The following is a 69,587-nucleotide window of genomic DNA, read 5'->3' on the forward strand; positions in this document are numbered from 1 at the left end:
CATTGAAGGAGGGTGAGATGCATGCGGCGTTGGAGGTACCCAGCCCTTCTCCAGTGTGTGAGATCTACCTGTGGGATGACAAACTGGAGGCAGTTTGGATGTGTCTGCTTGGAAGGTATTTCTAGGGAAAGAGTGTTGCAAGTCTGGCTGGAAGCCATAGGTTTATCTTCTCTCTTGGGGTGAGAAAGAAGCAAGGCTTTCTGCGGGGGAAAAAAGAAAAAAGAAAGACAAAACAAATCAAAAGCATGAGTTAGAATTTGCTACTGGCTCTTTCAGCAACCCCCCTGAATCTGCAGGGCATCGGCATGTCCTGTCTGCAGGAGGCTGTGGAAGTCAGCCCTGCGAGGGTAGCTGTGCCAAAAATGTGCTGTGCTGCCCATGGGCAGATGGCTGTGCCTGCTGGGGCTCCTGCCCACCCCTGCCCCAGGAGGTGCAGCAGATCTGTGGCCGTCTGCAGGCTCAGGTGGGGATCTGCCACATTGCTCCCTCTGCTGCGTCTCTGGAAAAGAAGAGTGGGAGAAGGTGCTCTGTCCCCCACCATGAGTGGGGCTCAGAGAGGTTTGAGAAGCTGGAAGTGAAGCAGCTTGCTCTATGTCACCAGCCTGAGATTTTTCTTTCTGTGTTTCAGAAACTTCGATTCCCTCAGTAAAGAAAATGTGTACGAGAACAACAAGTTGGTAAGTGGCTTTTCATGCTTTACTTTTGGTAGAATGGTTGACATTCTCATACCCTAACTTGACCAGACCTCAGCAGTGAAAATAGCAAAGGAAGGGGGAGGTAGTTTGATAACTGAGGATTTGGGGAAATGGTGTTGAAAGAATTACATCTGGCCCGGGCAGTGAGCTTGGTTTCTGCCATCCCTCTGCCTGGCTGGAGTTGGCTGCAGATGGTGGAGATCAGAACGTAGATGTGGACTTGTGTACACAATGAGGGATAGAGCAGGAGATGGTGCAAGAAAGGAGGAAGGTAAGGGGTTCCCCCACTTGCTTCTAGCACAGGAAATTGCTTCTGCAAAGTGTAGAAGTCCTTCCTTCTAGTCTTCCCACATCACTCCAGGATGGGTTTTCAGTTTCTCATGTTCTCTTCGCAAAGAAAGCTGGACAGGCCAACCCACTCCTGCACTGAATTTGAGCACAGGCTTTGTGCTCCACAAAAGGATTCTCTCTCTCTCTCTTTCTCTCTCTCTCTCTCAAGGATAGAAACAGCAGATTAAAACAGTTCTCTTCCCTTGGCATTGCTCCACACGCAGCTTGGTGGCTGCTTGGCCAGAGCTCGGGCAGTGAAGGAACTGCCTGCAGCTTCCTCCTGTCTGGACTGGAGCAATGATATCTTCTGACACAGTGAGCTGTCTTTGATTCCAGGAGAGCTAAAAGCAGTGATGCTGTGTGCATTGTGCTCCTCCATGCACTCCTTTGCTTCAGCTTCCTTTCAGCCCTGGTCAGGTTCAGGAGTTGTGTTCAGACTCCGGGGTTCAGTCCTGCACATTTTTCTCCTCCAGATGAGGTTCAGACTGCTTTTGCCGTTGTTGTTTTGGTATTTGGGAGGCATGAGGGTCTCTTTGTCCTGGACTGAGTGCTGTGAGCCCTGAGTGCTGCTCCTTCCCCACGCCTGTCTGATGGTGTCTGTTCTGCTGCTGACTTTGTTTTTCTCTGGGAAATGAGCTGTACAACCGACCTCCACTGCTTTTCCTAATGAAAAGCTCCTTTGTGCCTCTCATAAAAAACAGTTGCTAAACTCTTAAGTCAGGCTATGTTTCTTTCCCTTTTTTTCCTCTATTCCTTGCTTTATGCCCTTTATTTTGCTTTCTCTCCCTTATTCTGCTGGAGGATGACTTGTTTGTGTTATCCTTTCACTGCTGGACTCCTGCTGGCCTGGCACCTGAGTGAGATTTCCCCTCCATTTCCCCACAGCACTGGGTTCTTGGGCTGGTCTCCTTGGGATGTGAGCAGTCTGATTTCTCCCAGCACTTTTCCTCTGCTGTTGTTCAGATCTTCCTTCACGCCACACACTGCTCACTGTTCAGTATGTTTTTTTCAAGGACCCTATTACTCAACAAAAAAATATCTTGTCCAGGCTGCAACTTGTCCTATGAGGTCATTTTGCCAAGAAAGAATGTGTCACTTCTCAAGTGCCAAAAAAAAAAAAAGAGAAATTACTGTTGGTGGCTTTTTTCTCATGCATAAATGTGAGAAAGGTTTCTTGAGACTTGGCATCCAGTTTCTTCAGTGCTAACGGATGATGGCATGGTACATAGTGCATACAGCAGTGGAAAGCTGCTCAGATGGCCTCAAGTATTACTTTGCCTCCTCTGTGGCCTCTGTGAAATGGGAGCAGTGGTGCTTGCCTCCTCTGTGTGACCTTGAAGCTCCTCAAGTGCTTCTTTAGAGGCCAGCCTGGTACAAGAGGTAGAGCAAAGCAACTGGGCTGTGCTGAGTGGCAGGGATGTTAGATCTCCAGGCAAGAGCAGTTCCAAGGAACAGGAAAACCCCACTGGTTAGAGCTGTTGGGCAGGCAAGGTGATAGGAAGAGTTCCATGGAATATATTGAGTACCAGGTTACAAGACAAGCAAGTGCCAGGCTGGGCTGGCAGCTGGGGTGACACAGCTGGAGGTGACTGGCTGAAAGCGTGCTTAGTGTCAGCCTGGTTACATTTTTACTGGGATACCCAATGGAAACAAATGGTAATTATCTTGCTAAATAGTAGTGGCTGTTTGTTTCTTCTGAGCGGGAGTTGTTGGCGTGTGCACCAACTCTGCTGTGTGTCTGTGCCAGAGGTCAGATGTGGAGGGGTTTATTATGTTCAAGTCTTGCTTTAACTGTTTCACTGTGCGTTTCAGCAGTCGCCTTCTTTGTGCCTCTGCTCCTGAAGGTGCTGTTTCCCTTTGCTCTGTTGGCATTTCGAAAGGAGTGCTCTGAAGGGGGAGGGAAAGGATTTTCTCTCCTAAGTCAGGAAGGAAGAGGGCTGGAGAAGGTCTCTAACAAAAGCCCTATGGTGAATTAGGCAAAGGCACCATTGCTTTAGGGATGCTGCTTTGTTTGTGTGTGTGTCCTCTAGAAAAGGCTCTCCTTCAGTGGAAAAACAAAGTAGCCTTTCTGTCCTTTGTCTGACTTTGAACCTGCAGTTTCAGACCACAAAGAAGAGTGTTTGCCCCCAGTACCTTCTGTGTCAGCGTGGAAATGGGTAAGCTGGGAGAGAGCTAGGTATCAGGAATTCTTCTTTATGCTTCTCTTCTCACTCTCTAGTCTGGGAGAGATGGTTTCCTTCCCAAAACCAGATTTCCCTACTTTCAAATGGGGGAAAAACGTGTGCTAGCAGGAAGCCTTAACATTTGCGCAGCACTCTGAGGTAGAAAGCTGCCTGCAAACACCTACCAGCTCACCGTTAATTGGAGAGCACCCCAGGTTGGGCTGGAAGCCTGGCTGCATGCCTGCCAGCCTGGACTGACAAAGCCCCTTCTGCCAGGCCTCACTCACTGCAGCTGTGCACATCCAGACAGAAGCAGGCTGGAGGAAGAGCAGGGGAAGCCCAGGTGAGTTCCTGTGCAATGAGCTACGGCCAGCTTGCCAGGCCAGATTTTTGGCTCCCTGCCTGAATTTCTCAACGCGGTGGCTGGAAGCCACGACTCTGTTGGTTCCTGTAACGGCCGTACAATGTAGGAGTTAAACTGGTGCAGCTGTTCCCCAGTAGAGTTATTATTTGAAGGAGGCTGTCTGCCGTGCAGTTTCTCTCGATGCAGAGCAGCTCTGCTGCCCAGGCTGGACAAGAACCCCCACTTCTTTGTTTTCTTCCTTCCCTAGGCATTTCGAGTGGCGTCAGAGCAGCTGGGGATCCCAGCCCTGCTGGATGCAGAGGATATGGTTGCTCTGAAGGTACCAGACAGGCTGAGCATCATTACCTACGTTTCCCAGTATTATAACTACTTCCATGGACGTTCTCCTAGTAAGTACCACATACATGTAGAGGTGGGCAGGACTGGGGATTAATTTTGTGCTTTTCCTTGCCTCCTAATAAACTTAGAAAGGCAAAACAGACTGCTCAGAAGTATTTTGGTACCAGAACTGTTTCAGTGGGAGGGATCTGACCTCTTTACTCGTTGGAGTAGCACAGTGCTTTTGGAAGGGCACAGAGTTGTGCTTCGTCTTCAAAACTTGTGCTTTAAAATTTAAAATATGATCTAAAATTTCTTGTGGTACAGCCAGATAGGACCACAGAAAGTTCAACTCCATGATCTACACCACAACTTTCCTTTCTTGAGCAGCTCCATCACTGCCCTAGTCCTTGCCACACTGGAAAGAGCATGGAGCCTAACAATGCTGAGCCTGCCTGTGAGTCTCTGCCAACGAAACAGCATCCACAGTGGAGACTGTACTGGTATAAGAGGCAGAAAAAAACGATTCCCTCAACTGGCATAATTGCAGTAGCAGTACTTTCAAGCATAAAACAGGCCACAGAGCTGCCAATTGTATCCATGTACTGGAGAGTTTATCTGGGCTCACAGGAGTGCTATTGTAGGCTTGGTTTATATTTGGCTTTAAGCGTGAGCTTAATATAAGAACATGAATGACTTAACTGGTTAAGGTGAATCTAGATGGAGGAGCAAAATACTGAAAACATCCTACATCTTAGAAAAAAAGCATCATTCACTCTTGAGAGCTGTCTTCTGTATGTAAGCTCTTCTCCCTTCTCATGTTTTCATACAATTAAGCAGGCTTTCTCTTTCCCACCACAACCTCTTCCCTTCCCCCCTTCATTTTTTTATTTCATGTTTTGAAATCATACTGAAACAAATTCCATCATGTTTGTGCCAAGTTGTGGGAATCTGGGTCAGTTTGGGGTCTTTACTCCCTCCCTCCCAGCATCTTGCCTACCACGTCGTCAAGCACAGCACATTTTTATACTCTCCAGTGTCTAACAAAATGCTCTGGTTGCATTCCTGTTGCTGGGATGAATGTGTGTGTCGGAAAATGAGCCCAGCCAGGAATGTGCCCTCTGACACTAAGTGGGCTCCTAATACTATAGCTTTGCCCTCTGGATGAGTTCAGGCAGGACCATGAAATAAGCAAGATGCAGGCCAGAAAGGGTGAGCAGCCAATATTTTATTGAGGTCAGACATTTATTACAGAAGAGTTGAGCTGAAGCCACCCAGCTTTGTGCCAGGCTTTGGGAGCTCAATATGTGTGGAACAAGCAGGCAGTGAGGGGCTAACATGTTTACTGGTTCTGGTGTCACCAGTCCGATTTGGCTCTATGTTAGAAGAGCCCTGGGTTTTGATTTGGATAGCTGAGAGAAGTCTGCTGGGAACTGGGCTTCCTGTCTGCTCCCTACAGCCTGCACAGACTCCTCTTGTATTCACTGGGAAGGGTATAAGCTCTTTTCAGATAGGTGGTCATTGTTGGTTTCTGCACCACCATGGCCATGACACATTCAAGTGCCTGTTGTTGCAGAATTAGCCATATTTAGAGGTCACTTCTTGGTTTGACAAGTCTGTTCAGTGAGTGCCCCAGCTGGGAGGTGGGCTGGACACCCACAGCAGTGAGGGGTGAGGATGTGTGGGAAGTCTGGAGTGCAGCAACTTGAATGAAATAAACCCTTTGTACTTTGCTGCTTTAGGTGTGATGTGTAAAAGCAGGGCCTGCTTTGGTGAAGATTAAATGCAACCAAACTGTGAGCCTGTTGGGAACAAACAGGTCTTGTTCACACTGTCAAAGGACAGCGTTTTGTATTTTCTATGGAATTTCTCTCAGAAGGAAAAAAAATGTAGCAGTTTAATCTGTCAAGTTATTCCTGCATATGTTGATATTTTTGCCTCTTGTCTCTTGTTCCACTGCAGAACTGCTTATGAAGAAAGCCTGTGTCTCCTCGTATGGCATTTGCAGGTTATCCATCAGGCACTTCTGGCTCTTCAATTGTAGATAACTCCTAAGTTCATAGGTTTTCTTTATGTTCCTTTTAAATCTTCCCTCTTTCTTTTCTTCCAGTTGGAGGCATGGCTGGAATCAAGCGTTCTTCCTCTGAACTTCAGGAGCAGCCTGCTGGGAAGAAAGCTGTTCCAGGGCCTCCTAAGCCAGTGTCTCCAAAACTGCCTCCTGCACACCCACCAGCCAAAGCTAAGCCAAAAGAAGCCTCCCCAGTCACCACAGTAAGATTTTGAGTTATTCTTTCTGTCTTTAATCTGTTCGATGAACTTGGGAGCATTATGCTATTTCAAGGCAGCCAGTTGTCAGTACTCAGTCTCTAAACTTTCTGCTCATCATGGAGGATTTAATCCAGAGGTCTGGATATTGCACATATTCAAGTGGGAGTCATTGGGAAAACGTCAGCGAGCTGTGAATCATCTAGTGGTGAATAAGAAATGGGTGTCTTAGGACATGGCTATGTTGTTTCTAGCCAGTAGACCATGGGGATGGGGATTTCTAACAGAAGTTGTGGAGGTTTTTTTTTTTTCATTTTTGGTTTTTTTTTCCTGATTAATTTCTTAGAAATAGTTTCTAAAAGCAAAATAGGGATGAAATCAGAGTAGAAGAAAGGAAGCTTCTCACTTACTAAAGGCATTTTCCAGCCATTTAAATTCAGAGACCTTTGAACTTCACTTTCCTGCGTGCAAACTAACACCATGGTTCCACACTGCATAAAACAGGGGTTAGCCAGAGCAAGGATTTTGCTTGTATCCCTTCTCTGTCCCAGCAACTGGCTGTGGTCGAACACCTGATTATCTGGGAGATTCATGGTTGTGTGTGAGTGCTGCCTGCTCACGACTGCTTCTTCCTTCAGAAGGGTGTCCTGACAGAGAGTGGGAACATCCGTAGCAGCTGCTGTGGTATCTGTGGGAGCCACGTCCACCTGGTACAGCGCCACTTGGTTGATGGGAAGCTCTATCACAGGAATTGCTTCAGGTATGGCTCCTCAAAGTGGGGGTGCAGTCCTGTGGGTTTCTGTGGAGCAGTCCTGTTCCTTTGGGGCTTCAGGGAGAGATGTAAGGCATTCAGAGTGCTGGAAAACATTTCCATCAGAGTGGAGGTTGCCCGGGCCTTCTCTTGACCTGTGCATAAGGGAACTCTTTGCACAGTTTGTTTTTCAGCCACACCTTTCCTGCTTCAGGCCATTTGTAATTGGCAGCTCCTGTTTTGGTGCCTTACAAACATGCATACAGGAGCCTGCTCACTGCCAGTGTGGTGACTTTGCCCTCTCTGTGCTAGCAATGAAATTGTGCCTGCACTCTCAGCTGTATCAATGACCTTCTCATCCTCTGAAGGATGTGTTCTGAGACTTTTTTACCCACAGGTGCAGGGAGTGTTGGAATGTTCTTCTTCCTGGAAGCTACAAAGCTGGGCCTGAGCCCGGTACATTCATCTGTACCAGCCACCAGCAGCCAGACAATGTCCAGATCTCTGGGCTCAGCAGCACGCGGAACAAACCTGAGAGCACCCCAGCCCCTACTAGTGCCAGAGCATTCCAGAAAGCAGCAGAACCCAAGAAACAGGAGCAGGTGTTGAAGAAGCCGAGCCAGGAAGGCCTTGCTAATTCAACCAAGCCATCTGTTTCATCCTCTGGAAGCTCTGGCTTCAGAAGTCTAAATACTCCATGGTCGTCTTCAGCTGTAAATAAATCAGAAGACTGCAAAGGTACTCCATTGGGAAATAAAACAGATCATCATGAAGGTACCACATCAGGACCTCTTTGGACAACCTCCAAAACAAAAACACAGCAGGCCCGTGAAAATTTTTTTCAGTCATTAGAGTCCTCCAGCAACAAAACCTCTGATGCTAAAAGCCACGACCCTTCTCATAGCTCTGGTAAAATTTCCTCTGGCAGAACTGCTGCTGGGGTCACTCCAGCAAAGATTGAGAAGGCTCAGGCACGTAACCATATTATACAAGCTTTGGCTGGATCAAACATCTCTCCAAGCAGGCCAGGAGGACGCAGTTCTACTGGCTCTTCAGCATCTAGTAGGTAGGTACTATTTCCCTTTCCTTCTTTATTCCCAAGATGACCTTGGGATAACTTGGGAAAGTCTCTGCATGTTTCTTCCCTTTCTCTGACTGCTTTTTTGGATAGGATTTAAAGACAAATAAAATGACTCATCCGAGTCTTTGGAAACAGCATTCTGTAACAAATGCCTACCCTCTCAAATAGAACAGACTTTCAGAACTCATTAGATCATTCTTTTTTTTTTTTTTTTTGCAGTAGCAACTTTTCTCCTTCCAGTTCCCAATCACAGAGTCCAGCTCTGAAAGCACAGACCAGCAAAACAGGCTACACAGCACCAAAGCAGGAAAAGATCGCAGAACCTCTGCCCAAGAGTCAGACTACCAGCAAACCTGTTGAATCTGTGCACAAGCCAGAGTCAAAAGGCCTCAAAGGTGAGAACGACTGATTTGCATACAGCTCTGCCTGGACACAATAAGCCAAATTTGTGCCCTTCTCTTGGGCCGTTGCAATGAATCCGTCCGTGGCTCCTCGACTGCCTTGCTGTGTTACCACAGAAGGGTTTACTGTCTTCTGGGGACTGACGCACTTCCATTTGTCCCTGTGCAATTGCTCCCTCTAGCATGGCGATTCTTTCTCCTCTGATGTCCTCCAGGCATTTGAATTTGTATTAGCTGTCATCACGTGTTGAGATCGTGGTCATTTCTGAGGCTTACGCAGACTTTCCAGATGGAAGACTATGCCTCAACTTCAGGATGATTTTGTGGCTACAGCATGGGCTTTCCAAGCCTCCTTGTCTGTTTTAAGCTGATCTTCCACCGTGGTGGCTGAGCAGTAGGCCAAGGGATGTTGTTTTGGGAGCATTTAGAGTCTCAGCCACTTCCTTATGGCCTGTTTTTTGAGGGGGGGCAGTGCTGAGTGCAATATCTGTATGGAGTTTGATATGACACTCTGTGGTCGTTTGTTGTTTTTTATCTTCCCTCTCCTCCTCCATCTTTTGCTCTCTAAGATCTGAGCTGATTTTGTTGTATTGCTTTCAAAAATGTCTTCATTTCCTCTGCTACTGTGTTTCTGTAGCTGCATAGATTTTAGAGAATTTGAGTTGAAAGATGCAAAATGGCACCAAGGTTATTTACAAACAATTGTATTTGAATCTGTCTATGTTAAACTTACTGAATTGGTGCTAGTTTGCTGCAGAGACATTGTAGCATCTACCTGTGTGCATAGCTTATCTCTTCCTTCTGAGATGTGGATCTGGCTTGTATCTTTCTATTGAATCTGATACATGTATCTTCACTTAGGAACTGTGAATGCTGGTGAAGACAAGTCTGAGAGCCCAGCAGACTGGAGATCTCGGTTGAAGCCTGTGGCCAACAAGTGAGCGTCTTCAAGTTTGTGGGTCTCTGTGAGAATTGTAGGGGAATGTCCATGTCTGCAGGCTGTGTTTGATGCTGAAGGTCTGTGTGCATGTAGGAGGGATAAATTCTTGTTTTTAAATGCTTCTATTTTCAACTATTTGAATGAAAAGTCAAAGACACTCATTTCTGGGAAGGGAGAGCACGTTTCAAGTTGCTGGACTCTGGTTAGAAGGGTGTGACCATCCCAGGGTGTCCAGAGATCTCATTATGGACCAGTCTGCTAGAGGCATGGTTTCCTACTTTTGTCTTTCTTCTTTGCAGAGACCAGGCTGGCTCTAAGAAGCCTACTGATCACTCACTGGTGGGAACAGGGAGCCCAACACAGAAGGAGAAAAAGCCAACTCCATTAGTTGTTCCATCAGCAAAGCAGGAGTCCGGTACGAAGGATACAAGCTTTGCTTTCATTTTGCTGGTCAGGCAGGGGACAAGCATTAGTACTGCAATGCACAGAGGGGGTGAGGAATATGGTGGTCAAGACAGTGCCTTGGTTTCTGGGATTTTTGCTCTCTACACCTGCTTTGGCTCTGCTTTTATTTGGAGAGCTGTCCTTCCGCAAGGAGAAGGGCTTTGTCTTCACAGTATGCTCCTCTTCTGCAAGACAGATAGCAAGATTTCACTTATTCTGCCTTGCATAAATATATAATGGTGAGAAGTCTTGTGATACTTCCTCACCTTTCATTCTTCTCTTCCATCTTTCTTTCATACTGTGGTCTTCTGATTGCTGATTTCTCTCTGTTTTCTTCAGGTTGTGCCCCTCAGGGTTATCAAAAGAGGAGGGTTAGGACTAGAAATGATGTCAGCTAGTGGTGAATGCCAGAGACTGTGGGTAATGCAGGGATTTTTGTGAGGTGAGGCTTGAAGTTTCTTGCCCAAGACCTGTCTGTGCTTCTTAATTTAGCTTCCTCTGGTGGAATCCTTAAGAAGAAGTTGATCCCCAGCTCAGATCTTATGAGCTTTCAAGGCTGGAAAGATTATGGGGTTTCTGCCAGGAAGGAGGAAGAGAGCAACCACCAGTTGAACCAAAGCACTGTCACATGTAAGATCTCTTCTACCTACTTAAAGCCATTCTCTGCTCTGCACTTCCAGGGGGCAACTTCAGTGTGGGAAGCATATCCCAGAATTTTCTGTGTCCAAGCTTGTAACTGTTGTCATGGGAGGAAATTTGTGTCAGTAGCTTTTTGTTAACCAGGAACCAGCCAGGCCAAGGAATTCAGTGGGAAGGGAAGAAATTAAAATAAGGACTTTTCAGGGTCACTGACTCAAAGCTATGAAGAGTGCCGTGTCCTGATTTGAGGAACTGGGATCTTGTTGATGTCTCTGTTCCTTTCCAAACGACTGGCTTTGGAAAAGGAAAGGAATGCAGAGAACTGTCAGCAAGAGACTCCAGCTGGTGGAACCCACTGTGGAAGCAGCCAGGGCTGCTGCTTCTGGGACATTCAAAGATGCCCCAACCAGTTCTGACCCATTTGTTCTTACTCTTAATCCAGTTCCTTTCTCTGTTTGTTTTGCCTTAATGCTACTGCGCATCTTTACCCTGTAGTCCTTGCTGCTTTCCCTCTTACACAGTGGGATCCCATGGAGCTAACGTTCCATATATTTGCTGCTGGTCTGTGTGCTCAGCTTGTTCATCTCCTTTCCTTACCCTGTCCATCTCTGTCTTACCTATTTGGATTAGAGGGCCCTCAGCTCTGACTGATCTTGGAGCAGGCAGGATGGTTCCATGGGGCTTAGTGGTCTCGTGTTAGTATTTGTTAGCTGATTAGCACTGTCTTTGGCCTTCACATCTGACATCTGGGATGCACTGAAGCTCCAATTGTGTTGTCTGTTTTAGAAGTTCAGCATGCCTCCTCTGCCGCAAGGCTCAGCAGTAAATCTTTTCCCAGGAAGTGAGCCACCACACAGCAGTTCAGTACCCAGCATCTTTTCCTTCTTTTTGCAGTCTTCTAGAAAGCCTGTTAGAGCAAGGACTGGTCAGTCTGTGAGATGTCCTTGAGCTCTTCCACGAGTTTCTCATCAGCAGCAGTCAACTTGGTAGAGAGAGACTCTCAGGAGGCTCCCTGGCCTGTCTGTCCTGTGTTTCTCTTTGTGTGTGTTGCATCTCCACTGCTTTTTTACAGGTTTGCTCTTTTAATACTGCAGTTTTCCTTCCTATCACATCATCTACATATGCCTTTATTCTCTCTCTGTGGTAATTATCCAGCCCAGCCCCTTGGGTATCCAAATACCTCACACTCTCCTGTAGTTATCCTCGCAGCACAGGTGGGCAGAGGAAGCTGAGGCACAGTGGAACAAACACACATTGCTTAAGGATTGATTTTAATAGGTGTCCAGGGCCTAAATAATGCTGTGTAGCTGGGCCATAGGGACTTCTCACCTAGGAAGTGTTTTGTGCAAGGAATTAAACCTTAGTTTCCTGATGCCTTGGGTAAGTTCCCCTAGACCATCTTTGTTTCATTAGTGTTTATTTGATACTTATTTGTACAAGAGCACTGGAGGGCATTTTAAAATATAACTTGTTGTTTCTAGTGGCAGTAACCCAATACATCTTTTCTGTCCTTTCAAAGCATAAGGGATGTGTTTTGTTTTGCCATTGCCCCAAGGAGGAAAGCAGTGCTGTGGGATCATGGAGTGTGTCCAGCAGCAAGGAGTAAATCAGGCTGTGATGTTTCCTGAGGATACATCTCTCACCTTAGTCAGGGTTTGCCAAAGCAAACAAACAAAGCAAACAAAGCAAGTATATTGTCTGTGCCCTCTGTTGGGTGGAAGGGACCTGTTGTGCTGTCACATGGTATAGGTACTGTCCCTCAGCACAAAATTATTTAAAGCTTGATGTGGGCTTTCTTACTTTTTCTGTCTTTTTTTTCCTTCTAGTTGAACCCTCTGTTCCAAAAAGCATCCAGAGCATTGAAGCAGTGTCACCAACCAAGGTATGGCTGGAAACCAGGTGTAATGGGCACAGACTGGTGTTGCCAGTTATCCTGCTGATGTGATTGCCAGGATTCAGGTTGTCTTCTTTTGAAGGCTTATTTATATTCCCAGGCAAGACTGTATGATTCTGTGATAGAGATGAGCAGAAGAGATTGCCAGTGATCTCCTGTGCAAGGAGACAGTAGAGGCTGGAACAAGACAGAGCCATAAGTAATAAAATTCTGGTGGACACAGTCTGCTCCTACAAAGAAGGGGGGAGAATGCCTGTGCATTGACAAGTGTGGGTAGTATCATCCAGTGAATGTAGCATACCACTGTAATGTTTCAGTGGCCACCACAGTGTTGTGAACAGCCAGCTCTGCATCTCTGCTTACTTGGCCCTTCAGGGCATGGCGCTTCAGCTTTGCTCCTTATGTTGTTTCCTATTTCTGTTGGGGCTGTGCCTTCAAGAGGCAGTTGGAGGGCACTAAGATGTATTCGTTTCTACTTCCTAGCTGCACCCAGACTACATCCCTGAGGAGGAAATCCAGAAGAAGGTGCAGGACATTGAGAAGCAGCTGGATGTGCTGGAATTGAAAGGAGTGGATCTGGAGAAGCAGCTGCGTGGCTGTGAAGGAGGTAAAAGAAATGGGAGGGCCAGCCCTGTTACAGTGGGGAGGTGTGAGGCTCATGTCGTATCGCTGGGCATTCTTGGCTCTGCTTCTGGAAGCTCATACTACACATGAGACACCAAGTTACCAAAAGTAGTTGGTAGAGCAAGATAAAGCCTTGGGAATTTTGAACCCATTCAGGGCTGTTTCCTAGTCTATTGTTTGAGCTTGTGTGTATTTGGCTGAAGAACATGGAGTCTGGGGAGTGGAAGACTGCTGTTGATCTGGTTTTTGAATACCAAGCCAGACTGACTGTCACGATTGGCTTCAGTTCTGTGTGGTTTCAGAATGGCAAAGCTGAGCAAGCCACATGGAAAATGAACTGGGTGTCCTATGACAGAGTATCTGTGAGCAGCTTCCTTGAATCTACAGGGGGTGATGTGCTTCCTTTCCTTTGTATCTCAAAGTACCAAAGATAAGTTGTTTTCAGTGGAGGTTGCCTATGGCTCATACAAGTTATTCTGGGCTCTTCTTCAAGTGACTGTGTGTTTGTGCCAGAAGGAACTGAACTGATCCAGCTTTTGGATTTATTTCACTCTGTCACAGATGAGTCCGAGGATGCCCTCATGGTGGATTGGTTCAAGCTGATCCACAAGAAACAGCTGCTGCTAAGGCAGGAGTCAGAGCTGATGTACAAGTAAGCAGAACCAAAAATTCACCTGTCTCTCCACACTCTTCACCTGTGAGCAGTAAGCAGTGAAGGAAAGAAAACGTGACAGGCCACAAAATTATGTGCTATCTGGTGGGATGAAGAGAGCTGCCAGCATCCTGAGGTATTAGCTGATGGGCCTTTGAGCACTGAATGGGTAGACAAGCCCTCAGTGTCCGTGATGAGCTTGTGGGAAGGGAAACCTTACAGATGTGATGGAGGCAGATTTCTCCCAGTCCATCAATTCCTACCCAGGTGGTGAGCCATGCAGAGATGAAGCTTTAGCATGACATGAGAAGAATCCAGCTCTGGGTTGTGGAGGGGCATAACTCATCACTTCTGTGGACTCTTCCAGGATGAAACAGCAGAATCTGGAGGAGCAGCAGTGGAACATTGAGTTGGAGCTGAGACGTCTCGTGGACAAGCCAGGTGAGGATGAGCTGTACTGAGAGTTCTGCTGGTTCCTGGCTGTGCAGAATGCTGCACTCCATGCACCTAGCCCTAGGATCTCCTTCAGATCTAAATGACTCTGCTTGCCAGGTATCAATGCTTCACTCAAACCTTCCTGGCTAAGCTGTTGGTGCACGCTCCCCATAGCATCCAACCCACTCACATTTTCTGAGGGATGTAGGATTTACCCCTGAGTGTAAGGATAATTGAATTCAGACCTTTGAGAGGGACCTGATGGAGCAGGGAGGAGGCATGGGGGGGAGGTACCGACCTGTAGCTGTGAGACAGACTTCTCTTGTCTTGTGCAGAGTATCTGAAGACACGCAGAGAGAAGGAACGTGAAAAGGAGCTGCTGGATTCATATCTGAACACAGTCAATGATCGGAATAATATTGTGGAGTGCCTGGATGAGGACAGAATCAGGTGAGGGTACGTGGGTGGCAGAGGATCAGCCAGCACAAGGAGGCTCTGCATTGTACTTGCTGCACTGTGCAGACTGCAGGGTTGGATCAGTGGCTATTATCTGTACTTCTGCTCCATGAGAGCTGGGTAGCGACCTGTCACCAAGCATCTTGTCTTATATGCTGCTGCTGTTGCTTCCTTGTCAGTGTTTCTTCAGGTCTGCAGTCATATTCGATGCTCTCAGAAGCAAATAGTGCTCTGAGGACAAAGGCCATGAAAATGTATAAGGCAAGGGAAAGAGAAGGAAAAGCTAGAGATGGGGAGGAAGCCCAGGAGGACTGTGGGAGCATGAAGCTATGTGTGTGTTCATCTGCTAAAGCAAGAGAACAGCTGTAAGCATTGTGCTTAGTGTTGGATCTTCTCCAAGTTCAAAGGAAGGCTGCCATGTCTAGTTGGATGTGTGTCTCCTGTTGCTGAGAGCAGTTTCCATTTCTTGCCTTCTGGCAGCAGCTCTACCTTGAGGGTTCCAGTAATGCCCTGGCTTTTGGCTCTGGCCTTGCCCAGGCTTTAGGAAGTACCAGAGTGTTTTTGACTGTGATGTGAGCATCTCTGCAGCATCGTGGGCTGCTGGTGTCCCAACCTTTATTCATCTCCTAGGGTGTGGTGTTGCCTCACAACACAGTGAACTCAGATGACTCTCATACCAGCTGAGGGAGGGCCTGGCTGCTGTAGCAATGGACCTCTGTGATCTGGAAATCCCCACACTCTTTATTGCTTTAAAGTGGACCAGAAGTAATTTGCTTATGCCTAGGAATTTAACTGTTTTTTTTCCTGCCCTGAGGGAGTTGGTTGCTTCTGACTGTGGGAATGACAGTAGCTATGATTCTACATGTTTTGCAGTGCCTACCACCTAGTCATGAGACAGAGTAGTTTTTTAATGCCATGCTCTTCCTTTACAGAGAGAAAGAGGAGGACCAGATGCTGGCAGACATGATCCGGAAGTTGGGTAAGGACCCTTTCTGCTGTTAAGAAGCAGTGCTGGATAACACTAGGGCTGTGGGTCTCAACAATCTTTGCATCTGCTCCCTGTCCTGTAGATGGATCTCTCGAGGGCCAGGAGTCAGAGAAGAAGAAGAGCAAATTCAGCTTGTCCAAACTATGGAAGCAGAAAAACAAGAGTTAAACTCAGGAGTGATGTTACTCTGCACGCTGGTGCAGAGAGGACTGTCAAAGGGATGTTCTTTTCTTGCTGCTGCTTTCCTGGATTTGTGCAGGATGGTGACGAGGCTTCTTTCCTCTCTGACATGGAGACTGTAGGCTTGCAGATCAAAGGGACGGTGTGAGTCCTCTCACTGGTGTGAGGCACACCTTTCCCAGATTTTCCTTCTTTGAATCTAGCCCAGAGCTGGCTTCAGCCTTGGTGGCAGCTCAGCAGGATAGAACTCAGTTTGCCCATCCACTGCTTAGGTCATTACAGTCCTGAATCAGGGAGCATGGCACTGTGTGTCACCCCACAGTGCCCCACTCACATCAGCCAGGGCTATGCCAAGGGTACTGTGCTGGTTTCCAAAATGGCAGTTCTTTCTCCCTCCCTGCATCTCCTTTGGCAGAAAGAGAGATACTATGGGTCACGAGAGATCAATGGTCTCCCCCTTATTTACACCCATGCAAACTGGAGTTTCAGCCCCCGCAGCCAGGGGAAGCAGACACCAGAATTACCTGTGGGTTGGGGTGTCCTAGACCCAGAGATGTTTCAGCAGTAGTGCTGTTTCCAGACCTCCTTGTGGGAGTTGCTGTAGGCTGGTTTCTCAGAGCCATGAAGGGCTGCTCGCTGCTTCATTCCCTCTATGGGGGAGATTTTTAACTCGTTTCTCTCACTGCACAGTGAAGCATGGTTTTCATTGCTTTTGGCCCACCATGCTGAAGGCGAACAGAAGTCTTTTAACAGCCTTATGCTAACAGGGAGCAGAAGTGCTTAACTGGGTTTGTCTTGCCCACCAGTTTTCCGTGTAGGACAAGCACTCATCTCCTGAGTCTCTGTCCCTGGTTATCTGGTGCCCTCAGGGGTTGCCATGGTTCACCTTGGTGGAACCAGGGCAGTAATGAGCAGTGCAAAGTAGGCGCTGGGCTGCTGGCAGTGTGTCTTTCTCCTCCTCACTCAGCCTAGAGTGACTGCAGCCAAACAGCTGCCCTGCGTGGCATCAGCCTTTGCACAGTCAACCCTGGGAGCAGGGATAGAGATCGGCAGGGGAAGATGAGAATCATTCGTGATGCCTCTAGCTCTAATGTGCACTCCCCCGTGCTCCCTTCTTCCCTCCGTGCCAGGGTACTCCACGATTTCCCTGCGTCCTGTTCTCCAGCAGGGCCTGGGATTTTTCAGCGAGGGGCTTTGCTGCCTGCTGTGCCCGGTGGCAGAGCAGAGGCGATGCGTCCCTCACCCACGAGGTGGCAGTGGGACTCTCCGTCCGAGGCAGCTTGCCCTGGGCACCGCAGGGGGGATCTCGGTGGGGTGCCCACAGCGAGTGTATGTGCGGTGGGACGCCCTGTACCTGCCTATGTTTTCGTCCAATAAAGAGCTGCTGGTGCACATCTCGGAGTCCCCGTGTGAGTTTAGGGGTGGCTTACTGGCTGTGCGTTGTCCTGCTTGCCCCAAACACTGACTGGGGATGAGGGTGTCTGGAGCCACTGGTGGTAGCAGGGGACCCGCGAGAGAGCTGGTCCTGCTTTGCACACCTGTGATGGAATAGCATCCCTCCCTGAGCTCACAGACCAGTTGCAGGTCCTGGGAGAGCAGCAGAGCCAAGGACTTCCTCCATGACATCTTTTACATGCCCAACTCCGCCAGGCTCCCAGATGGATAAGTATATTTATTTTCTCCCTTGCTGCTTTAGGATCACACACATCCCCAAGCCTTGCGGTACCCCAGCACACCCAGACTGGTGGCCTGACTGGCTGAGCTGCAGATCCATCGCTGTCCTTGAGTGCTCCATGCTAGCCTGTGCTCACCCTGAGGAGGATGAGCTGGGCTTGGAGGATGTTCTGACCACAGAGACCGTTGTGCTTTTTGTGAAGCTCTTCCTTTCTTGTGACTGTCTCAGCCTGGGCTGTCGTTCTTGCTCTGCTTTTGACTTTTCAGGCTCAGATTCTTCAGTCTCAAGAAATTTAGTCTATGCAAGTTTGAAAGTGGCAAAATCACCATCTCCATCTTCAGTTGAACCTTCACCTATCTTGAAGGCAGGCAGGAACTGGAGCTACACAGGACTGTGATCACTGGGTGTTCAAGTTACAACCTTATGACTTCCTATAGGGTTTGGTTTTGTGAGATGGCCAACTGCTGCCGGAAAACAGGCACTCACTATTCAGGACCGAGTGGGGAGTTGGGTAACTAGCTCTTGCTGTCTCTCCCCCGCAATGGTCATCCCTGAGTAATTGGGCAATTTGAGCACCTTCCTGCAATCAAACAGGAATCCAATTCCTCTCCTGTCTCCATGGGAGAGGGCTGTCAGTGCTCCACTCAAACCCCACCAGACGCTGAGCCCTGAGGTCAGGCTGGCTGATGGTTGCTGTACTCATGTGGGTGTCTGCATTTTGGTAATGGCTGAGAGCTCAATTGCTCCTCTAGGTCAGCTGCTCCACTTTCAGGAGGACTGAGCTTCCTATTCATTCCCTGTTTGGGTTCATGGTGTCGCTGGCTCCTGATACCCAGGAGCACTGCAGCTATTTTGTTCATAGCAGAAATGAAGGTGAGTGGGGGCTGCGCTGGGTCTGGGGGCTGCTCTTCTGAGTCTCTGCCATTTCAGGGTGTCTGGGGGGGTCCTTTTGTGGGTTTGGGATGCAGGGGAGGTGGCTGCCTGCTCCAGCACTTCTTGACTTGCAGATGAAGCTGTGATGAGGCTCTCTGTGTGTATGTGTGTGTGTGTCTCTCTCTCTTCTGCCGTTTTCTTTAATTACAATCTCAGAGGTAATTTCTGACGCATCATTAACAGTTCTGAGTAAACAAGGGGAATTCTCCAAATTATTCGTGATGAGTACAAAGGGAAATTGGCTTTCATCAGCTCCCTCTCCACCAAGGAAGGAGATGATCTGTAATAGGCTGCCCTTGGATGCCTTGAATCAACTTGAGACAGAGCAGCAAGCACTCATGTTCATCCAGCTGCCAGAGGGCAGACCTGCTGCTGAGCTAAGTGGCCAGGGCTGGCCACAGCTGGGGCTGTAAATGTAAAGTGCCTTTTGAATACGGGAGCTTCAGGCAATACTTTTCAATGTTCAAAGTGACCAAAACCACCTGCAAATCTGGGTCTCAGCTTGTGCCTGATTTAGTGGCTGGCAACCCTACCCACTGCAGGAGGGTTGGAACAACTGAGGGTTTGAGGTCCCTTCCAGCCCAACCATATGTGATTCCTGAGAGGTGTCACCCTCGTCTTTGCCCTCAGGATGAAGGGTGATGCCTGAGGCCAGCACTGTTGGGAAGGGAGGGATGGAGCATTGATGTGAAAGGCCTTGGGTCCTTGAGAACTAGGTTTGGTGCAAAGCACGGACTCAGGGCTGCTGGTGTGTCCTCAGATGAAGCTACAGCACCCATGTAAGCATCCATGGCTCTCAGATCCCCACACTGCACCAACAGCCCGGTCACTCGTGCTCCAACACTGTGGCAGAGCATCTCCGATAGCAACCAGAGGAGCACAGGTTATTTATATTCATGTGGCAGCTCTGCCAGCCGTGACTCTGTTATCTGCCATGCATGAATATTATTTGAATGCGCAGTAATACGGAGTTTGTCGTGACTATTCTTCTGCGTGAAGCGAGGGATTTGCGGTGGGATGGCAGCCCTCCCTCCAGCTGTCAGTCAGGAGGGGTTTCCTTTTCCTGTCTCGTTGAAGCCGCGTCCCCAGCAAGGTGAGACAGTGGACACTTTTTCTCTTGTTAATATCCATGTCTAATCTCCTCTCAGAGGGGCCCTTTGTCCTATACTGTAGCCAAGATGAGTAATTCAGGGATAGATGAGACGCTATAATTGGTTTGTGACAAATTAAAACATTTTTCCTTCGGAGCCGTGCGCAGGACTGTGGTCTGGAGCTGTCACACATCACAGGGGAGGGCGATTTTTGGAGTAAGCACATTGCAAATTGGCTCCAGTTACGCCTTGGAGTCAGAAATTGAACTCCAGCTGGTGGCCCTGCTCTGGTGGGGTTTTGTTCTGAGGGGACAGAGGGGACTTGTGCGTCTCATGGTGAGCTGGTGGCGGGATGCTGGGGAGCCCAGGGATGTGAGATGGAGGTGGGCAGACAGAACTGGAGCCCACCAGGGCCTGTCTTACCTGCACGCTGCTCACGGGGGTTCCTCTGTCCTATCCATGGAAGGATCGAGCTGCAGCTCACCCCATCTCTTCCCCACAGTTGCAAGTGGTAGAGTGCTGCAGCGGTGTTACCTCACCGTGGTGGAGATGGATGGGGAATGGAGTGTGAGCAGCAGGCCTGGGAGGAACATTTCTCTATAGAGGGGGTTGAGGAGGAGCAAGAGGAAGTCCCCATGTGGGCTGGTTTGTGTGTGAAGGGCAGTGGGGAAGGAAGCTGAGCTGGGAAGGGCAGGCAGAGCCCGAGGACGGGGTGTCAGGGGCTGTTGGAGTCCTGGTGGGATGGAGACCACAGGCAGACTCAATATGGGAGTGGATCAGAAGAGTGGAAACACAACCTTAAGTTGTTTGCCTCAGTGTTTTGTATCTGATAGTGAAGGAAAATGAAACATAAGGAAAGAAGCTGTGTTTTCCAGTGAGGCTGCATCTTGAAGAAGAGCGCTTGGAGGAGAAGCCCGTAGGTATCAAAGCCAGGAAAGCACAAAGACTTTCAGGTGGCAAAAGAGACCCCAGAGGAGCCAGGTGAGAAAATGAGGATATTTGGACATCTATGAGATGAGAGGAGCACAGTGGGGTGGGAGGCTGCTGGTGGTGAGAAGCTGGAGGCATTGCAAGGAGGGATCACAGGATCTCCTTCAGCAGAAGAAAGTGCAGAGATGCAGCAAATCCTGAAAGGCAGGATCAGATGGTGAGCTGTGACTGGTGTCACTGGCATTAAGACGTTCGCTAATCCGGTTTAAGGGGATAAGCCCAAGAAAAACTGTGGAGACCTAAATTGGAGCTTGTCACTCTTCCATGGAGAGCAGGAATGCGGAGGAAGAGGATTTGCTGAACGAGGCCTGGATGGTTGGGTGGGATGGAGGAGCTCAGAGAAGAGGAAGGATCGGGAGGAATCAGGTGTGAAGGAACAGCAGGAGTTTTGAACTCCAAGTACTAATTGGAAATTGCAAGCTCTGGGAGAAATCGCCGCTCTGGTCTCAGCCTATGGATGACATCCCTTGGCACAGTGTCCAGGAGCCTTCTGGGCTGTAGAATCACTCTTTTAATAACTCCCAGGCTGACCCTGTGTGCTAGGTGGAACTGGTAAGGTAGCAGTGACTCTGTAGAAGCCCAGCAGTGATGGTCTGGGAAGCTTACACGATGCATATCAAAGCTAGTATGGGAATTGCGTAAGTGTGATGTAGGTCTGGCACTAAAATGATAAGAGCCATATCAAGGGAATAACTTAATTAACTGGTCTTGATCAAAGAACTATATGAATTCAATAGCCCAGTTTTCAGTGCTAAATGATGAAGTTTAGAAAAACTGCACTTGACGCAATTATCAATTTTCCTGACCGAGGAGCTTTGAAGTGGCATTAAGAAGGGACAGGCTATTGTTCCACTTAGGACAACTTTCCCCCTCCCTCGAGTGACAGGGAGGCAGAGGGGCTCTCTCTCAAGTGCTCATTTGAAATGGTCTGAGGCAAAACAAACAGGGGATACCAAGGGGGAACGGTATCTCAGCTTTACAAGTTAATTGTTTCAGATGGTGTAAATCAGGAACAAAGAGCTGTCCTTTCCCTACCAGCCAGCAGAAATGTCTTAATTTCCCTGTAGCTTTCATTTTGCAGTGGAATTTGGAGGAGAAGTGGTTCTGTTTAACTTTCAATGAGCCTGGACCTTTTGGTTTTGGTCCCTCTGGCACGCCTGCCCAGCTGCAGCAGAGAGCTGCGTGCTGCTCATACGAGATGCGAGAGCAAGGAAGGAGTTAGGCTGTGAAAGCAGGTTTCTGCAAACCTTTAAAATACCATCGTGTGTGTTTGTGTGCGTGTGTGCCCAGTTTGGACGTGTTTGTATCAGCTCAGTGTGTGGCATCCAACCCGTTGCTGTCTGAACACAGCCGTGTTGGCCAGCTGAGTGTTTTCTTCTTGCTGAGTTCCTCAGCTGCTGACTTGCACAGCTATGGACTCCCGTCTCCGACATGGTCAACCAACAGCTGTAAAACACTGCAATGGGCTCTGAAGGGCATATGTCAAAGCATCTGACTGCAGCTCACTCTAGCTGCAGGAGGTGGATTCCCCTTCTGCAGGACTAACACCCGAATCTGGCTGCAAGGCAGAGGATGTGCAAGCGCTCTGCATGAGAGCATCACCAGTTCCTTACTGTGAGTTCACCCATAGCCAGCAAGGTAAGCAGTGCTGAAACACGGGATTAGAGAGCAAACTGTGCTACAGGAACGCCAACCCATGCTCCACGTGGAGGGACAACGATCCCAGAACAGTTGTATAAATCCCACGTTTATTTATTTTGTCATGTTTGTAAACGCACAATGTTTTTGAACTATGAGTTGTTACATAGTGAAAGGATGCTGTCCTGCATTCTGTAGGCTGTCCGAACTCTTGATACAGTTTTCTTGATGGCCAAATTAAGGACATAAAAACACAGTTCTCCAAATCACCTCGTTCTGAGCACTGAATGCTTCTGAGCTTGAAACCAAAACATTAAACCCAGCCTTCCTCTTCCTTCTGGGAGACGGGGTGGGGATGCTCACCTTGCCTTTAAACCATCCATAGCTCAGTGCTTTGGGCTGGCAGCTCTTTGTATGTTTGAGCTCCAAGACAGCACTATGAGAACAGCCTATTGCAGAAGGTGCCCCATGCAAAATGCTTTCCTCCCGTTCAGTAATAAACCACAGGACAAACATCATCAGCAATAACAGTGAAAGGCCCGCCGTGAGAAGGGGTAGGATTTCACTGGATTTCCTGAGCAGTCTGCTCTGTATGTTTGGTGCAGGATTAAAAATGATGTTACAGGTAGTCAGTGGGGCATCTATCTGATGAAATCCACCTGGTTATGGAAGCTGAGATTTAAACTTCTGCAGAACTCCATTGCTATTGTAAGGGAGAAGGGAAAGCCTGCCCTGCACCCTGCAGCACTCCACATAGAGTCGTAGGACGGTTTGGGTTGGAAGGGATTTGATGGTCACACCTTCCCCCATTGACTGCTGGCTTCTTCTCCTTCCCTGGTAGCAGGCTGGTGTCCTGCAGGCTCACAGGTCACTGCAAGGAGGTGGTTCCCTTCCTCACTGTTGCCTCGACATCTCAGCCAGGTCTTCCAGAGAAGTGAGACCAGCTGTTGGATTTGCCACCAAATAAAGGTAAAGGATGTCTCGTCCACACCCATCCATCAGAGACACTGACAAGTCCTGCTGCTTCCTATGGGCAGCCCCTGCTCTTCTCCAGCCCCTGGGTGGTCAGGCACTGGAATGGCTGCCCAGGGAGGTGGTGGAGTCATCGTCTCTGGCAATGTTCAAGAGGCATCTGGATGGGGAGCTACAAGATGTAGTTTAGTAGCTTCTGATAGCAATGGTGGTGGGAGGATGATTGGACTAGATGATCTTGTTTCCGGCCTTGTGATTCTATCATTCTGTGATGACAATATGTCCTCTCAATGTGAGTGCTTCATTCCCAAGGCAGGGAGAACTGGGGATGTGTTGCATCCGTCTGTTGTGATTTGAGGCTGCTGAGAAGCCTCAGAGAGGCCCTCGTGAAATCTAGAATTAATTCCAGGTCTGTCTGCTGGAAGATGTGGACACACTTTGGTTTTGCTCTCTGAAATGCTCCTCCCGGGCAGAAAGAAGGAATGATTTCCAGAGGCAGCAGCAAGCCGGAGGTCTGAGACCTTCCCCAGGTTTGAGCCCTGGAGGTGGGACTGTCAGCACAGCCTTTGTCTGCTGGCATGGAGCGGATGTGGGGCCCACGGGCAGGGAGTGGAGCTGCAGCTGGCCACGCCAGCTCCGAGCAGTGAGGGCAATTAGAGATCAGAAGAGCCGGGGTGGCTTCGTCACATTTCCCTGCTGCCGTTCTGGAGGTGATAATATAATTCATATCAGAAGAGTTAGTGGGCTGAAAATGAATTGGAGAAATCAATCCAGAGGGTATAAATGAATTAGCATGTAAATGAGGACACTTGCTCTACATAGTTTAATATTGCCTGCAGCTGTAAATAATTCCAGGGATGGAATCAAAAGCCACAAACAACTTCATTTTTGTGCTCCTCCCCGGTCCGGGAGCACCTGCAGCTACGACCGACCCACCCTCACTGAATCACCGTGTTGCAAGTGAATTAAAGGAGATGAGATGTATAGACACTTCTTTCCTGATGGACCATTATTTACCAGGCTGCTGCTCCGCGCGTCGGGTGATGGCTGTGTGTGTGCATGGCAGTGCAGGCAGCAGGAAAAGGGGCTACCAGCCAGGTAGCTGCTGATAGCCAGGCTCCAGTTGTGCTGCAGCCCAAATAGAGGTCATTGGGTGCTGTCTGAGTTTGTGGCTGTGCTGGGGGCTGTTTGTGCTGAGATCTTATGCCCTTTGCCTAGAGGAGGATGCCTGGGGGGCTGCCCTGGCTCTGCCTTTCCTCAGTGCCATGCTGGAGTGAGAGGTTGCTCAATAGAAGCTGCTGGGAGCTGTGTGCAGAGATGGCACCTCTGGAAAAGAGGAAGAGATGCAGAGAGTGGCGAAGGTGTCAGGATGTCCCTCTGAGGTGGCTGAACAAGCACGGCTGATGCAGCCTAACCACATGAAGGCTGAGAGATGTGATTGCACAGGCAGATAAACAGGAGGGAGAGAGAAGAGCTAGTTAAGCTAAAGGCCAATACTGATACCAGTACGTGCAGATATAAACCTGCCATGAATAAATCACAGAACGAAATGAGCTGGAAGCCTCCAACCAAGGCAGGGCTGTGGGTGAAAGCTGGAGAGCCCACACGGCCAGGGTGCTCTCACACCACTGCTTGAGTGTAAAATGGGATTATGGAGTGAATCGCTCCAGACCAGGCCACTGGGTTTGGTGACGCAGCAAGTCCTGTGAGCTGCCAAAAGGCCATTTAATATTCTGGCAGGAGAAGGACGTGGGGCTGAGGAGGGCATTTGTCTCATTGAGTGACTCCAGGAGCGGTGGTTGAGCGCTTTTGGAGTGGAGCCGATGACAGGAGGTTAAAGATGATCCTCAGCAGTCTTTTATCAGTGCTTCCTTCTCGTTTTTGACACTGACGGATCACTGAGTTCCCTCTTTCATCAGGTTGGAGTTTCAGGTTCTGCACTAACTAGATCTCCCAGGTGGACTGGAAACACTGATTAAGATGGATAGAGTGAAAGCAAGTCCATTAAATTGTTAATAAAGAATATTACACACATACCTTAATCTGCAGCTAGCCTGACACTTTATAAAAGTACATTAGGATATAATCCAATTGAAGCCACAATATCGAGAACATCTTATCTCATCACAAATTGAAATTATATCATATTCCTCATTTCTTAAATTAAAAAGCTAAAACCTTTTAGTTTCCTCTCATATGCTTGTGTAAAACTTAATCAGTGGTTTTAACAACATTATTTTTCAATATGGGCCATTTCTGCTCTCATTTATTTACAAGAGAGAACTTCCTGGTAGGAGAAGTGATTCAATTTGCAGGAGGATACATCAAGCACTTAAGGATTTTGTAGGGATTGATTGATTATTTATCGTGTTATCTTGCCTGGAGACGTCTGATACGGCCGTGCTCTTGCTATCTCTCACTCCACCTAATGCTCTTCCTTTGCGTCTCGCTCCCTCCGGTGCTAAGGGCACTGCTCCTGTGTGTGCTGAGGATGGGCTCGGAGGAGGCAGCTTGGCTCTGCAGAACGGTGATGCTGAGCTTGTCGGAGCTGAGGGATTCATCTTGCTGGGAGATAGCAGGAGGAGAGGTGAAAGGGCAGCGTGAAATTCTGCTGCATTTCAGCCGCAGGCTCTGCTCAGCTGTAGATCTCCGTGTGCATTGCATGCATCCCCACCACGAGCGCCTTCAAGCTGCCATGTGGGCAGCTCTGGGGGACAAATCCCAGCTTGGGCATGTGGGTGCTGCATTTCAGCAGTGACAACAGTTCTGCTTGGTGCAGATATCTACAAGAGCAACGTGCAGGCTCTTGTTCACTGCTGGTGAAAACTCGTGGCTAAGGATGGTGACTGCGTTGAAAAATAGTGCTTTGTAGTTGAGAATTCGCTCCATCAGTTAGTGCTGTTGTGCTCCCTGTAGCTGTCGTAATTTCCGTGGAGATAAATAGGAGGCATTACTTTTGGAGCAGCCTACACGTATGGTCCTGTTTGGGTTGAGGTGCTCCGTGGTGCTGTCTGTGCAGCCCATCGTGCAGAGGATCTTTAGGTTCCACCAGAAGTCAACCAGTGCAGGAGGATGGGGCTGGAGTTGCTGTTGGAGATGCAGAGAGGCAGAAATCAAAGTGTCTCCTCTTAACATGGAGAGATGTGCCCCTGTGAAATTTGTTACACATCTCGTGCCTCTGACTGCAGAGATATTGAGGGAACATTTTGCCAGCTCCCGTGTTGGTCCATGCTTGGCTGAACCCTTCCACAGCTCCATGTTTTTTTGTCACAGCATTGCAAGAGAGGCTTTGATTTGGAGGATGCCAGCAGTACTGAATGAGGCTTAGGTGATTAATCAAATTATTTGAGGGGCATCTGCTAATCACCATTCTCCTTCCCTATCTCTGGATTGTGAAGTCAGGATCATAGTGCAAAGCACAGAGGGAGCCAGGCAGTGGGGGGAGTTGTGCAGCAATGTGTGGGTCAGCAGAGAGGTGCAGGGGTTGTATGGGTGTATGGGGTACTGATGGGGGCTGGCACAGGGCTCTGCAAGACCAAGGGCACAGAGAGTAGGGACACGGCGCCGACGATGTGCTTTTCTCTTTGGGGACCAGGTGGGGCTGTCACCTGTCTACTTCTGCTTTGACTAGGGATTTATCTGCAGATGAAGAGCTCCCAAAAATGAGAAATCTCGTGCTGCCAAGCCACATGGTGCTGCTAGTGCAGGAGGGTAAGGGTAAGGATTGGTTTTCCTTACGTCCAGGATGAGGAGATGGCACTGATACACAGGGAATTGCAGGCCTCTGCTCTGCTCACTGGCAGGCCAGGCAGCGAGTGCTTCAGCTCCATGTGAGCCCCAACGTGTGCCCTGTGCACCACGAGCTGATGGCACACAGGGTGTTCCATGGTCCGGTGACACAGAGGAGGAAGACATTGGGCATGCTCTTGTAGAATCATAGAATTGTAGAATCACAGAGTCCTTAAGGTTGGGAAAGAGCTGTAAGATCCCCGAGCTCAAGGCAGCTCGTCCCACCATGCCTTCCAGCCGTTCCTCAGTGCCACATCTCCTCAGTTCCGGAACACTTCCAGGGACGATGAGCCCACCGCCTCCCTGGGCATCCCAATCCAATGTTTGACTGCTATCCACCTCTTGACAACTTTCCTTTGCTTTCCAGCACAGAACCACACCGCCTGCCCTCAGCCGTGGGGCTGCACACCGCAGAGCCCCTCGCCATCTGCACGCACCGCTTTGCCCCCAGCCCTGCGCCCGCAGCACCGCTCACGTGCGGCCGTCAGCTGATGGGGAGGATGACTCAGCCGGCAGCTGTCGGGCCCCTAAAATAATGACAAAAACAATTAGCAGTCCAAGCAGTAGCCTCTCCTTAATTATCTCCTCCGAGTTTAATTAACTAGCTAAATTATCAGCAGTAATGTAGGCATTAATTATGTCAAATTACAGTGTAAAAATCACAAAGTGTGGAAAATGTCAATTCAGCTGAGCTCACCTGCCGGGCTGAGACAGCGCCGGTGACAGAGGCTCAGCCCAGCACAGGGCAGGGGCTGCTCTGCTCTCCGGGCTGTGGGACCCACAAGGCTCCACAGCCACACTGGGGGATGGCAGTGGCAGAGATGGTGCTGCATTTTAGGTGGGGAACGTTGGGGAGCGGTGAGGCTGCAGCAGTTTGGCTTCGGCAGAGGGAGGGGAAGGAGCGTGGCTCCCCAAACCAGATGGCTTGGATGCTGAATTATTAAATTATGAATATTAATACAAATCAGACACGGAAGAGGTAATAATTTTGCTGCCCTACAGAAATAATTAACATAATTTTGATAAATTACATGATAAGAGAATCTCAAAATTGAGGTAGATTTATCTTAATTAATATCTTGGACTTGCTCCGAAAGGTAAGGCTTTCCTACAGGGATGGGGAAGGGTCAGGAAGAGCCCCCAGCACTGCAAGCTGGACCCTTCCTGGGGCAAATGTGTGTGTGGGGTGAGTGGGGCTGTGGTTGCCCCATCCCTGTGGTGGCACTGAAGGACTGAGTGGCCACTGCAGGTGATGGAATAAATGGTTTCATCCAGGACTGGCGCCTGGAGGTGGCGTTGCTTTGGGTGCCTGTGCTCAGGCAATGCATCATAGCATGTGTGCCATGTCCATCAGTGCACTGCATGCACACCGTGCTGCTGGAGGCTTCTGGTTTTCAGATCCTGCAATGATGTGGGTGTTTGCCCTTATCCTTGTCCAGATGTGTGATGCCTGTATGCTTTCTGTGCTTACACATGTGGGTTTTATCCTTTCCCCTGTCCAGGGATATGCACAAGGCTGCATCCCAAGCACGCAGTGATGTGGTGTCCCACTGCAGCTGGGCACTGATCAGCAGGGCCAAGCCAGGAAGGGATAAGGAAGGATGTTCAGGTGTCACACATTTTGCTTTGCCATCCATCACGGCTGCTCCAGAGCTGATGAGGAGATTTAATCACTGAAGCCATAGACATCACCCAAATGTAGGCAATAGGTATATTGGTGTGAATATATCTGGAGATCCCTGGTAGCTCGTGGCGTCGGAGCTGCAACCCAAATTAGAGGGCTAATTGAAAAATTAAAGGAAATTACGCTTTACGATGACATTTTTGCAATGTCAGTTGAAGCAATCTAGGAGGCAACGTTATCTGCACGTTCCTGCTGTACGTGGCGACGTGAGGAGCAGCAGCTCTGTGCAGGCAGATCTCTGCTGCAGGCGTGTGGCTGCTGGGCAGTGCGTGGCTGGGCTCCCTGCTCCATCTCTGACATGGTGAGCACGAGGAGCAGCAGGAGAGCTGCTCTCAGGAGGCTCCCATCTTGGTCTCGAGCTCAAGAGGTTTTTAGATTCACGTCCATGCATTTGCCAGCTTAATTGGCAAAAGCTTTAATTTTTCAGAAGGGTTAGAAATCTTGTTGATCTGTTCCCACTGGCGGTGTTTAAAGCCTCAAGCGTTTTCTTTTTCAAAGAGCTGCACAAATGTTAACTAATGCCTCACTTAAATGTCATCTCTAGTTTGGGAAACTGAGTCAGCCTGGAGATGCTGGCTTTCTGCCCACGCTTCACCCCAAAAAAGCCACAATTTTTCTGCTCCTCCCCAGCAAGCTGAGCTGTGAGCACTTCAGGGCTTTGCATGGGTTGAAAACCGGAGTGAGACCAGAGTGAGACTGAGACGATGCCCAGGATACTGCTAGAAGGATGAGAAGTGATAGTAACCAGCACTGGGAATATAATTCATGGGAAATATGCTGTGGGAGAATCTATTCCTTCCTGAGTGTGTAAATATGGATGGGGAGTGCTGCAGCCATGGGTGACCCCATGCAGCTGGCTGGCAGTCCGTCCTGGAGCACATTGATGGGCCCATCTCCCTCTCCGCCTCCTCTCCTCTCCTTACATTTTCTCTTTTCTTCCATTTTCCTTGCTGTCAGTCAGTGCCTGGGCTCTGGCTGGTGGTAGCACCCTGCAGCCCCAGGCAGGATTTTTGGCACAGAGCTGCACACTGCATGCAGATGTATGCGTGCGCACGCACACAGACAGATAGATGGACAGCAATGCCTGCTGCATCCAGCAATTCCATTTAGGTTCAGCTGTAACCCCTTAACCCCGGCAGATGATGCTGGGGGTGCATCCGGGGGATCGTCTCCATCAGGATGGGAGGACGTGGCCGGTCCTGAGGGCTCTGAATTGTCCGGTATGTTTGAAGCAGAACATGCAGTGCAATGCAATGGAACATGAGGTATAAGGGAGGGATCTGGGAGGCGGTGACCTGTCCTGAGCAAGCATGGGAGCACCCTCACACATGGCACACACGTGGGAGTCAGCAAGGTGCTCCCATCCTCTGCTGGTGCTTCTCCACTTCTGCCTTCTGTGGTTGCTGTCTGCACTTTGTTTCAAGTTTCTCCTCTTTTGGGACTTTGAGCCTTTCCGTTCCCCAGTAATGACATAATTACTTCACAACATGCTGCAGGAATAGTCAGGGAGATGGCTACAGCTAGCACAACAATGGTGACAAGTAAAACATTAATTTCTGGAGTTCTTTTAATTAATTCATCAGGAATCGTGCTGTGCGGGATGATTACGTTAAAGTGTTTAATTACAAATTTATATGTAATGATGCACTTTAATTACTCTGGACTGGTACAATATTATTGGGCCCTTTTCCCAAGATTCCTGGCACTGGGTTTGGGCTGCACATAAGCAGTGCCATGGATGCTTGTGCTTCTAAATTATTTACGTGGCATGGGAGAAACACAATCCTGATTGATGAGAGAGAATTCTCTCCTTTGCTGCACGGGAGTGGGGCTATGGGAGATCAGGAGGAGGAAGGCCAGAGCGGTGTGAGGGACACTGGGGCACATTTTCTGCAAGAATTGAGGTGAACCTGGTGGAAACTGAAGCCATAGAGCCAGGCACAACGAATATTTATCACAGGGCTGCGTCAGGATGCTGTTTGGATGCATCCTGCACAGAGCTCCCAGAGCAGCCCTCGCTGAGCTGAGTCCTTTCTGCAGCTCCTGTCCCTGCACTCCCTTTGTCTGCCTGCCTTTGTGTGTATGCATGCTCCTTTCCGTCCCTGTTGGCTCTCTTCTCCCGTTGCCCCTCTCTGTTTGCCTGGGAAGCATCTGTCTCTCCTCCTCCTCCTCTGTCCATGCCCTCTCAGGCTGGCATTGCCCAGGAGACAGCGCCATGCAGGGAGGCAGGAGGTCAGCCTGTCCTGACACCGCTCCATGTGTGAAATAACTGCAGAATGGAGATATGTATCTGTTGAAACACTACATCAGCGCTGCACGCCTCTGTATAAATCAGCAACGCTCCAGTGGCTGGGTGGGAAACGCAGTGTTTTGTGCTCTGTGGGGTGGGTTCACAGGTTTGGATATTTCAACAAATCCATTTGGTTTGGTTTGAAGTTTGGAGGGTGGGATGTGGCAGGGAGGAAGGCAGATGGCGTCCTGTTCAAAAGAGAGAAGGTTGTAACAAGGGGCTCTGGCTCTGTTGGCTGATGTGTTGGTGAGGCTCAGTGCAGTGTCACCAACGCTTGTCTTCAAGACATTTTGTGTGAATTTGACTGCAACCGGGGTTTGCTGGGCAGCAGCAGGAATTGGATCTGGTGAGATGCTCTGCTCTGCTGCAATGGGGGCTTCACGTGCTTTGTATTTAGTGACAGGATGAGAGGTGATGGCTTCAAGTTGCACCAGAGGATGGTCAGGTTGGATAGTAGGAGCAATATATGTTCAGAAGGAGTGGTGATGTACTGGCTCTGCTACCCAGGGAGAGGCGGGGTAACCTTGTCTGGAGGTGTTCCAGAACTGCAGAGATGTGGCACCGAGGGCCATAGTTGGGTGTCTTGGACTGGGGCTGGACTCGGTGATCCCAGAGTTCTTTTCCAACCTCAGTGGTTCTATGATTCTGTTCTTTATGCAGTTCCAGATGAAAATCGTTTCCCATAAGATTGCAGGATTCCAGGGTTCAAGCCATTCAATCACAAGTGTCTTGAATGGCTGATGTCTCTGTGTGGGAGCAAGCTGCTTGTACTGATGAGACAGTTTGTGGTGGACCTGACTAGAAGAAATGAAGTCTTCAAGGGAGATGGAAGAATACTGGAATGGAGGCAGGCAATGGTAGACTGCTCAGATGTGGACCCATAACACCTCTTCACCTGCAGCATCAGAGTAAAAATGAGTCTTTTGCTACCCTCAGGGATGCTGTTGCCTGGAGGCACAGAGCTTGGATACTGCCCACTGATGTTCCCAGGCATATCTGTTGAAGTATCTGTTGCTATTTGACTGGAGAGTTTCAGGGGAGTGAGCAAACCTTTTTTTCCAAGCTGTTTGCAAGCCAAGAGCATTCTGGAAAGATTTGCCCATTCCTGTCTCACTGTGCTGGCTTTGCAGAGGCCATCTTGGTGTGTGGGAATGATCCCTCGGTACACACAGTGGAAAAGAAGCAGTTCTTCCTGTGAGTCTCCCTCTGCTTTCCTCTGCTGCTCGTTATTTTTTGGGTGCTTGCATATCTTTCCATCCATCCGTCCTTTTGTCCATCCATCGGTCCATCCATCAATTCATTAGTCCGTCCATTCATCCGTCTGCCTGTCTACTTGTCCATCCATCTGTTTGTCTGTCCATCCATCCATCTGCCTATCCATCCATCCACCTCTCCATCCATCTGTCTGTCCGTCCATCTGCCCAACGCCTGTCCATTTGTCCGTCCAGCTGTCCCTCTGTCCATCCATCCATCCCCACCCATCCGTCCATTCATTCGTCTCTCCATCCACATATCCATCCTTTCATCCCTTTGTCCATCTGTCCGTCCATCCGTCCGTCTGTCCATCCATCCGCACGGGCTGCCAGCGCTGGGAAGGGCTCCACGGGCCTGCCAAGGCCAGATGGTGTTTGTGAGGAGCTCCAGGTCCCAGCTGAGCGCTGCCCGGCGAGATGCACGCAGGAGCTGCCGGGCAGCCGGCTCTGCCAAACCCTCGGCATATGCTGCGCCCAGCCCTACACCTGCTGGTGGGCAGCCGCTGTGCGCTGCCGGCGTAAAGCAAGGAGGAAAAGCACAGCCCCATCTGGAAGGAATTTAACGGATAAACAGCAGCGGTGAAACCCCCAAAAATTAAAAAAAAAAAAAAGTGTAAAATTGAAGAATGTGCAGAGGGAGTCGGAAACGGCGGGGGGAGACGCCACGGTGCTGGGCTGAGATGGCCAAGGAATGCCCACGTTTGCACCAGCACCCCAGTTTTCACCAGGACCCCCATTTGCCCGTGCACAGCCCCACCACCCCAGCTAAATGTGCTGAGAATTGCTGGGGGATATTTGGAGAAAACCCCAAATGGCTGCGAGCAAAATTGATGGGGGAATAGACTTCCTGCCTACTTTGTATTTACTTTAAAACCGTGCACACTCCAGGCTCGAGCCTGTAATTTATTGAAAGGAACCAGACTGGAAACCAGATTCACACTGTGAGTAATTTCCAACATCATTGCCATCTATCACCGGGAGACAGGGCACTTTGTTTCTCTGAAAAATTATTTTTGTAGTTGGCTTAGTAACAACAACAATTATTATTATTAATATTAATAACTACTTGTGTAAGGCCTTTCATGTGCTGTTTAGAAAGGGTTCTGCACATGGGACAGTTGTGTTGGCTGCGCCTCTTGGGAAGGGAAAACAAGACACAGACTTGGCCCCTGCCTTGCTCAGGGGGGCAGAATCCTTTTCTGCTAGTTCGCTGTGCTGGATGGGTAAGACTTCTGTTCTGCCTGTCCTGGAGCTTTGTTCTTGCTGAGAGCAGAGGCACATCAGCAGCTCCAGTGATGGGTTGTGCCTCCTGGCAGGCCCAGAAGTGTGGTACAGCATGAGTTTTCCCCTCTGCTGTTCTCCAGGCTGCATCTCTACAGCACGTCCAACCCAGCGTTGGGAAGCCTCTTAGAGCCCAGCGTTGCCACCCCTTCCCAGTGGGTATCTCCCAGCATCACCATCGATGTGCTGCTCTCCTTAACAAAGGGCCAACTCTAACCCAGAATCTACATCTGACCAGGCTTTGCTGTTGAGGTGGAGGAAGCTCAGAAACACTGAGCTTCTGCCATTGCTCTTCTTCCTCCCTTCCCTCTTCTGAGCCCCTCTCCAGGCCCCATCCACCTGCCAGCATCCCTAGAGGCCAAGCTGAGCATCACTCCATGGACCTGACCCCACTGCCAGCCCGTGCTGCCATTCAGACGGCTGAAGTCAAATTAGGGTAAGTGGTTGTATTACACTGACCTATACTTTGTCAATCTTTACATCATTCAAAGGCAATTTAGCCTGCTCATTCATAGCAAGAGCCTATTGATTGAATAATCTCTGTTATTAGCGTTTGGGTGGAACTCGCTCTGCTTTATGTTATTATTGTTTTCTCTGGCTGCAACCTGCTGCTGTTCTGCCCTGCTGAATCTGCCGCTTTGCAATTGCAGCAAAGAGTGGGGGAAATTCCTTGATTAAGCCTTGCAGAGATTATTACAGAAAAGGCCTTTTTACACATGCACATATTTCAGAAGAAATGGCATACAGAAGCAGGCACGTGTCAGTTCTCTGAATCCGCAAGCACCATTTATCCTTGCAGGTCAATAGCTCATATTGTCTGCTCCGCCAAATTGTTCAAACATATATAATGCTCTCAAAACATTGCTTAATTAGATTCTAGAGAACATTGACACACAAACAAAAGATATTAATATCGAGGATTTCAGCATCAAATGTGGTTTGCAGAGATCAAAGAACACTTTTGGTGCAAAGAGGTTACGAGTGTGACAGGTTGTTTCCCCGTGAGGAATATGACAAGAGGGGAAGCAGTGATCAGGGAGCAGAGCACAAGGAGGGAGGAGTATGAACCCGTGGTGGGGATGGGGAAGAGAAAGAGAAAAAGGAAGATAGCTGGAGAGAAGGGCGAGCACCATCCTTCTCTTGATGAGCTGAAGTTTGAGAAGGGATGGGTGGAAGGTAGAGGTGGGCTGCACAGCGCCAGCCAGGCATGGCACTGTGGGAGCAATGAGATAGAAAAGGGGACAAAGAGACTTAGCCCTTACCTGCCTTGAGTTACACAGCATGCCGTACCCCAGTGAGGTCTTAAATCAGCTCATCCAGGGCACCGGGAGCAGAAGATGACTGTGCTGTGATTACCTGGAGCAGGAGTAAGGAGTTGGGAAGGAAACGTGGGTTATGTGTGCAGGAGCAAGCCAAGGAGAGGTTGATAAAGCCAACTTAAAATACAAATGAATGAAAAAAAATAAGCCAAAGCTGTATTTAATGTCGATATTGCTGCAGTAGTTTAAGAAATCGTGAATAAATACAAGGAGACGGCAGATTGATCAGGCAGCAGCAAGGAGGCACCTGTGAAAAGTATTTTCTTCTCAAGGCACACCAACCAATGCCCGTGTTTCTTGTTTGCTTTGATGGGAAACGTGTTTGCAAACTCATGTGCACTGAGAAACAGGTAACACTCAGTGATTAAGGCTTGTTTTGACACAATTATTTCCTTGTTCTCCCGGCAAGCATTAACTTCTGTTTCAGAAGTGTTTCTCCTACCTAGTACTCACCACATCACAGCCACCTGCCAAGTCCACCGCGGGTTCTTCAGACATATGCTGACATGTCAAGGACCAGCATTTTAAAGTGAGGTCAATTTGTGGCGTTACAGACGAGTCTCCCCCCCTTGGACCTGTCCTGCACTGCTGCAGGCTGCCCGTGGGGCTCCTGGCCAAGGAAATCTCCATTGATTTTTCTAGTTGGAGAGTGCATCGTATTGCCCCGTTTATAAAGTTGGGAAGAGAGGAAACGGCATGAAGATGAGCTGCATATTCCTGGCACAGAGGGCTTGCTATTAGGCCCAATTCCAGAAGATCGTTTCAGCATGTGCTTTCTGAAACATCTTATTTTTATTGGGCTCTTCCATTAGGTAGGTCCTTAGTTATATGTCAGGAGCAGAGAGCAAGAAATTTGTCTGTCACTGCCACGGTACGAAGCCTCCAGAGTCTGCAATGGCATCCTTAGCATCCCCATGAAAGTGATATTTGTCTTAAAAAATGTCTCCAATTATTAAAATCACAGTGAGAGCTGTGAGGAATTGGCCAGGTATAGAGCTTTTAGTGTGTTCCATTATGTGCCATTCTTAGCCCGACTTCAGCTCTCCTTTTATCATTAACAGCAAAACCAACATCTTTTTGAGCTTTTTCTTCTCCAAGACCTGACCACTGTTGGCTGTTGTGCCAAAGCATGGTGTGTATGATGGGTCCCCCAACACACTGTGAGGACAATGCAGAGAAAGCCAAGAGCCTCTCCGTTTCTTGCTGCCACGATCTGCACCTCCTTTCAAACCCAGTTATGCAGATCACAGCCCATGGGGTTCTGTTTGCACAGCGCCTGTTCTGGCGTGATACAATTTTTGGTTTTGCTCTTTGAGTGGTGGACAGTTCTGGTTTATCCGCCCCAGGGAAAAGTTAGATTGTTGTGAAATGGCATGAGAGCTGTCAGAAGGAATAGGCAAGAGGAATGTTTATGGTCTGTAGAAAGCACAAGAGGCCCATATCAACAGGTATTTCAGAAAGGCATAGGGAAGCTATCCTCTTTATCAGCAATATTCCTCCTTTGCTTGAGGGCTGATGACTCCACAATCTCTGCACCAACAGTATCACCCACCAGCATTTCCCATTAAGCCCAGTGCCACCAGCATGGTGGGGCTGGGACAGAGCTGACTGCATGTCCCCATCACCCTTCTGTCCACTGATCCATGGCTTCTGGCAGCACAATGCCCTTTTATCTCACCTTCCTTCTCTGTGTTTCTGGCTCTGGTTCTTTGTTTGCATGATTTTTCTTTCCTTTTTTTTTTTTTTTCTTCTGTTTACATCCATCATTCCCCTCCTCAGCTCCCCTTTCTCCCCATCCTGAGGATTCCCATCGGTCCCCTTCAGCGATTCCCTCTTTCCACCATCCTCATCCCCCTTCCCTCCATCACAGCCCCATCCGCTCCTTCCCTTTCTCTTCCCGCCTGCAATTAGCACTAATCAGATACCTGAGCAGCTCCGCAATGTTATTAGTGGCTCCCACCTCATCCCAGGGGACACGAGCAGAGCTGGACAATTAGGCTTTGCCATGCAGCCCCTGCTCTGATCAACACAATAACCAACACTGAGCGGTTGGCCAACAAGCATCCTTGGCCACACGCACAATCCCCTGCTGCTGCCCAGAGCATGGGATGCTCCCAGCCCCACGCCTGCCCCATTCCCTGCCCTGGCTCCAAATAACCCCGTTTTGGGGCTCCTTGGGGTTCTCCTGTCTGGGACCACAGCCTTTCCTGCAGGACTGATGCATGGTGTTGGTTGCAGAGAATTTCTCCGCTCACTCGGAAGCGCGGCGCACCCCTCCTGCTGCTGGATCTATGAGCTGTGTGTGTGTTTTGTAATTAAGCAGTTAATTGCACTGGAGTTCTTGATTAGCTTTGGGGGATGGTAATGTTCTAGCAGGATGAGATGTTGTGTACAGTTCAGAATCATTTACAGAAATTGGAGCTAATTTTGCTGTCTGTGCTTATTACTGCATTAATTTAATTTGGGTTGCTTTTAGCTCATTAACACATCTAATTAATTCGTTGACATCACTATTAAGATGTCTCTTTGAAATTGGCGTCTCCAGATAATCAGGATGGAAGAGGCTGACAGATCAGGCGCGAAGCTGACTGGGAAAATGGGAAAGGGAAAAAAAAAGAGGACGACTAATGAATTTTCCATCAGAATGGCACGGTTTGTCAGAGTTGGTATCAGGGAGGCAGAGACGGAGCTAGCGAGACAGAGGAAGGGCGCGAGAGACAGCGGTGCTAAAGGGAGATGCGCTCTCTCAGAAATATTCTATTTGTCAGAAGGACAAGCAAGACGTGTGAGAGGACAATAATTATTCTTTAGTGAATCGGCATTGAGGCTGGCTGCGTGTTTCTTTGCTAATTTTCCTCTCTCCTCGTTTTTCCATCCTGGCTGTCGGCACTGCAGGACTGGTGTCAGGGGCTGCGGTGCTCCCACATCGTCCCCATAGGGCTGAGGAGTGGCTCCAGGGGGGACAGCAGCCAGCGTGGGGTGGAGGGGCTGGACAGACAATTGAAGGCAATTAAATTGCTGTCATTTAATGAGTTAGCACACACCAGCAGAGCCCTGCTATCTGACTGTATGCTCTGTTTGTGAAATAAAAGAGCTTAGCTTAAACCTGCCTTCATGGTGCTTAGCTGGCAGACGAGAGGTGATGGTCTCAAGTTGCACCGGGGAGAATCAGGTTGGGTAGCAGGAACAATTTCTACTCAGGAAGAGCTGTGTTGCACTGGCATTGCTGGCCAGGGAGCGCTGGGCTCACCATCGTGGAGGTGTTCCACAGCTGCACAGATGTGGCACTGGGGGACGTGCTCAGTGGGCACGGTGAGATGGGTTGGGGTTGGGGCTCTTAGAGGTCTTCTCCTACCTTCATGATTCTGTGATTCTAAGAGCCTCTTTTCTGGCAGTCTTGGTTTGCCCCACCATGGTCAAGTTAAGGCATCCGTGAAATGCAGAGCATGCAGGTGGGTCTGCTCTCCTACCTGTGACATAGGAGGAAATCACCAAAATGCCTTCCCACAGCCTCAGTCTAAGAAAGCTTAAGTCTAAAGAAGCCCGAGCTTCTTTCTCAGTTTAAAGAAGCCCTTTGGCCCTGCATGTGAGCCTCCCTCCATGAGGACCATAAGGTGATGTTCTCCAATGTGAGCTGCAGTTCCTACCTGGGGAAGAGAAGTTTGCTCCCGTTTCCTTTCAATTTCCTTCAAGGGGAGAATATTAGAAGCTCCACTCTTTAGCACTTCATTAAACACTTTAGTTTAATAGCATCCTCCGGGGAATCCCAATCTGGACCACGTGAGCCAGGAGTAAACAGCTGCATCAATTAACCCCGTAATCTCAAGGGTGCTATTAGAAGGTGAGATACCCTTAGAAAGTGCATATGCCTGCAATTAGGCTTAAAATACTTAAGTGTCAATAGCTTTAGTTATTTGCGTTCTCTGCTATTGATCTTGCTTATGTTTTCCACATTAAACAGACTTTCTTATTTCGTCAATAAATTAAGTGCTGTTTAGATTTATTCACTTTTTCTATTACACGGTGCAACCTCTTGAGCTCCTGACCCCAGCCTGCCCTGTGTGAGGCTCAGGGCTCCAGCCCTCCTCCTGCCAGCTCCATGCTTGATCCAGGAGCTGGGGAAAGCAGTGCTGGGAGGAAGAGCGGGACTGCTGGTGTAGTCCAGCTGGGGATGCTGGGGCTGAGTTTGCTGGTTGTGTCACTTTCCATGTTTGTTTTCTTTGCCTAGGTCAGATTTTGGGTAGTTCTGTCTGGAGCCAGGAGTTGGGTTCAGTGCTGCTTATGGATTCCTTCCAACTCAGGATATTCTGTGATTTAATGATTCAAGCTGTCCGCACCATGACATTACATAAAGGGCTCAGAGGAGGGCTGGGATCCACGAGGCCATGCAGAAGATGGGATCCTCTGTGGCTTTTCTTCCCAGGGAAGGCTTTCGGGAGAGTTCTGCACCCTCTGAAGTGGGGAACGGCGCAATCACCTCCTCAGAGAACTGCACAAGGTCAACTATTTTTATTTCTATTTTTTTCCCATTGGTCATCATGGCATTTCTGAGCTTTGCTTATCAAACACTGTGGTGTTTTGGGAGGAATAGGAGGGGAAAAAAAAGGGCAACTTTGGGTATTTAAAGAACAGGTTTTCCGATAGCTTGCAATGTTCAGTTTGCTGCTTGCCAGGACTTCTCAACTTCCTTAGGACCTGCCCATCTGCTGTGCAATGCTGGATGCAGAATGTTATTTTTATCCAGGACTGAGCATAGCCCAACAGCCCTTGTTGTTACAATTAAGCTATGTGCTACTTTCCATAACTCATTAGCCCTTTAGCTTTCGATTAATTCAATGTGCAAATAACGTCACAAATTGAATATTACTGGACTTCTATTGAGTATTAAGCGGCAGTAAAAGCACATTGCTGTGTCTTCGTTCTGCTTTGCACCAGGGTGTTTTGTCCAGCCTATCGAGCAGCTCGTTAGCCTCCTGGGAGCTCAGTGCCTTCTTTCCATGCTGTTTTGTGTGCGTGTGTGTGTGATAACCCAGATATTAGAGCAGAAATGCAACGACTGCATGGAAAAGTGGGGATAGGCAAAATGAAGCTCCTTTACCACAGCTAGCTCTTTGGATACAGCTTTTGGGTGGGATTGCTTAACCCAGCCTAGGCATCCGTATGGCTGAAGTTCAGAAAAGCAACCTTTGCTCTGGGTGTCAGCCAGTGATGCCCATGGGCTGCCAGCACTGCGCCGGGGCCTTGGGCTGGGTTTGGGGTTGAAGGATTTGTGATGCCAACGCATTTCCAAAGCTCCAAACCTCAAACGTGTCGGTGGTGCCAACGTGGGGAGAAAGGCTCTGTGCCATGGGAACTCACAGCACCACTGAGCAAGATGGGTGCAGCTTTCTTTTGAGGCGCTGGAGTGGAGGCAAATTTCAATCTAATAATGTAAAGCAGCAATAACCATTATAATTAATTTATATAAAAGACGTTATAAAATTACACTTGGTGCATTTAAATCCCATCCAGGAGCAACGGTCGTTTTCCAGTTAAGCTATGGGCTGTGCTAAGGCAGACGGGGAAAGAGGTATTTCAATATTTTTTATAATTTTATATTCTTCCTAATATCTCTCACGCTAATTTCATTATGCAACACAGTCAGCACAGTGATGTAATTATTGAAAAGTAATTTTGCAATAAATGGATTTAAATGTGTTCGAGTCCACTGTAAATTCAATCTCTCAGTGGAGGTGGATTGAACAGGCAAGGAGAAAGGGAGGTGGGACAGCGTGGGGTGAAAGCTGAGAAGTCCTGAGCATCCCACATCGAGCATCTGCTTACAGCAAGCAATAACATCCACCTCAGATGGAAACTGCTCCCGGAGCCCCTCCTTCCCCCTGAGAATCCGGAGCTGCTGCTCACGGAGGGCCTTCAAGGTGGGGGAAATTTGGGAGATGTCTCAGAGCAGAGCATCGCCGGCGCTGCGCTGCTCTTGCAAAGCAGGTCCTGTGTGGTTGCCTTAGTCTGGATTAAGGGCTCAGCTACTGGGCAGGGACGTGAGGATATTCCCCTGCATAAGACATGGGAGATGTGATTTCTATTCCAGGCTCTGTCAGAGACTTCCTGCGTGATACTGGGCAAGCAGTATTTCATCTCTGTGCTTCCATTTCCTCACCCACACAATAGGGATAAGGAGTGCTTCCCCAGCTCATCGGTGAAATTAATGTAACATATGTAAAGTGCATGTATATCCCCAGATGAAAGGTGCCATTGTAATAATATTCAAATTATTATGGAAAATAGATAAAGCGACCAACCCCTGCTAAATGATCGTCGGGCTTTTCACCAGATTCATGAGATCCACGTAAAATGTGATAAGGAAACCTCAGATGTCAAGTGGTTTAGAGTCAGACTCCATTCGGGAAGCAGAGCTGGCTGTGCCTTTTAAGTGGAGGATGAGATAGCAGTGAATTTGGGACTGGGGAAGTTGTAGCCCTGGGTGAGCTGCCTGGTTTTGTGGATGCTGCTAGAGGGGGAACTGAAGGCTACACCTCCTGAGGGCCCAAAGAAACCCAGGAATGACTCAGTGATGGCGAAATCAAAGAGGAGAAGCAAGGATGAATGAGTTTTTTGCATCCTAGCAGCTGCACACATTTGGGATGTCTCAGAAAGGTGTGGATGGCAGTAACAGAGGGCAGACTGAGTGAATGGGACAGCGTTCACTTAACCCATCAGGCCCACATGAGACTTTTACCTCTGGGTGAGCTCTGGTGTCCCTTGCAGGGCGCTGGCTGACACTGCAGCAGGAAGATGTGCAGGTCTATGGACCACAGCAGTGATGTCTCTTCTCCCACGTCCTTCAGACATCTCCCCTTCCCCACGGCTGCACCGCAGGGTGCGCTGGGACAGGAGTAGGACCTCTGCCCTGTAAGCAGCATCCGTGCTCCTTGCAGTAGGGCCTGCAGGTGAGCAGGGCTGGTAATGGGCTGAGATGTGTTCTCTGTGAAAGCTGAAACCACTGGACCTCACGGAGCATCCTTCCTTTGTCAGCGAGGTGCTGGCTTGGGGCCCAAGGAGCCGGGCTGGGAGATACCTGAAATGTGAACTGATGGAGGTTTGACCCTCGTACTGCTGTGTGGGTTTCTTCTGGCACCCAGTGCAGTTGCCCAGCACCAAATGCTCAATTATAGACAAAATTGAATTTACAATTTGCTTTTGGGCAATGTGTAAATTGGCCCTTCATTGATTATTAATGAAGTGCTAATTGCTCTTCGCAACCAATTTTTATGCAAATGCTATTAGTGCTATTTGCACAATCCCGCAATTTACAGTTTTACATTTGCAGTGGCCGGGTGAAAAGATGCGAGAAGAAGACAGCTTGTCCTGAAAGAAAACAAGGAAGGGAGGGGAGGCGATCACAAAACTCGAAAAACTTGGAGCAGCAAAATAACGCTATTAGGGATGAGAAAACACTAAAAAAAAAAAACGAAAAACCAACAACTCAACACCGAATAAACAAACTCTCTCTCTTTATTGATTGTTACAGATTCAGCGTTGACAGGGGTTGCTTCGAATGTAACAGGATCCCGCGTCAGATGTAAATCAGACTGCAGGCATTTGCCTCGTGTTTCATGAAGGAGGTCAGTGTGGGGGTTTGCCTGTGAAAACGTGGGTGAGGGGCTGCCAGCGTCACCAGGCAAAGCTGGGTGCTCCCTCGGTGGTGCTTTGCAAACCAAGCGTGGGCAGCACAGCCATCTTCTGCCATCCTTTGGACCTCCCGTGGCCTCTGCATCGTGCTGACACCCTGCTGAGGCTGTCAGGAGCTGTACTGCAGCCCAGGAGCTCTGCACGAGGAGGCTGGTCCTGCAAAGCAGAGCACTCTGCGTCTCACTTGCAGGTGGGCAGTGAGGGCTCCCAGAGAGGGCTGTCGGCATGCTGTGGGTTCAGGTTCTTCAGAAGCTCTGGGTGTTGCTTCGTGCTTCACACGGAGCCTTTGAAGCCAGCCTGAGCTCCAAGCCATCTCCTAATTGCTTTTCCTTTATCAGACAGACTTTCAACGAACTTCACGAAAGGTGTTTGAGGCCAGAGCAGCCCCATAGGCTGCCAAATGACAGGCGCTGCTGGGGGCGACTGGGTGAGCCCTGTTTTTTAAATGTAAAGATGTTTCTTTATATTTGCGTAAGGACGGGCTGCGGTCACCTGAGGAAGCAGCAAGCAACCTCCGTGCATTGGGATGGCACAGCTCAGATGGGTGAAAGCAAACGTGGGGAGCCTGGAGCAGGGAGCAGAGCCGGTGGGTGTCCTCGCGGAGCCGTGAGCGTCGGGGAGCAAAAGACAACACGAGAGCAGCCGCGAGGCTCGCAGCGCTGTCTGCCCGCTGTAAGGCCCGGCACGGACACTGCGTGGCACTCTTCTCCGCAGCACCGCGCCCGGAACCCACGGGCTTCCACGTCCCCGCCGGCTCCACGGCCGCCCCGGGGCTCCCCGGCCCCGCTCGCCCCATCGAGTCCGGCTTCTGCCCCCGCTGCCGCTTCTCCTTCCAGGCTCTGAGCGGAGCATCGCGTTCTGACCCGCAGCCGTCCGAGCAGCGCCGGGTTCTTCTTCTTCTTCATCATCATCATCATCATCAGAAGACGCGTGTCGGGATGTGCCGCCCCCCAGAGCAGGTGCCAGCACCGCTCACAGCACAGGGCTGCAGCTCCCGTGGAAAGAATTGTTGCCCGGGTTTCAGCTTTGACTCACGGCCTCCGAGACAGGATCCCTTGTCAGCAGGGGCTATCTGGGGAACACCCGCTCCGTGTTGCCAGGCGCCTCGACCAGAGGGACCGGCACCTCCTCCCGCAGCTTCCTTTTGTTTTCCAGAACATGGTCACGATGTACGTGCATGGGGCTGAGCTCTGCATGCCCCAAAAGGGCTCTGTTTCAAGAGACAGGAGGGGCTGGGGAAGGTCTGCAAGCAGATATCTGGCTGTGACACCATGTGTCTTGGGGGTTACCTGCGGCCTTTTGTCGCCTGGATGTCCTTGGCATGCTGGGGGCCCAGCATGGCAGGGCAATGTTGGGCTGTCCTTGGCCAGGTGGGCATCCCTAGGAAAGAGAATTTGGAATGATCAGATGGGCAGGGAACAAACTCAAGCTATTTTAGCTCTCACTTTCCCTCGAAGCTTAAGGCATGCTTTAACCTTCTGGATATTCTTCTGTTTTCTTTCCAACATCTGATTTGAAAGGCTTTGCTTTCCGACAAAATAGGAATGAAGCTCTACTTGCCCCCATGCCTTGGCTGGGGCAGTCTAACATCCCCAGCCCAAGTCCCCACATCCAAGGGAAGAGCTGTGAAGGAGGTCCATCCCAGGGAGATGCAGTAGGTTTGGCTGTGCTGGGATGGAACATCCATGCTGAGCAGGGAGGGACCTGCTCCTGCCGGGCTGCCTCACTACGTCCCAACAGCCCCGCTGATTGCAGGGGTAGATTTGCTCAACTCGGTTCATCCTCAGCCTCCAAACAGCACATGGAGGCCCAGAGAACAAAGGAAGAAACTTCTTCTCCACCCCTTTCAGCAACATTTCCCTTTGTGGGTTTGATGTCCGTAAGAATGTCCCTCCTCCCCATGGAAGACAAAGCCCAAGAAAGAAATCATGGGACTTATTTTCTGAGGCCAGAGTTCTGGCGGGACCTCATTTGAAACCACCTAAATTTGAGGAATATGTATTTAAAATGCGATGCTATGAAAACCTAGTAAATATTTAATTTTATTTTTATTAAATACTAAATTGATGATGGCTGACACTTTATTAAAGTGTCAAAGTGAGTGTTCCTACATTCTAATTACTTATCCTAACAAGGAGGCAGCCTCGTCAGGAGCCGCGCGCTGGCGTGTGCAGGCGAGGGGCGCTCCCGTTAAGTAACACCTATTAAACTATCATTTGCACCTTGAGGCATCTCATTAATATCTCAACTGGTGAGACTGCGCTGCCAGTGCCTACCTGACCCGGGGCACTGGCAGGAGAAATGGCTCCGGGAGTCCTTTCCTCGCTCCAGGCTTTCCTGCACAAATAATTCCTATAAAATTAATAATTGGTTATGCCACTTAATTGAATTCCTGATAAATGAAGATTCTTCCAAGCCCCTTCTACATGCGTCCGAGAGATGCAAGAGGATTGCTGCACTACACTTGGGGGAAAGTTTTGTTCTCCACCCTCCTCCTCGCTTTCTTTCTTCCTCTCTCCAACCCTCTTTCCACGCTGTGTCCTCCTGCTCCCTCCCCATCATTCTTTTCCTCCTCCTCCCATACCTGCCTTCTCTTTTCTGCAGCACTTTCTCTTCTGACTCTTCCATTTGGCTCCCTGCCACTTCTCCATGATCTCCATGATCCAGGATAGATCGTTATGATCTATCTTTATGCTATCTCCACCATTCATCTTCCTTCTGTAGATTTCTCAGTCTTTTCTCTCTTATCTCCCCATCTTGCCCTTTCTCCCCGCTTCCATTTTGCTTTCCATTTCACCAATAACAGCCTTTTTTCTCAGGTTTCCATTCAGGCCTTGGTCACATTGCCTTGGAGGAATGTTCTTGTGGTATGAGATCTCTGTTGGACGTGGACATGGGAGCACATCTTCAGACCTGTCTGCTCACTAAGAAGAGATGTCCTCCCTCAAACTGGAGATTGCCATAGCCAAAAAACTCACAGAATCTGCAGATCTCCTCTCATCCCATCTTCCCCGTGGATGAGGAAACAACTGTATGAGAAGAGGAGGAACCTGTCCTCAAGACATGGTCAAATCTGCGACCACCTGGATGCCGAATCATTGCAAGAAAGGTAATGGGCTTCAGCAGGGCACACCATGGAATCTGAGGGCTGCTGGTGTTTAGCTGAACTACAGAGCTGTCTTCAATTCCATTTTCTCTGTTTCCCTCAGTAAAAGTGCTGCCTTACTGCTGTTATCCTGAACAGGTGCCCTATTGGGGTTTGGTTGTTGGTTGTTGGGGTTTGCTTTTTGTCATTCCTTTAATAAGCATCAAAATACCCGCTCTAAAATTCCATTCTGCTTTTATTTCGTTCCAATTAGGAGAGCAAACTAGAAACTACACTCAGTATTAGAAACGCCAACTCGAGATTCAAAGCGAGCAACTTAAAAATAAATAAATACATAATGGAAAAAAATGCCATTAAATAACACGTGAATAACAACTGATGGGATTTTAATCTTCTTGCTAGGAGAGGCTACTTCTCCAGTACTAAAGGTGACTCACAAGCAGCGTCGCTCCGGGAAAGTTAAAAGTGATAATTCAATAAGGCTCAAGGATTGTGTGGGACTCAAGGAGGGATAAAACAGACTTGCAGGGAGATCTCTTTCCTCTGTCTCCTAGTGATGGATGGAGCTGGAAAACCTGGTCAGTTCTGAGCTGACGAGAGATAAAACATCTTTGTGGACACACAGGTGGGCGAGAAGCGGCTGCTCTGTAATGATGGCTGTGAGCTCAGCAGGGCTCAAGTAGAGGTTGGGCATTTGTATGGTCTTATGATTGGACTTTATTGGACTAGATGGTCTTAAAGGTCGTTTTCCAACCTTATGGTTCCATGATTCTGTGATTCTATGGATAGCTATATTCCAAGTGTCAGTACTGATAAAAGAATAATCAATATTTTAAAGAAGAAAGAGCAAAGAGTGGAGGATTTCTGGGTACACGGACTCAGCCAACCCACCAGTACTGGGCCACCTGGAAACAGGGCTGTGTTATCCCCAGTTTGCAGCAGAGTGCTGAGTTTCTGTTCATGCATACACCTGTGGTGGCTTCCAGAACAGGTTGAGAGCGGTGAGATGGGAAGAGGAGGAGAATCGGGCAGAGGAAGAAGTGATCCGTTTTGCAGAGATGGTGTGAAAGCCGGTGGGAAGGGATGAGAAAGGCCTGAAAGGAAGAAGAACGTGTCGTGTGTGTCCACGTGTGCCGTGGTTGGAAGCGCAGGCACGTGGTGGTCCAGGACACCGGGTCGCCCTGTCTCCATCACTGAGGCAACAGTTCTGGGGCTGGGGATGTAGGACGGGGTGCTGCTCCAGCCCTCTGCCTCCCCATCCTTCTCGCACGGTGTTGGACGAGCCAGGCTGCCCGGAGCTACAGCTGCCCGGCTTCAGCTTAGTGTTTATTTTCCAGGCTGAAAGGACGCTTGTGATCCCAAAGCCCTTCTGTGTTTAGCCAGACCTCTCATTCACTTGCAGAGGAAACCCATGTCAGCCGCTCCCCTTTGTCTCCCCTGAGCTATTGCTTTGAATCTGAAAGGATTGGGTGCAGATTTCAAGGGATGTTCAGACAAAGGCTGTTTGAACAGCACTTGTGTAAATAATCCATGAAAAACTCTTTGAATAACCTCAATGAAATTTTCTCTGAATTTGCTATTCTTTTTCTCCGGCAGCAGAAAGAGGTGGAAGGGAGGGAAGGGAGGAGAGGAGGAGGGAGGGAGGGAGAAGGAGGTGGGGGGAGGACCCACACTTTTTTCTCTCTGCCAACTTTTCCGAATGCCAAGAAGTAGTTTGGCTTTAAAAAAAAAAAAGACAACCAAAAACAAAAAGCATCTCTTTGCTATTCTCACAGCTTTAGGAATAATCTCATACGGGACCTCCTCGTCCTCAAACTTCTCCGCACATTCGATGCAAGGGGACACCCTTGTATTTAACGCAGCAAGGGCAACGCCGAGCCGGTTAATTATTAGCCGTATGGTTTAATGTTCGCTTGCTGTACATATGTAGGGAACAATTCCCCTTTAGCATGTCGTTTAGTTTGCATTAAAATGGAGATAATTGTTTTGACGCCAAATGCTCCCGTTCCCTCCCCCCCCTCCCCCCAACCCCCAGTGCTCTTCGTACAGTTTATACAAATTACAGCCTTAAACAAGAGGGACAAAACCCCCTTTGATTCGGCTTCTTTTGAAGATATCCGAATGGAAGCCCATGCGGTGCTGCGGGTTTGGGATGCGCTGTGTTCCCCGGAGCTGCTCCGATTTGGGGAAGGGGCTCCGCGTGCTTTGGCGGATTTTCGGGAGCCGGTTCTGTGGATGTCCAGGAGATGGAGCAGTGTTTCTGTGGCCTCTGCCGTCGGTGCCCCTAACGAGCCAGTCTGTCTGAACTCGGAATGAATTTTGTTCCCTTTTCATCACTCTCTGATGTCCAGCTGCTCCTGTCAACACCTTCTTATAGCATGTAATTCATCGCTCAGACTGACAGCTGGGGCCGCGGGCCTGGGACCAGCTCCTCCTGCCATCGGAGGATGCCTCCTGCACCCACTGAGGGTCCCTGCCCTGTGCGAGGGCTTCCCTCGTCCCCTTCTGCACCTGGGGCCCGACGGCTCTGCAAAGGGTTCCGGAGACCCAACCTGGAGCAACTCAGAGCCTGGGAACCTCGACCAGGGCTTGGGGATACCCCATCCAAGTGGCTGGAGGAGGCTGCTGGGGAGAGCTGAGGCTGCACCGCTGTTTGCAGGGCTCCTTTCCCCATGTTTGATTTTGCTTTGACAGCAGATGAAAGCAGGGGCAGCCTTCTGCCCGGAATCTGGGCTCACACCCCAATAACGGATGCTATCTGTTGTCCCATACCCCCACCAGGATGCCTCTAGCAGGGCTTGCTGCTGGCACTGCACAGCACCACACAGCTCAGGTGCAGCACGAGTCCCTCTGGTGAGATCCATCCTAACCAAACTCCCCCCTCTGTCTACCAGCCAGTTTCTAATATCTATCCTTTAACTCAGCGCTTCTGCCTTCGATTCTCCTCCTGCACCTTCCTGTCTTCCTATAATTTATTCTATATCTCACCTATTTCTTGTCCTCATTTACAATTCTTCTTTATTTTATTACTTTGCATAATTTCCTTTTAGGATTTGTCATAAAATATATTCTGCCACCTCGATCTTCTCATTTCTGCTCTCAAGTGCCAGCCTGTTCTCTCCTGCAGCAGCTCCTGATGCCTTCCCAGCCCTGGTGCTGCACAGCCCAGCCCTGGAGGACCTGGAGAGCCCCTGGGAGGGATCTTTGATTTGTTGGCGTGTGATGGTGTAGAATCAGCACTTGGTGATTGCCCAGAGCTGATTTGAAAACAGTGATGGTGAAGTGAGTGAGGGTCAATGGGTCCATTCTGGCCACGCTGACACATGTCCCATTCTCTTCACTGTCCAATTCCAATCTGCCCTGAAAGGTAGGAAAGCACATGGGGAAACTGAGGCACAAAGCTTTGACCCAGGTCCTACAAGGCACTTAAATGCTGTCTTCTCTTTAAAAACAAGAGTGAGGCATTTTTCTGATATTTTTCATGGTGTGACTCTGAGTCAGCTGCTCAAGGTCACAAAGGACAATGGTAGAAAAGTGGTACAGAAAACTGCATGCAAATTTTCTGCAATTCATCCCAGAATCAGAATCTTTTACCCAAAATATGACCAGGCAGGAGGGAGCACAGAAGGCTTACAGGAGCCACTCACATCTCAGTGCATCCTTTCCCCAAGGAGAATAAAAACCATACGCAGGAAGGTGCAGTGCAAACTGCTGCCCATGGTGTGTCTCCTGGAGGGGGCAGAACCAATCTGCTTCTGTGCAGTACCCCCAAGAGCATGAGCTTCAACCTCTTTTGAGGAAATCTGTGTGAACCAGCAGTCTGTGCCTCAAACCGTTTTTAAGTGTCCTGGTAGGGGAAAATAGAAATGAATGAAACATCCTCTCTGAAGGCATCTTCTCTGGTTTGAAAAATGTGAAATTATGACACAGCACGCTAAGCTGAGGTTCATGAGCCCTTCTGAGGGATGTTTTTTGAATGAATCCTGGCCAAAAGATGGCTTTGTGTGTGAGAACCACGTGGTTTCATTTGTCATCCCTTTGATTTTGAAGACCCACTTAGATATGAAGCTCCACATAAGGCCCGTGAGCACCAAGCCTCAGACAGATCGGAACGGAAAGCATCCTCCTGGTTCCTTGTGCTGGAAGAAAACCTCTGGCTTCATCTTCCTAACCCATTTTGTTTGTGTTTTGTTTTTTTTTTTGCTAATATGGAGAAATCCCCGCGTGGTTTGGGTTTGCAAGAAGGATTTTCCCTTCATGCGCTGCCACAACAACTGAGATCAGCCGAGGCACTCGAGTGAACGGATCCTGGATGTAATTGTCTGAGGGCTGGTGGCCAGGTTTTGTCAGGAGAGGGCCCGACTGGCTGGGTTTCAGTTCCACCTCTGCCTTGACAGAGCCTGTCTCCTTTAATCATTAGAGTTCAGTGCACGGCTTTCTCCTGGCACAAGTTGGGATTTCATTTGTTTTGGAGGAAGATTGCTTCTTTTGTTAGTCGAGGTCTTTTGGTTCCAGTTGTGTACGCTGGGACAAGGCGATCCCCTCGGCTCCAAAGAGCTTATGGCCAGGGGCGGGCCGTGCTGTCTGCTCTTCACATTTGGGGTTGGGTTTAAATCTTCACACGCCATCCTTGTGCCGATGGAAGCATTCTTACGACTGTAATGAAGCACGTTTTATGAACTGAGAGCAAAATGAATGCGTGCTCTTCCCAAACTCGGGGCAGTCAACACAAACTCGGCGCCATAAACTGAGTTCCCGACTAAACCGAGCGTTGGAATTTAGAGACAGGAGTGAACGCTGCGTTATTACAGCCTTGCAAAACTCCAGTTAATTTACAGTGGTGTGAAATCCATTTTTTTTAACGACTATGACACTGCCAAAATCTTTGCAATGCAGAAACAGCTTCGCAGGAGAATTTCAATCTAACATCAACAGGAGATTTGGAAGATGAATTGTGCAAGGATCTCCTTCCTCCAAAGATGCTGCTTTGTTTTGCTTTTTGGTGTTTGGTTTGGCGCTAATACTGTCTGTTTTATGATGTTTTAATTATTGTTGTTTATTTATTATAATCATATTTTAATTGTTTGTGCAGTGCCTTGAGTGCCTAGGCAGGGGGGCACATTATAAATTAAATTATTATTAAAAAGTTGTTATTATGTGTACCTACTCCAAACTGAGCTAGAGCAGGGAATGCACTCAACTGCCTGGAATTAATTTCCCCCTTTTATTTTCCCTTGTCTTCTCTCTACTCAGGAGTATAGTTCAAAGGATTGGAGGGAGAAAATGATGTTTCATTGCCTCCCCCCAGGGCTGAGTGAGGCAAGGGGAGCTCTGCTCTTGGCTCCCTTGGGTGCTGAGGTTGCAGGTAGGGAAACGCTGTGCTCCATGGACTAGGTAAGTTATTTCCTACAGCTTTTCTGCCTCCCTCCCTTCATGGTCCCGAATGGCAGGCTGCTGGAAGAAACTGGTTGATGTTTGCTGTGTTACAACAGCATTTGCTAATTCTTAAATTAAAAGGGGGTTAACAAGTGTGCTGATGGTGGGCTTGGAGGGGAGGAGGGGGCTGCAGCCCTGGTGGCCAGGTGAGGACGGCTGGGGCAGTGCTGCTATCTAAGCCCCTCTTCTTGCCCCCTGATCTTTCTAGTTTGATGCAGATGTCACTGTGCCCACCACCAAGATCCTCACCAACCTGGAGAAATCCCAGCTGGGTGTCCACAGCTCTGAGCTTCACTGCCAAGGATTCAGCCACTCGCTCCTGTTGCTGCTGCACCAGGTAGGTGCTTCAAAGCCTCCTCTTCTGCTTTGGCTTCTGGGGTTTCCATGTGCCACAAAGCATTGACAGGTGGTCAAGAGTGGTATCAGGAAGGCCATAGCAAAACCCCATTACCCTTATCTGCCCAAGACCAAAGAGTACCCTTCACGAATGCAGCTGATGGAGAGACAGATTCCCTCTGATTTATTCCCATTTACCTCCTGCAGATTTCCCCAGACCCCTCTGTGCCCACACGATCTGCTTGTTGCTGTTGCAATGTGAAAACAGGGAACCTTCCCCTCAGACAACTAATTTTGGCAGGACTGGGAGTCAGCTCAGAGGCCCCCCAAGTGTTCAGATCAACTACACCATCAAGGCCTGCATGGAAAAGAAGGATTTCCCCTCCCTCAGACCTTCTCGCCATTGGCCCAGAGGCTCAGCTATGGATTATGTTTGTTCTCCAGGAACAGCCATCGTGCTGCTCCTTGTGGGCATACTGCAGGGATGCTAGAGCCAGAGAGCAATGGATGTTATGGAGATGGAGCCACACAAGCACCAGTGACAGCTGAGTGATGACATGAAGGTTCTGGTTCCATTAACCATCAATTTGATAATAAACAGTAAGAGCCAGATGTCATAGGAGCACCTCTATGCCTTGGTGCTGGTGGCAAGTTTCACACCTTCAGCTCTTCTAATAAGACATCATTTCATCTCGCAGTGCTCCACTCAAAATGTTTATTATAGCTACACTGATAGGTACTGCAAGATCTCATTACTTATCTGCACTATTTTTATTTTGGATAGATAATAGAAAAATTGTATGAAGGGCAGTTATAGATTCCTAAAACTAAAACTGTGATTTTGATTTATTCCAGTTTGTGGGCTGCTAAACAAAGTTTTTCAGCAGAGGCACAGACTTCTTTGTGCTTTCACTGGAGCATGAAAGATTTTGCTTCCTTTCACGGCCTTCCACAGCCTTCATTTCACAGCCCATAGGGGTCTGCAGGCCACCATTCAGAAACCACAGGGACGGCCGAGGGAAATGGGTTTGTTGCCGCTGTAGGACTCCTGATGCTCCACAAACCTGCCCATGGCATAGGGCTGAGTCAGCAAAAACGGCCATTTCTGCAGACATTTGGTGCCAGCCTTAAGAGAAGTCCTCTCTTCTGTTTCTGCTGTTGCTGTTTGCCCAGAGCCACACGCTGGGCACTTTCTCCCTGCGTGATGAGCATGCATTTATCAGTCCTGCTCCGAGCGCTGCTGTGCAGCCCCTGCTGTGCCTCCTCCAGTTCCTCCAGGGAGCTCTGACAGGGGCTCAGCTGCTGCCCTGCTCCATATGCACGTCCTCATCCTCTTCCCCCCCCTCTCGGTGGGGAAGGAGCAGCCGTTTCCCCGTCCCTCTGCAGACTCCTGTAATCCCGTACCCAGGGGCCGTTTAGCCCTGTCTGCCTGGTTTGCAGCTCAGCTCTGAAGGGTCCTAATCTGGTGTCATGTACCATTGGGCACAGAGGCAGAGCAGGGCTCCCCGGGGCCAGGGTCAGCTTCTGATGGGAAAGGCTGAGCCCCTTCCCCTTGCTGCCCTTGCAGGCTGCTGTGTGGATGTGTAACAGGACTGGGAAAGGTGACTGAAACCCAGCGCCATCGGCCGTGCTGTTATTCTGCATCTGCTTTCCTCCTCCCAACATCCAGGCTTAAGATTTTAATGTTATTGTGTTTGTTCACGGTCATTATTTAATTGATGCTGTTTAGGCTTAAATTCATTGAGCTCATCTGACTTTCTGAGTCTGTAATGGGGGAAGTAATCCTGTACCTGGATGGAATCAGCTTTAGACTCTCTGCACCACATATAATCTCAAACAATGCGTAATTTTTATGTCTTGTGGCTTTTAAGGAGAATGTTTGAGTGTGTTTGGCTTTGAACACGAGGCCTCTTCCTTCTCCCTTCTGTACATAGCCTTGCTATCACTTGTGGTGGTACAGAGCATGAGCAAACAGGAATCCCATTGGTTTTATGGGCATTTCAACACCTTGGGTCTGGGGCTGCACAGCTCACTGCAGAGCTGCACACACAGTCTGCAGCAAGAGCTGCTGCTGGTGTTGGTGTCACTTTGGAGTTGATGTCACTTTGGAACTGAGTGTCACTGCTGCCTGAGCTTCTGAAAGTGGAGTAACAACCTCGAGATCTTGCTTTTCCAGAAGCAACCAGATGTAAGTAATCCAGAGGTAAGCTTTTAGGTTGCTTTGTCAGGAGGGGATAGCAGAAGAGTTTTGTTCTTGACTTCCCCTAAGGCACTTAAACATGAGCTTCAGCCTAAGCAAACCGTGGCCATCCTTTACCACTTTGTGCCGTGGGATAACAAAAAGGATAAAAGCACCTTTTTTTCGGGGATTTTGTCTTGAATCAGGAGGATTGAGGTTCTCATAAGACAATGCAGACAAACCCACATGCCTCCATGGCACGCTGATCATAGCAGATACAGCCACGGGATACGGGCACAAAACTTCACAGCCCTGCCATAAGCTTATCAGCACTGCCCTTCCCACAAATCCACCTCCAGCAGGACTTCTCCCAGGGCTGCAGACTCCCATGGGACACAGAGAGGGGTCTTTTTGGAACCACGTGCCCAGGGTGGGCTCCCTTCCACCAACCCGCACCAACTCGTTGCCCTGCCCTTGGCCCAGCACACACAGGTTGCAGTCCTTGTCCCCATCCTCAGCCCTGCTGGGGAACCCCCTTCCCACCTGCCATGGAGACTCAAACCCAGAGATTTACACTTTCCTGTGGAGTTCCCCTGGATTTACAAGAGGGCAGGATTTGACCTGCAGAGTTTAACAATGGTTGTTAACCTTGACTGTGATCAAATTAGACCAGAGCACGAGCTGGCTGTCATATCAGGAGCTAAGTGGCCACTTGCTTGGAAAATAATATTCATTGGTTTTCTTTTGCATTTACATTCCTTTTCCTGTATGCTTTGGCTGTGTCTGTGCTGGGGAGGGATCAGCAGGATAACGGGAGTTTCCAACCCAGATGGGCTCCATCCTTTTTATCATCTCGCTGGAGCCAGAGGAGCTTTTAAAGGAGAACAAATGTTTTTCAGGCCCTCTCTACGCTGCCACTCTTCAAATATGTTCGAAGCTGTTTTTCCCAAAGCCTGATGTGTTTGTAAGTGTTTCAACTTCCATGTGACTAAATGTTCAGCTCTTGCAGGTCTGCAGCACAGACCCTTGTTGGCCCGGCTGAAAATCAAACCAATGTGAGCATTCTCATTCTGGAGCTGGGCTGAGCTCCTGCCAGCCATCCCCAGTGCAGACAAGTCCTCAGTGTGTCTCCTTTCAGACAGGAAAGCACCAGTGGCCAAAAAGCTTGAAAATGACAAATGTGGCTTCCTGCCTTGAGTAGGATGCGGCTCGGGTGGGCACAGCCTGGCATTTGAAGGGTTAAAGAGGCTGTGTCCTTGGTGACATATAATTTATGATCTTGTGAATCCTTTTTTAATTATTTTGCTGTGACAGAGGTGGAAATATCCAACTTCAAACGACTGGCTTTATTGATATGCTGCTATTTGTGCCTCTGTGGAGGAACAATCCCATAAAAGCAATAAATTAGAAAACCCCTGTTCTCATCAGAGAGAGACAGACTTTCTGGCTGGGAATGAGAGGCCTGGTGCAAAGGCATTCCAGCTCCGTGAAGGGGCTCCCTGTGATCTGTGCTGAGCAGCCCGTTCTTGAACCAGTCACATGGATGCTTATCCACCAGCCCGGCCATAAAGCCCCCACCTGCAGGCCAGGCTCATTGCACGGGGCCAGGGCTTGGGGTTTTGTCTGCATCCACAGTTTAACAGCTGTCAAACGTTTATGGCTTTGTGGCTGTTTGTATTGGTTGGTTATTTACTCTCTTTTTACACCGGAGCAGCCAGGAACACCCGCAGTCGTGGCATGGTTTGTGTTCCAGCTGCATTGGACCATCGGGTCCAACCTGCCCACGGCATGTGAGCAAGTCCATTCCCCTCTGTGCAGACAGGCACAGTCAGATGTGGAGCAAAAGTCCTTTAGGGCTGATCCTGAGGCCCAGCAACACCCCCTGACCCGACCCCAAGTGTGAGAGCCACCTGCTGCAGAGCAGGCAGCCCAGTTCTCCAGTGCACCCTGGCAGAAGTCAGGAATGCTTTTGCTGAAGTCGCAGGCACTTCACAGACTCCAGAGGTGATACGAGAGAAAGATGAATTAGTCTCTGAGTATTTACCTGCCGTTGATCTAATTCCGAGATGCTGCTGTAAATGGGATATTGCTTTTGACTTACACAGACGCTGGATCAAGCCTACAGCGATTAACATTCAACACCTGTGCTTCAATCAAGCTACTTTTCTCTAGTAATATCATTTATGCTGAAACTTCATCTCCTTCAGTCACTGATCTTCAGGCTTATCTGCCTTAGCCTGGTGTAAATCCGGGGTAACTCTGTTCTTATTGGAGTTATTCCTGATCAGCACTGGTTTAAATGAAATCCGAATGTGACCCACAGATGACACCATTTCAGCGCCTTGCAGAGGTCAGAGCCATAACAGAAGCTCATGGTGTCAGTTGCCTCACCTGTGCCAAAAACAAGCACAGCAAGGTGGTAGAGTTGCTGTCGCATCTTGGTTAATTAACATGGAAAAATCTTAAATGTTCCATGATTACAGGGAAGTGTTTTCATCGAGGTAGGAACCACACACCTCCATGCTGCCCTATCTATGGGGTTTCTTCTCTGCAAATCCATGAAATTCCCAGGTTTGGCATTCATTGCACTGAGAGATTGACTGGGAAATGCAGATCATTTCCCATCCAACAGGAGGGCAGGGAAGAAATCCTGGCCTTGGGAAACTGCATCTCTTGATGCATGAGTTTATCATCACACGGACAGCCCACCTCCACAATGGGAGAAGCCTTCCCATGCTATCTCAGACCTACAGCTCAACGTTTCCCTGGCCCCCCACCACAGATGGTGCCTTCAGGTGGGGTGAGCACCCACACAAGCTGGTCACTTGGCCAAAATCATCCTTTGCTGCATCTTGGTCCCATCTTGAAGGTCACCGGCGAGGTCAGGTTAGGAGAAACCAGCATCTGGCACTTGGCTGGTCCTTCTGGGCATGTTCACACCTCCGACCTTGGGACCCCTCAAGAAATCACCCCACTAGAGGGCACTGGGAGTCGATTTTCTGTCCCCTCTTGGAGTTTCAGCTCTTTATTTGAGTTTCTCCTTGCTTAGCGTTCTCCCCAGCTCTCCCTCCTCTTTGCTGGCCAGCTCAGACTGTTTAAATTGGAAATTATTTGTATTACTGTCTGTAAATAATAGATGAGGGAGTGAAGTGGAGTTGGTGTCCCTTCCATAAACTCCTCCTCACTTTAATTAGTGCGAAACAGCCTGGTGAGAATGCGAGCTGCCTTGATGCTGGTAATTAAAATTGAAACCACTGAAAAGCTGCTCTATTTTTTATCGGAGCTGCTGTTCGGAGCCGGGAGCCTGCGGACGGCTCTGCAGTAAAGAGTGATAATGAAGGTGTGAATTCCCGGGGGGAGGAGGGGCAGCTGTAGCGATGGCTGAACTTACACCAGATGAAAATGCAGGAGCAATTAGAGGTGGCTGTGTACAAGCTGGGCATTGGAGATTAGTTGGCACCTTGGGAACGTGGCAGGGAGGGACAAGGAAGGGGGAGGGATTCACTTTTTCCATTTTGAAAAAATGTAATAACAAAAAAAAAAAAAAGGGGGGGGGGGGGGAGGGTTGGCAACTTACAATAGAGACAAACAGGCTCAGCGTCCTCGCTGGCCTTCCCGAGCAAGGCGTGAAGGGAAGGCGGAGGACAGGGCTGCAGTACTGAGCGTTTGGGTGCTGGGATGCAGCAGGGCCCCTCTCCTGAGGGCACCGGGGGGTCTTGGCAGCACAGGCACAGCCTGGCCTCGGCCCCTGGCTGTGCTGCTCCTGAATGTGGGCTCCGTGCATCTGAATTTCTCTGTTTCCTTGCTCCTGCCCACAGGACTGAGCCAAAGCTCGCTGCTGTCCGTTGGATGGTTCCCCTCATCTGCAGTTAGGTGTTGGATCAGAGCCCGTCCCTGAAAAATCATAGCCGTTAACAGAGGCGTCTGGGAGCGATCGCAGCAGGGACGGGAGATGGAAGAGCACCAGAGGGGGCCTTTGTTGCTGCGAGCCAAGCAGGAGTTTGGGAAGAGCCTCTCCGAGTACTCAGACATTGTTATTAATTTCTTCCTTGCTTCCTGCGCTGCTGCGTTCATCTGTGTGCAGCAGAAAAGATGTCTGTTAATAGAATGCATTCAGTCAGAGCTGCAAGCTGCAAAATCCTTCCTCTGTTTGCAGCCACTGTCTGCCACACGCTCCCTGAAAGGATGAGCACGTGGGATGGGTGCCTCCACCCAACAGGCAGCTAATTACAGCCCAGCTCGTTAGCTGTCCTATGGGAAATTAGTCCCCGCCCTGGGGAACACACGAACCAAACTGTCTTCATTGGGGTGGATTGGAAGTTTTAACAAAAGGAAGTTAAAGAGGCGGTGAATAACCATACAGCAAACCAGCTGTGGTTTCGGATGGTCGGCCCCTTCTTCTTGACTCATGAGTTGCTTCCAGAGCTTCCACTTCAGGCTGTAACACCGTTCTCATTGTGGGCTTGGTTCATGGAGAAAAAAGGATTCTGATCAGCTTTCACTGGAAAGTTCAGCCTGCTGATTGACACGTAGCAAACTCCATGCTTTTGTGGAATGAGCATTTGCTAGTGAAAGTCAGTCGAGTTGTGGCACTCAGCTCTGATATCTTCTCTTTATCACTGGCTCACAGTAACAAAAAAAGTTTTGCTCTTTACTTTAAATCACTTAATTTCCTGATGGAAGAATCGGAGGGGAGACTGAGGGCAAAGGAAGGAGGTGAGCTGAGATAGCCGTGGGAAGCACTTTGCTGATTTGTTCGTTTGTAGTTAATATGCTATTCTCAGGGCGACGTTGATTCAGGTATAATGGACTGCCCACGATGCCAATGGGTGCTGAGCATGCAGGTGAGAAGGCAGCAATTCATATCTACCTCCTGTCTCTACCTACAAGTTTCTAGGGTTTCTCTGTGACTTCACTTGTACAGAACGTGCATCCCTTGGAGAGGCTCTCTGCAGATTATAAACTCTGGCAATTAATAAACTCTGGGGACGGGCAAGTTTGGATTCACGTGGAGCTTAGAGACGCCAACGAATTGTGGATTAAGCATTTGTTGACTGCTGTGTAATTGGCTCTATTTTCTCACCTGTAAGGCATGCCACCAAAACGGGATTAAACAGATTTCAAATCTTAGAGTGAGTTCTTTCAAGTCCTTGGGACCCATCTGTTCAGCACCTTGTTTTGCACAGCGTCGGTGGCTGTTGCTGGTTGACCAAAAAGAAGGAAGACCAGATTCGTATCCTGAGTCATCCCATGTCCAAGTATCTGGGGCTCTGAATGTGTCCTGATGCTTTCCCTAAGTTTTTAAGAGATCTGAGCTCTCAATATGTTGGAAGGAAATAAAATAATTCTTTAGAAATGCTTATTTCCTTTACTGCGAGTTAGGAAATTCCCAGGGACAAAATCTTATTAGGATAGAACTAAGTTAGAAGATAAATTGAAATCCTTTGATTGAAAGTATTGTTATTAAAAAGTTTTAATTATTGAGAAGAAAATGTAGGAAAGGCACTCAGAGCTAACATAAAAATGATTGGAAACTGGTAATTAAAACAAAATGCTTGGAAATTAAACATCCCAAAATATGAAAATGCAAACTCGGGTCTGATTCATTACAGAGCTTAAAACCTGGGACTGCTGTTCAAGCTTTGGATGGTCGGTTTGATTTCCACTGGTCTGTATCACTGCTGGAAGTGGGGCAATGGCTGCAGCCCTTTTCTGTCTGAGACCACCAGGTTTTGCATCCCATCTTTGTCCTCCACTTTCCCATCTCTCTCCATATTCCATTTAAATTTCTAATTCAAAGCAAATCCTGCCCCATCCTCTCTGGAGCCATTCAAGGCCAGACTGGATCTGGGCAGCCTGGTCTAGTGGTTGGTCACCCTGCACATAGCAGAGGAGTTGAAACTAAATGGTCATTATTCAACCCAGGCCATTCTATGATTGTATGATCCTGTATCAGGCAGTATCTGGATGCTACGTTCCCTAAGTGTTTTTAAGCCACTGCAGTTCCACTCATTCAGATACTTAATGCCTTCTCAGCACCAATACCTTTATTTTCAGTGAACTATCCCAGCGTAGAGCACTGATTTCTGCTCCGCAATGGTTGCTTTGCTCAAGAGACAGCCTGAAGATTTCTACACAGACTTCTCCAGAACGCCCTTGGCATCTCCCAGCAGTGGCTCTGCATTTCCTCGGGAGCCCTTCTGAAGGCAGCTGGCATCACACTTTTCCTGTGATCAGAGCTGATCCGGGGCTGTATGGTCACCAAAATGCAATGAGGAAGAGCCCTGCAAAAGGTAGGAAGTGCAAGCACAGTTCTGTTGGCATTTGTAATACCAGGAAGGCCATCAGCTCTCTGCTAAGCAGAGCCAGGCAAGACCCATTTACTTACTAACATATTCTTTCTTAAAAGCTTTGCAGTTTCTGCATTACTAGAGCAGTGAATGTCACCTTGCTGACTCTTCAGAAGGAAAGATGGCCTCGTGGCTGCCTGGGGCACAGCTGGGGCACCACCCCGGTCCCCTTCAGGGCAGCCATGGCTCTGCTCTGCTGACCGTGGTCTTTCCCAAGAGAGCAAGCAACCTTAGACTTGGAAGAAGGTAATTTAAATTGGATGTGAAGTTGTTGCTAATTTAATGTTTATCCAATAACAAGGACTTTGCAAAACCCCTTACCTTTTCATGAGCCTCAGGTAACACTGTCAATTCATAATTGCTATGATCCCTTTATCCCGTGGTTTAATAAATAATTTACCTAAATTATTAAAATGAAAATTTCAACATTATTAAAAATTAACCAGGTTAAATGAGCAAACAGTAAATAGTGCTGGGCTTGTCCTGCGTGACAGGAGTCCGCAGCTTTTATTGTCCTTTTCCCAGGCACACAGCAGACCTGCCTCCCCCCACTCCCTCCCTCTCTTCTCCACTTTCACAGCCCTGCTCCCGTCTTTCACAAACTCTGCTGCACCCACTCCTCTCCTCCTTGGTTGCCTCCTTCTTCATGGCCTTTCATCTCTGCACTCCTGCTTTCCTCTTGCTTCCCTGGAAGCCCTTCCCCCACCAGCAGCCATCCTGCTCCTTGCAGCACGTGTCGTTCCACACATATGTAGCACAAGATGCCTGGCGTGCCTTTTTGTGCCTTCTCTCTATGATCCGTGTCTGGCAATGCTGTCTGGTGCCAGGAAGACAGAGATCCAGGAGGAAACACAATCTCCAAAGAGCGGAGAGCTTGTCAAGATCTTCAGGAGATGGGCTGCTTCCAGTCACGAAAAATGTATTAAGATCTGACTGCTTTTAAAGGGCCGTAGCTCTGTCATTTTTAATTGAAACATTTGGTTTGCCCAAAATGAAGTGCTCAATCTTTCAAGCTGTATCTCTTGCCAGATATATATTTTTTTTCTTTTCTGTAATTCCTGCTGAACTGCTCCTTCTGCTGTTTTCTGGCACAATTCCTTATTGACTGAAAAGGGTTCTCCCCCAGGCTTCATCCCACCCATTTTCCCCCTCAGCACATGGCAGTCCTGGAAATGGCCTTTCCTTGTGCCTGGCATTTTTCACCCAGAACACTTGCATGAATGCAGAGCTCACAGCACACAGATGACTTTTGCCTACAACCTGGAGAAGTGGCACACAGTTCCTGCTAAGGCAAGTTGGGTGCTGGCAGAGCACCAGCCTGCCCCTGGGTGCCCATAACACCACGAGCATCCCATGCAGATATCTGGGCACCAACAATCATGGGCTCCTTAATGTGTTCTAATAACACACTTTTTTTTGGTGTATCTTTTTTTTTTTTTGCTGCTAAGGGACCACTCATTGAGAAAGGCAGTATTTGCAATCAAGATTAACTGTGTAGACAGAGGGGTCCAGGCCCTTTCTGAGCAGCCCTTGTAGTACCCAGCGCTGTTACGGCTCCAGGATGGGAGATGAGGAGGAATCCCAGCTGCATGCTAAAGCAGAGGTGTTGTGATCTGCATGGATGGCTTGACTGGAAGCTTTCCAGGAGGCTGTACATGGAGTGTCTGCTCTTGCAATGCAGCCCGAGAGGTGAAGCCCAGAGGGTCTGGTCAGAGTGAAGGCTGCACTGTGGCAGCAATGAGACCCACAGCCAATATAGCATGGGAGCTCTGTCCGTGGGGAACGCAGCAGTTATTGACTGTGCCATCACATGGCATGGCCCTTCCCTTCCACAGTCAAAGCTGGTATCTGAATTACTTTGGATTTTAACCACAATTAAAGAGCTAATCAAGGTCAACAGCTCCTTTCAAATACAGTTTAGCAGAAAATCCTAATGCAGGAATTACACAAATTGATATTGTCAATATAATGGATTCAAACCAATTGTGCTAAACAAGGTTGTATCAAGTCTGCACTCTGTATTAGGTGAGGGCTAATTCTGTCTAGCAGCAGTGGAGGCGAACAGAAAAACAGATACATCAAGCCTTCACAGTTTGGATTTATTACTGAGGTGATTTTTACCCCTCGAAAAGAATTCATTAGTCTAAGAAAACAGTGCAGTTCTGAGGATTTTGTTCGATTCAGAATGCAGAATGTGTAAAATTGAACACACACAATGTGTTGCTCTAATACATACGAGACACAAGGAATGACCTGTGAAGAGAAGGGATGAGTCTGGAGGATAAATCTAAGCAGCAAAGTTTTGTGAAAGACATGGAAACGAAGGACTGTGCTCAGGTACCCAAATGTACTGTGCTACTTGAAGCACCCTGAGGTATCTGAGACAGCGGGCATGGCTGGCAGATGTCAGAACAGACCTGGAGAAAACCCACACTCCTCCAGCATGGCAAGTGCTCTAGAGCATGGACCCCAAGAGTTCTAGCCCTCAGAAATCAGGTGACAGCTTAGCACTGAAGGTAACCTCTTGTTTGCCTTCCTTCTGAGGCATTTCAGGGCTTCACCACCAAAAGCAACATCTGATTTGAGGTCCCAAGTCGTCCCCTGGAGCCTCACTGCTCCTCTTCAGGTGCAGGCATTCAGAGGTACATCTGAGGTCACTCAGGAACTCCTTCCCTTTGTGTTGGCTCCTGCTTTTTGATTCCTTTCCCCCTGTCCTTTCCCCCATCCCCAGGGCTGCTTTGGGATGGTGGGACATGGTCGGCCTTTCCGGGGTCCGTGTGAAAGAAGTGAAACAGGAACATGAAGGTGGTAATGGAGTGGAAGCAGAGCAGGGAAAGCCTTGCTGATGGATTATTAGGCACTGTCAAAGTTTCAACAGAGTGGAAAACTTGGAGGCCGAAGTGAGTAGTAACCCATGAAAAATCACCTCTTCCTTTTCCTGTTTGTGGTAGGGCAGCGTGTCCTGATCAAAGCCACCCATCACTGCATGGCCTCAGTTGCACGATTTACGAGGCACTGGGGCAGCAGCCCATTACCAGCCCCGGTAATTCATTGCAAGGGCAACAGGAGGTGTAAATCCCCTCCCCTCCAAACTTATGCATTTACCTAATTGTCTTTGAATTGCTGGACATGGACATCAGAAGGGGTGGTGTTGAGGACGACGAGGGCCACGAGAGGTGCCATGGGATGGAGCAAGGGCTGCGGGTCTGTCATGCTGATTGTGGGTGGGAAAGGAATGACCCAGGAGGCAGACCCTCTTTCTTCTGCACCCATTAAATAGTAGAACATCTCATTGGTTTTAATTGCATTTTATCGCCTTCCGGAGTCCCTCTTGGCTGTTTCCCTTGGGATTAGTGTTGGAGAAGGAGAATGGTTCGTGCTCAAAGGGAGATCTCTGTGTTTTTCAGGGCCTGTGAGACATTGTGCTCCACACACCTGGTTGTTCCTATTGCTAGCAGGACTCAGAACCACCGAAATCATTGATGGCAGCAGGCAGCACCAGCTACAGGGAGATGTGAGGCTCCAGAGTGCTTTGGGACCTCAAGATGCAGCACCTCTGTGTGTGTGTAATATCCATGCACAACACTTTCACTTCACTGGTAGTGCTCAGACATTCTGCTTTCTCTTCCTGTCCTCTGCAATATTCCTACAGTCAAAAAAGAACGCCAAAACTTTGCAAAAAGTGAATGTTACCATTCTCCAAAATTACTAAATATTGGATTTGCTTTATATTTTCTCTGTCTTTTTTTTTTGGCTATTCTATCCATTTGCTCTTGCTCTCTCTCTGTCTTCACCCCTCCTCAATCTATCAGCTCCCCTTTTCGATTTTCCTTTGCCCATTCTCACCTTGTCCTCTATTTTCCGTGCACTACTGTCTTCCAGCTCTTTGAGCTTGGCTCCAGCTGTTTCTGCCTTTCAAAAAGGTCCTTTTCCATTTGCCCTTCCCTGACTTTCCTCTTTTTTTTTCTGGTGTTCCCTATGTAAATTCTCAGCTCCATAATGTAAGCTAATATTTGATATCAGAAAACTTCCCCTCAGCTATATGAGTACATTTAAAATAACTGTGCCTTTGAAAGAAAACTTTAAATGTGAACTGAACTTTAACTGGAACTAAAACCTCATCAGAGGTGTTTGCCTGCAAGGGCAGCAGTTCAGACAAACAGGCCCCGAAGCAGAAACAGGAGGCTCACCAGCAGTATTCTGTGAGTAGGAAAAGATAGATAAGTGGAGTGGTGTTGAAAAAAGGAGACAGGGCATCCACCAGCTACAGATGGATGAGGCCTGAGTGCTTCCTGCTCCTCCTTGCAGAGAAAATGCTGGCCCTTAAAGCATGACCAGGAATGAGAATCTGCAACGATCCTTAGTTAAAAGATAATAGGGAGGGGGTAAATGGAGAGAGAGTAAAGTGCAAATGAGATGAGACTGGCCTACCTGGGAGAAAAGGGCATTGTTGGGGTAATGTTTTGGAAGGAAATCGATGCCATTTGGGTTCATAAATTCTTCTGAATCTCGAAAAATGTGGTTTTAGGCACTTCAGTGTTGTTTTGGTGCAGAGCTTCACTGCTGGCTAAGAGGACTGAATACAGAACTATAGCAGCTCCATGAATTCTTCGTAGCAGGGGAAAGGAAAGTTTAGGACACTTTGCCATTTCTGACTGACTGGAAAGCAGACCTTAGGCTCACATGTAGCTCATATTTGTTATTTTCCCAGAAACAGCCTGGTGAATGTTCTTGGATGTTGCCATGGGAGTTGCTGCTGACTCTGGGTTATGATTCATACCCACCTCTAAAGGCACATGGCTTGTCCTCTCCAATCAAAAGGGAAGAGGAGGAATGACATGAAGTCCCCTAGAAAACACTGAGAAATGAAACAGGGCTACGAGACAGCAAACCTTTGCTGCTGCTCAGGAGAAAGGTCCAGCATGCAAAAGGGCAGAACCTCCATCAGGTCTTGAAACACATCTGAAATCCATCAGCACCACTGCTCCTGCAGTGCTTTGTTGTCTGTGCAGTAACAACACATCCTACGGGGAGGGAAAGTCATCTTATGGGCAAGGGGAAGAACTGTCTGTGGTTTTAAGAGGTTGGCTGGGAATTAAGAGAATACTTTATGGTGGTTACACTCTGAATTTATAGTTTCCTCCTCTTGCTTTTTAATGTTATCCTGCCAAATTACCTATGGTTTGTCCCATAACTACAAGCTACCCTGTGGTCTGACATGTCCCAGCACGACCTGGGACACATAAAAAAGTGAAAACCAAGCAATCTGTCAACATTTCAAAGAACAGAAGGGCTACACCGCAAAATGTAGATTGTTTTCTGCACCCAAACTCTAATTCTCCAGGCTTCAGGTCAGCATTTAATACATTTGCCCTCTGTTGTGATGAGACAATGGTGGCATTTAGGTGCAGATCAGAAATTTCTCATTCCAGAAATGTGACTTGGGCAACCCTGTTTTCAAAAAACCCGTGGCCATAAAGTTCAGCAAACATCTACAGCTTATTCATCTCTGTTTCATCCCCTGGAGATCCGAGCCGTTCTGCTCACCTCTGTTCTCAAGAGGTAGAAGAAGGTTCACCACCAGTTTCATCATCAGGGTCTCCCAGAGGTTGAAAGCACAGTAGGGCACCTATCAGAGCAGACCCTTTTCAGGAGTAAGCAAAACCAGCACATTTGTAAGTATCTGCTAAGATGATGTTCCAGCGTGCATGAAAGAGTCCTGGAGTATAACCAGTTCATTTACATCCTGGTGGCAGAGGAGAAGAGAAAATCGAGTCTTCTCCATGGGTGGCACTCTTAGCATGAATTTTGCTTCAGAAAGTGCTTGTCTGTATGTCCCGAGGTCTGCCTATGCCTGTCTTTCTGTGATGGTCCTTCCCCATCTCTCTATCTCTCTCTATGCAGGTGACCTCTTCTTCATCCCTGTCTCCCCCAGCAGGGAACATGGGAGCTGTGACTCCCGTGTGGGCTTCCAGCAGCGCTGTTCCCTGTGGTCACCCGTGATGAGATCACCTGTGGCCTCATCAGGAGCAGTAATGCAAACTGAGTGGTGGGAATGCTCTGCCCTCCCAGGTGCTGTGTTCCAGCACCTCACATCGGTGGCCATAAAACAATTAGAAGGTTTGAAGTTTCCCATGCTCCAGTAGATACAGACAGGACAGCTCATCTGTTATTGCAGCCCCAGCGCACAACGCTTTGTAATGCTAAGCAAATGATGTGGGGAATCATGAACTTGGCAACCCCTCCTTGACCCTTGCCTGAGTGTAGGGTCATCCCCAATATCCGGGATGGCTGCTGGTTGAGCTCGTGTACCAGCCTCTTTCAACCACAGTGTGGGGAACCCAAGCATCCCGACCCAAGGCATGGCCTGCCAACCCAAGCATTAAACATTAATCCTGGTAGGATTTGCATTGCCCTACACCAAAGCCCCTTTGGTGCTTTGTCTCTCGTCAGATGCTGCTGCCTTTTGGGCTTTTTTTGAAGTTTTCTTCCTTCTCCTCCTAGGGGATTGCAGGGGGACCTGGAGGGCACTCAGGTGCTGGATCCCAGGCTGCAGATTTGGGGGAAGCCCAGAGGTGGGCACTTTGGGACACCTATTGCAGTCCTGGCTGTGCCCAGGGGTGCTGAGTGTGATGCTGCCCTTAATTCGTGTGGTTGTTCCCAGTCAGCAGCATCTCTCACAGGGACTGCAAAGTAGCCAGTGTGCCACGGCTAGATTGAGCAGACAGATTTAATTAAGTTGCGATTTAATTACCTATCAGCATCCCTATTTAATAAAGCTCAGGAGGATTTTAATTTAAAAAAATAATAATAAATAAATGATACGGCCTGTCACAGAATGGCAGCAGCATCGCCCAGTCCAGGTGCAGGACCCAGGTGGGCATGATGGCATTGTGGTCAGTGTTCCTGGCATCACTGTGGCGTCCCCGATAGCCTACAGCACCAGGGTGTGGATGTGGCTTTATTTTAAACTTGAGGTTTGCTTTTGGCTCCTGAAGCCAAGGGCAAAGTGCAGAGCCAGGGCTGGATGTGATCCTCAGGGCCAGCAGGACTTGGGGAGGTTTGGACATGATGTTGTGCTTTGGTTTCTCAGCAGTAAGTTACGATACCTGCTAATAACTGACACTGCAAGAGTCTGCACAAAAAGATTTTCAGCCACTTGAGCACTTCAGCCACTATCTCTTTCCAAGCTCCTCCCAGTCTCGTTAACTCATACACAACATTCATCTCACTGCTTTGCTGAGGATGGCTCCTAAGGGTTCCATTCTGCTTCAGGTTTTATTTCTTTTGGGCCAGCCCCAGCCCTGCAACAGGCAGTCACTGCTGTAACCCCAGTGAGACCCTGCAGCTCGGATGCTGGCTGGGGACCCTCTGGTCTTTGCCACCAGCATGACAAGGTTTCTCATTCTGCTGTCTGCATTCATTCTATTTTCTGTTTTAGAGCTTTTCTTTAATGGAGACTCACCTGGGAGCTCTGCATCTTGCAGGATCCCATTGCATCTCCCCACAGATGAGGATGTGCCGACACCAACTTTAACATCTTTTGAACTATGGTAACTGTAAGCACACCATGAGGGAGGGAGACAGAGTTTTTAAACAACAAAAATGAAGGAAACCCCAAACCTTCCCCTAGATACCAGCTTCACAGCAGCAGAGATCCAACCCAAGCCTTAAAACACTTCTGAGAGGTGCTTCCCACCTGCACCATTTGGCTTTCCCAGCTTTTGCTCCAGCCTCTGAACAAGCAAGGATTTGGGGACCCCCTGTCAGACACCCCTCATTAAGGTGCTGGTCTATCCATCCCCTCTCTCTCCACTGGGGACATCAGCCATGCTGCAGAGAACAGACCTTGATACTTCTATTGTTTCGTGGTAACAGCACCTGTCCTGAGACCCCAGACCTGACAGATTGACATAACAGGTTAATAAGTACTTTCCACTTCTCCTAAAGGCTAATTAAATATTAATCCACTTGGTGAGGTCAGCAAAAATAACAAACAATTGGCAGAGTGAAATTCGTTTAATTAATTCTCCAGTGGAGGTTTTTCAAGCATCTTCCTCCCCTGACACACACTGCAGTGAAATCAGGCCTTATTGGTTCTGGGCCTGTGTTTCTCGGGTATTTAATTTTGCTTCATTTTTTGATGCTTTTGTTTGTGTGTGTGTGTGTTTGTTTGTTGGGTATTGCCCAAGGCTCTAAGCACAGAGATGAGAGGTGAAGAGAAGAGGGGGATCACAGAAGAGAGGTGGAAAGAGGAGGAAGAGGTGGGCGAAGCCTCCTTAGAAAGCTCCAACCTTCAGCTGCCAAAGGCATGAGACTTTTAGTCTTTGCAACATGAAATTCAGGCACGGAGTTCTGATATTAGCTCTGTTCTTTTATTCCACAGAAACCCCCCCCAATTGCTGCCCATTGCTGCCCAGCTCCGTTCTGAACGCTGCTGGCTGCAGCAGTTGGCTGCCCTCGTTAGCAAAGAACAGCACATTTGTGTTTGTGCACTCATCCCTCCGTGCCACAACTGATGCAGCACCTGGAAAGGGCCAGGAAGACTGGAGGGACGGGGACAGACCCACTAAGGAAATCATTTCTCCAGTTCCCATCCCTTCTTTGCAGCCTTCAAGCAGCAGTGTGCCCAGGCACAGCCGTGGAGTCACAATCTACTTGTTTCTAAGAACGTAGTAACAGATGCTTCCCAAGGAAGAGGATTCAGGAAAAAAAATCTTGCACTGGGACTGTCTGCAGCCATTTCCCCAAGCACCTGCACACTTGGAGCGGGGTTTCCTCATGGACACCCCATGGCTGCATTCCCTGTGCTCCCAGCTCACCTTTCAGCACAAGTTGAGAAGCTCTCTTTGGGCATTGAGCCTCCCAGACATCAGCCCAGGCTTGGAGAGTGGGGAAACTTTCTCTGGGTTACTGCTGCAGTTGCACACTAATTTTTTATTTATCTGAAAGTGGCACTGGAAGGGTTTTCAAAGTGAGTCTAAAGTAATTAGGAGCTCCTGCTGATGGATTGCACTGGAGAGACATGTGGATTATTTATTACAAAGTCACTTGCTGGAAAGGTTAGAGGCTGAGAAGTAATTATTTTTTCCTTTTCTTCTTTTCTTTTTTTTTTTTTTTAATGGAGGTATCATCAGGGGAGAGCAGCCAGAGTTCCTCCATGAAATATTCCCTCCCGACTAAGTCCACTTCTCCCAAAGTGGCAAATAGGACAGGGTCCCCAGGGAGGACACGAGGAGCTCTGGAGCTCCTGGAACTGGAATTTTGCTTTGTGCTGAAGTCGCTGCCCACACTCACCCTGGTTAAGGAATGTGGAGGGGATCCCTGCTCTTCAACCCAAACATTTGGAATCTCTGGAAGCTGCCCATCTACCAGCCAAGCCCACAAAGCCTGTGCCAGCACATGTCTGGTAGATGCTGAGCAGTATTTGGAGGGCTGAGTGCTTCCAGCAGCCTCAGCTCCCTCGTGCTCTCCTGCCAGGTAATCTATGTCTAGGATGGGAAGTGAATCCGAAGAAATGCAGTTCTTGACCTTGAGAAACAAAGCCAGCACTCCGAAGATAAATATGCAGGAGCTCGAATCAGGAATTCACTGTTGAGAAGGTGATAATTGTGGCTATCAGCATGCTAGTGCAGGGCTGGATCTTCGGGCTTCAAGCAGCATCAGGATCTTTTTTAAGTGGGAAAAGTTGTGTGAACAAAGAGGTGCTCAGTCAGTTAGTCACTGGAGAACCAGCTAGTGCTGTGCATCAGCTCAGCCTTGGGAAAGCCTTGCTGTGATGCTACCTGCCTGCTCCCGTCCCATTTCCCAGCACCCCTGCAGGGACACAGCCTGCGTTCCTGCTGCCCGCTCTGGCCTCCAGGCCACCCAGGCAGAGCTCCCTCTGACAGCAGCATCCCCTGGCTGCAGATATTTATAGATCCCATACATGTCCTGAGCTAGGAAGTCATCTGTAAT

The 69,587-nt window shown here is 48.8% G+C and overlaps 1 protein-coding gene and 3 long non-coding RNA genes across 12 annotated transcripts in view; all 4 read left to right on the plus strand.

The window, feature by feature from the left end:
• The window catches only part of MICALL2 (MICAL like 2), a 22,189-nt gene extending 5,176 nt beyond the window's left edge, over positions 1–17,013 (plus strand). Inside the window, exons 1-17 of one of the 3 annotated variants that reach the window (XM_042828092.1) lie at positions 1–115; positions 629–677; positions 3,799–3,940; positions 5,980–6,140; positions 6,773–6,894; positions 7,283–7,951; positions 8,186–8,361; positions 9,229–9,304; positions 9,607–9,722; positions 10,244–10,381; positions 12,217–12,272; positions 12,768–12,891; positions 13,470–13,560; positions 13,928–14,001; positions 14,331–14,445; positions 15,384–15,430; positions 15,522–17,013. The exon at positions 1–115 is cut by the window's left edge and continues 4,907 nt beyond it. In XM_042828092.1, coding sequence (XP_042684026.1) covers positions 1–115; positions 629–677; positions 3,799–3,940; positions 5,980–6,140; positions 6,773–6,894; positions 7,283–7,951; positions 8,186–8,361; positions 9,229–9,304; positions 9,607–9,722; positions 10,244–10,381; positions 12,217–12,272; positions 12,768–12,891; positions 13,470–13,560; positions 13,928–14,001; positions 14,331–14,445; positions 15,384–15,430; positions 15,522–15,607 — 2,357 coding nt within the window. In that variant the 3' untranslated portion in view covers positions 15,608–17,013. The remainder of the gene's footprint in view (positions 116–628; positions 678–3,798; positions 3,941–5,979; positions 6,141–6,772; positions 6,895–7,282; positions 7,952–8,185; positions 8,362–9,228; positions 9,305–9,606; positions 9,723–10,243; positions 10,382–12,216; positions 12,273–12,767; positions 12,892–13,469; positions 13,561–13,927; positions 14,002–14,330; positions 14,446–15,383; positions 15,431–15,521) is intronic. The other 2 variants (XM_042828091.1, XM_042828093.1) reach the window with 2 other exon arrangements.
• A 4,748-nt stretch (positions 17,014–21,761) lies between these two features.
• Positions 21,762–42,677, plus strand: LOC122165102. 3 transcript variants are annotated; one of them, XR_006170391.1, is made up of 6 exons: positions 21,762–22,915; positions 31,342–33,651; positions 38,763–39,032; positions 40,046–40,103; positions 41,300–41,481; positions 42,063–42,677. It is a non-coding gene; the product is annotated as an uncharacterized LOC122165102 (long non-coding RNA). The 3 variants fall into 3 exon arrangements; XR_006170389.1 differs by lacking the exon at positions 21,762–22,915 and having other exon boundaries at positions 30,830–33,651; XR_006170390.1 differs by lacking the exons at positions 21,762–22,915; positions 41,300–41,481 and having other exon boundaries at positions 30,830–33,651.
• A 392-nt stretch (positions 42,678–43,069) lies between these two features.
• Positions 43,070–56,749, plus strand: LOC122165101. 5 transcript variants are annotated; one of them, XR_006170386.1, is made up of 3 exons: positions 43,070–45,332; positions 45,732–45,954; positions 50,583–56,749. It is a non-coding gene; the product is annotated as an uncharacterized LOC122165101 (long non-coding RNA). The 5 variants fall into 5 exon arrangements; XR_006170388.1 differs by lacking the exon at positions 45,732–45,954 and having other exon boundaries at positions 50,583–51,102; positions 51,309–56,749; XR_006170387.1 differs by lacking the exon at positions 45,732–45,954 and having other exon boundaries at positions 50,583–51,102; positions 51,403–56,749.
• Positions 56,750–62,416: 5,667 nt separating this feature from the next.
• On the plus strand, positions 62,417–64,476 carry LOC122165327. The gene is made up of 3 exons (XR_006170450.1): positions 62,417–62,530; positions 63,038–63,188; positions 64,342–64,476. It is a non-coding gene; the product is annotated as an uncharacterized LOC122165327 (long non-coding RNA).
• The last annotated feature ends 5,111 nt before the right edge of the window (positions 64,477–69,587 follow it).

This window comes from Centrocercus urophasianus, unplaced genomic scaffold (assembly GCF_019232065.1).
Source record: "Centrocercus urophasianus isolate 14NV4802_14NV808 unplaced genomic scaffold, USGS_Curo_1.0 seq_29, whole genome shotgun sequence".
Taxonomy (NCBI): domain Eukaryota; kingdom Metazoa; phylum Chordata; class Aves; order Galliformes; family Phasianidae; genus Centrocercus; species Centrocercus urophasianus.